The sequence below is a fragment of the Jaculus jaculus genome, chromosome 1 (assembly GCF_020740685.1).
Source record: "Jaculus jaculus isolate mJacJac1 chromosome 1, mJacJac1.mat.Y.cur, whole genome shotgun sequence".
NCBI lineage: Eukaryota > Metazoa > Chordata > Mammalia > Rodentia > Dipodidae > Jaculus > Jaculus jaculus.
The window spans coordinates 261,437,909-261,503,436 of record NC_059102.1 but is presented as its reverse complement, the minus strand read 5'-3'; the positions used below and the strand labels follow the sequence as shown (position 1 = coordinate 261,503,436).

At 42.4% G+C, this 65,528-nt stretch overlaps 2 protein-coding genes across 9 annotated transcripts in view; both read left to right on the top strand.

Moving 5' to 3' along the window:
* The first annotated feature begins 5,414 nt into the window (after positions 1–5,414).
* Mdm4 (MDM4 regulator of p53) lies at positions 5,415–59,918 on the top strand. Of its 8 annotated transcripts, XM_004663561.3 has the most exons (11): positions 5,415–5,543; positions 15,785–15,897; positions 18,493–18,567; positions 22,843–22,976; positions 26,905–26,960; positions 35,557–35,624; positions 36,351–36,450; positions 42,159–42,319; positions 45,433–45,582; positions 49,879–49,959; positions 53,335–59,918. In XM_004663561.3, the coding sequence occupies exons 2-11, from the start codon at positions 15,820–15,822 to the stop codon at positions 53,905–53,907; spliced, it is 1,476 nt and encodes a 491-aa protein (XP_004663618.2). In that variant the 5' UTR covers positions 5,415–5,543; positions 15,785–15,819; the 3' UTR covers positions 53,908–59,918. The 8 variants fall into 8 exon arrangements, 5 of the variants coding, with proteins under 5 accessions (XP_004663618.2, XP_045007333.1, XP_045007336.1 ...); XR_006637576.1 differs by lacking the exons at positions 42,159–42,319; positions 53,335–59,918; XM_045151398.1 differs by lacking the exons at positions 22,843–22,976; positions 26,905–26,960; positions 35,557–35,624.
* A 1,797-nt stretch (positions 59,919–61,715) lies between these two features.
* LOC123458617 (mediator of RNA polymerase II transcription subunit 10-like) overlaps positions 61,716–65,528 on the top strand; it is a 9,532-nt gene continuing 5,719 nt past the window's right edge. The window contains exon 1 of the mRNA XM_045143149.1: positions 61,716–61,737. Within this exon, the coding sequence (XP_044999084.1) occupies positions 61,716–61,737 (22 nt within the window). The remainder of the gene's footprint in view (positions 61,738–65,528) is intronic.

Here is a 65,528-nt window from a genome sequence, read left to right as displayed (position 1 = left end):
TGATATGGAACACTGAGGCTCACAGAACCAGCACCAGAGACTGAGTGCAGAATCAGTTTATTTTCACACCAGCACGGGCCCAGAGGAATCTCTTCTAAAGCCTGGACTCTGATTCTTGGTCATTCAGAGCTCATCTACCTTATCTTGGGCTATTCTCATTATTCTCAGAGCTCAGAGCCCCATCTAGTGCCAGAGACCTTGAGTATGTGATAAGCAAGTTTTACAGAAACAGAAAAAATGGTTAATTAGCAGACACATGCCTGCAGCTGTGCTGTGGAGAGAAAAAGCAGCACAGGGTGATTTACAATAGGAGCCACAAGCCGGGCGTGGTGGCGCACGCCTTTAATCCCAGCACTCGGGAGGCAGAGGTAGGAGGATTGCCGTGAGTTCAAGGCCACCCTGAGACTACAGAGTTAATTCCAGGTCAGCCTGGACCAGAGTGAGACCCTACCTCGAAAAGGAAAAAACAAAACAAAACAATACAATAGGAGCCACAATACGGACCATGGCCTTGAAACAGTACAAAGCTACAGTGTCAGCACAAAGACCATGCAGTACTGCAGTACAGGATGTAACTCCGGGGGCAGGGGCTTCGAAATTTCCTTTCCCCATCTTCCACCTCCCCAGGTCTTATGTAAAGCCAGATGCACATAGTGGCTCATGCATCTGGAGTTTGTTTGCGGTGACTGGAGGCCCTGGTGCATCCATGTGTGCTCTCTTTCTTGCTCTCACTGCTTGCAAAATAAATAAATAAATATCTATATATATATACATACATATCTAGATAGATAGATAGATATTATTTTGGTGTTTGAGATAATGTCTTGCTCTAGCCCAGGCTGACCTGGAATTCACTCTGTAGTCTCAGGGTGGCCTTGAACTCTACCTCTGTCTCCCGAGTACTGGGATCATAGGCATGAGCCACCATGCTTTTAAAAATACAAATGTACCTTACCGGGTATGATGGCACATGTCTTTAATCCCAACACTCGGGAGGCAGAGGTTGGAGAATTGCTGTGAGTTCAAGGCCACCCTGAGACTACAGAATGAACTTCAGGTCAGCCTGGGCTAGAGTGGGACCCTACCTCGAAAAACCCAAATGAATAAATAAATAAAATAATAATAATACAAGGGGCTGGAGAAATGGCTTAGTAGCTAAGGCATTTGTCTGAGAAGTCAAAGGACCCAGGTTTGATTTCCCAGGACCCATGTAAGCCAGAAGCACAGTGGGCGTGTGCATCTGGAGTTCATTTGCAGTGGCTAGATGCCCTGGTGTGCCCAATTTCTGTCTGCTATCTCTCCCTCTGGTTGCAAATAAATAAAATAAAATAAAATAAAAAATACAAATGCATATGCTCTGAAAAGGATTGACTGAGCTATATCCTATAAGTTGGGAGACAGGAGGGCTGCTTATCCCAGAGGAGGTCACTAGCAGTGGCACTGAGGGCAGGAGACCCACTAAACGACAGTAGAGGGACAGTGTTGATCTTAGCAGTTGAGGCTCTTCTTTCTGCAGCTATTGAGAAGTACAGCCTTCCTCCTTCTCCTCTTCCTCTTCTTTTTATTTATTTATATTTGAAAAAATTTATTTCATAGTGTTAGACAGACAGAGAAAGAGGCAGAGAGAGAGAATGGGCGCACCAGGGCTTCTAGCCACTGCAAACGAACCCCTCTTGTGCATCTGGCTAACGTGGGTCCTGGGGAATCGAGTCTTGAACTAGGGTCCTTAGGCTTCACAGGCAAGTGCTTAACTACTAAGCCATCTTTCCAGCCCCTCTTCTTCTTTTTAATATATTTTAATTTATTTGAGAGAGAGTTTGGCTTATGTGTGTCCTGGAGAATCAAACCGGAATCCTTTGGCTTCGCAGGCAAGCACCTTAACCAGTCAGATAGTTCTCCAGGCCTGAGCACAGCCTTCTGCTACGGTGCTTTATCCACCGCATGGCTTTGGGAATGGGACACTAAAAGCTTTTTGTTGGCCAACAGTGCTTTTTCCCTTAGTAGGATTTTATTACAGTTCTTTCAAGAAATAAGTGCACAAGCCGGGTGTGGTGGTGCAGGTCTTTAATCTCAGCATTCAGGAGGCAGAGGTGAGTTCAAGGTCACCCTGAGACTACAGAGTGAATTCCAGGTCAGCCTGAGGTGCAGTGAGACCCTACCTTGGAAACCAAATAAATAAATAAAAATAAAAGAAATAAGTGCACAATTACTGAAAAACTGAAAAGATAAAGCTGGCTATAGTGGCACAAGCCTTTGATCCTAAGAGACTGAGGTAGGAGGGTCATTTTGATTTCAAGGTTAGAACAAGTTCCATGTCAGCCTGGGTGGGTTAGAGTGAGACCCTGTCTTTAAATCTTTTATTTTTGGTTTATTTTTATTTATTTATTTGAGAGGTACAGACAGAGAAAGAGGCAGATAGAGAGGATGGATGCGCCAGGGACTCCAGATGCATGCTCCACCTTGTGCATCTGACTTACATGGGTCCTGGGGAATTGATCCTTGAGTCAGGGTCCTTAGGCTTCATAGGCAAGCGCTTAACTGCTAAGCCATCTCTCCAGCCTGAGACTCTGTCTTTATTTTTTCATTTTTTATTAAAAATTTTTTTTTTGTTTATTTTTATTTGAGAGCAACAGACAGAAAGAGGCAGAGAGAGAAAATGGGCATGCCAGGGCTACCAGTCACTGCAAACAAACTCCAGTTGTGTGCGCCCCCTTGTGCATCTGGCTAACGTGGGTCCTGGGGAATCAAAACTTGAACTGGGGTCGTTAGGCTTTATAGGCAAGAGCTTAACTGCTAAGCCATCTCTCCAGCCCGAGAGAGAGAGAGAGAGAGAGAGAGAGAGAGAGAGGGAGAGAGAGGGAGAGGGGGGGGGAGGGAGGAGGGAGAGAGGGAGGGGAGAGGGAAGAGAAAGAGAAAGAGACAAAGAAAAGGAGGGGAAGGAAGAGAGAGAGAGGAAGAGAGAGGAAGAGGCAGATAGAGAGAGTGGGCCCATCAGGGCCTCAAGCCTTTGCAAATGAACTACAGAGGCATGTGCCACCTTGTATATCTGGTTTACATGGGTACTGGGGAATCAAAACTAGGTCCTTAGGCTTCATAGGCAAGCCCTGAACCCCTAAGCCATCTCTCCAGCCTATTTCTTTATTTATTTTAGGTTTTTCAAGGTAGGGTCTCACTGTGGCTCAGGCTAACCTGGAATACAGTATGTCATCTCAGGATAGCCTCGAACTCATGGCAATAATTCCTACCTTTGTCTCCTGAGTGCTGGGACTAAAGGCATGTGCCATCATGCCCAGCTTTTTTTTCTTTCCTTTTCTTTTTTTCTTTTTGAGGTAGGGTCTCACTCTAGTCCAGGTTGACCTGGAATTCACTATGTAGTCTTAGGGTGTCTTCGAACTCATGGTGATCAACCTACCTCTGCCTCCTGAGTGGTGCTGGGATTAAAGGCATGGACTACCACACCCGGCAATGCTCAGCTTTTTTTTGAACTTTTTTTTTCTTTTTCATAATCTTTTAATTTTTTTAACCAGATGGATGGACATTTATTACAAAAGTTGAGTTTGAACTTTTTTTTTTTTTTTCAAGATAGGGTTTCACACTAGTTCAGGCTGACCTGAAATTCACAATGTAGTCTCAGGATGGCCTCGAACTCATGGTGATCCTCCTACCTCTGCATTCCAAGTGCAGGGATTAAAAGCATGTGCCACCACACCCAGCTTTTTTGAACTTTTTTATTGACAACTTACATAATTATAGACAATAAACCATGATAATTCCCTTCCCTTTCCCACTTTCCCCCTCACAAACCCACCCTCCATCATATCCCTCCCCCTCTCAATTAGTCTCACTTTTATTTTGATGTCATCATAATTTTTTTTTTTTTTTCCCGATGTAGAGTCTCGCTGTAAGGCCAGGCTGACCTGAAATTCACTATGGAGTCTCAGGGTGGCCTCAAACTCACGGCAATCCTCCTACTTCTGCCTCCCGAGTGCTGGGATTAAAGGTGTGCGCCACCACACCCGGCTTGTCATCATCTTTTATGATGGTCTTGTGTAGGTACTGCCAGGCACTGCAAGGTCATGGATATCCAGGCCATTTTGTGTATGGAAGATTGAACTATAAGCAGTCCTATCCTTCCTTTGGCTCTTGCATTCTTTCCACCACCTCTTCCACAATGGCTCCTGAGCCTTGGAAGGTGTGATAGAGATGTCTCAGTGCTGAGCACTCCTGTCACTTCTTCTCAGCACTGTGGTGTCTTTTGAGTCTTCCCAATGGTGACTGCCATCTGAAAAGAGAAGCTTCTCTAACCAACAGTGAGAGTAGCATTAATATATGGGTATAATGTACTGGAGAGAAGGCTTAGTGGTTAAGGCACTTGCTTGTAAAGCCTAAGGACCCAGGTTCAATTCCCTAATACCCATATAAATCAAATGCACAAGGTGGCACATGCTTCTGGAATTCATTTGCAGTAGCAGGAGTTCCTGGTGCGCCCATTCTCTCACTCACACGCACTGTATGTCTGCTTCTCTATCTCAAATAAAATATTAAAAAAACATATGTGAGCCGGCCATGGTGCAACATGCCTTTAATCCCATCACTTGGGAGGCGGAGGTAGGAGGATTGTTGAGAGTTCCGGGCCACCCTGAGACTACATAGGGAATTCCAGGGGGCTAGAGTGAGACCCTACCTCGAACCTTCTCCCTCCCCAAAACTGTGTGTGTGTGTATGAACATTCAGAAAAGTGCTTACAGGACAGTTTGGTGAGCAAAATATATACATTTAGTTAGACAACAGGTGTTACTACCGTCTGGCTCATGATCTCCTCCACCGTAAGTTTTTGACTAGGTTTTCAGTGCCAGGCATGTATTCCCTCCCATGGAACGGTTCTCCAGCCCAATTAGAGAGCTGCTGGTTTTCCCCACAACAGACATGTCACTATTGCATCAGTTGGCACATTTGGTATGGCTGTCCATTCCCCCTCCCCCCCAGGTAGGGTCTGGCCCTAGTCCAGGCTGAGCGACCTGGAATTCTGTACTCTCAGGGTGGCCTTGAACTCATGCCGGCCAAGTGGTGAAATTAAAGGCGCGCACCACCATGCCCCGTTCTTCTATCATTTTATTGAAAAAAACTTGAAAACCCTCTTACAGAACAACTGAAGGTTGCCTCTGATTGTGCTCTTAGCTTTCTCTCTTCCCTCTTTCCTGAGCTCTTAGGTCACCTCTGTAAATACCCCAAGAACAGGTGTGCCACCCAAACTCACCTTAGCAAACCCTGCCAAGCTTCTGCTACCCAGCACTCACGACTCTCTTCCCCAACCACAGCGTACTCTGTGGTACGAAGGAGCCTCTCTAGCTTCCTAGTCCGCCAGCTCCATATATGGTCCTCGGCGGCCTCACCGGAAGTTCTCCTGGGGAGGTCGGGGCGCGAGGCCGGAAGTTGCGCCCTCGTTGCTCGCAGTTTTAAAATGCTGCGGAGCCCTTAGGATCTGCGACCGCCACCGCTCCCTCCGGGCTCGGAGGGAGAGCGACTCATGGAGCGACCGTAAGGTGTGGCTGTTGGGGGGTCGGCGCGGTGCCTGGAGGCCCGGCGCGGGAGGAGAGCCGGGGCCCCCGGAGCCCGGTGGCGAGCCGAGCGGGCCCGAGGCGTTGGCGGCGCGGATGGCGGCGCCGGAGGGCGGTGGGGGAAGGGATGGGAGCGGAGGACCCGCCGGAGGCACGGAAGGGAAGCGGTGGGAGGTTCTTGCACCTTGCAGGAAAGAGGTGGGGAGAGTGACATTAACGCAACTTAAAGGAATTACAACACTGCATTTGGAAAGTAATTCATTTTTTGGGCTACACACGGATTTCCTGAAGTGGAAATATCATGTGGCAGTGCTTGAGAATCTGTATATGTAATGTGTGTGTATATGTATATACACAAATATGTATTTTTAAAAATATTTTTATTTCTTTATTTGCAAGCAGAGAGCTAGGAGAGAGACAGAGAGAGAGAGAAGAGAAGAGAATGGGCATGCCAGTGCCTCCAGCCTCTGCAAACGAACTCCAAAAGCGTGCACCACTTTGTGAAGCTGGCTTTACCCCGCTTGTTATGCTTTGCAGGAAGGCGTCTTAACCACTAGGCCATCTCCCCAGACCCCACGAATGTGTATTTTAATTAGCATATCTCCCAATGATTCTTGCACATTTTGAAAACCCTTGTTTTACGCGATATCTGGATAAGATACCACTGGTCTTGTCCTTCAGGACAGATTTAAGTAAGTTCTACCAGCAACTGGGATGCATCTGTCTGTCGAAGATATTTGAAGCCTTTTTTTTTTTTTTTTAAGAAAATTATTTATTTATTTGACAGAGAAAGAGGGAGAGTGGGCGTGCCAGGGCCTCCAGCCACTGCAAATTAACTCCAGACACATGTGCCTCCTTATGCTTCTGGCTTATGTGGGTCCTGGGGAATCGAACTTGGGTCCTTTGGCTTTGCAGGCAAACGCCTTAACAGCTAAGCTACCCCTCCAGCCTGCCTTTTTTTTTTTTTTTTTTAATTGTTTGGTCTCAGCCCCTACATTCTTTTCCTTTTTTTTCTTCATTTTTTTTGGCTTTTCGAGGTAGGGTCTCACTCTAGCCCAGGCTGACCTGGAACTCTCGGTGATTCTCCTACCTCTGCCTCCCCAGTGCTGGGACTAAAGGCGTGCACCACCGGTTCTTCTTCATGTTTTTTTTGATGTAGGGTCTCGCTGTAGCTCATGCTGACCTGGAGTCTCAGTGTGGCCTTGTACTCATGGCCATCCTTCTACCTCTGCCTCCCGAGTGCTAGGATTAAAGGTGTGTGCCTCCACTCCTGGCTTTTTTTCTTTATTTTTTTCTTTTTTTGGAGGTAAGAGTTTCACTGTAGCCCAGGCTGACCTGGATCTTACTCTAGTTCCTGGCTGGCCTTGAACTTGCAGCTATCCTCGTCTCCCAAGTGCTGGGATTAAAGGCATGTGCCACCACACCCAGCTCTTCATTGGTGTGTCTTTTAGGTTATTTCCCAGTTTGCCAAAATGCTGGAATATATTTTTGCTACCCACCTTACTTTTTTTTTCTTCTTCTCATTTTGGTTATTCAAGGTAGGGTTTCACTGTAGCCCAGGCTGACCTGAAATTCACCATGTAGTCTCAGGGTGGCCTTGAACTCATGGCGATCCTCCTCCCTCTGCCTCTGAGTGTTGGGATTAGAGGTGATTGCACCATGCCTGGCCCACCTTACCTTTTTATGTGTAATGACTGCAACAACACCTCAGTAGTAGTTTCTTCATTGGAAGAGTTATTTCAGACTCAGGTGTCTACTTAAGAGTCAGGAGGGTTTATTCATTTACCAGTTGTGTGTATATGAAGGGCAGGCTCTCTTGCCAAGCCAGAATATGTGGCATTTTGGTACATCTGGCTTTATATGGGTGGTTGAGACTTAAACCTGGCCTGTCAGGCTTTGCACACAAGTACTTCAGTTGCTTTAATTGCTGAACTATCTCCCCAGCCCGGCATTACTGCTTTCTGTGATTTCGGGATAATATGGACACACACAAAAACAGTAAATTTGCTGGGTGTGGTGGTGCATGCCTTTAATCCCAGCACTTGGGAGGCTGAGGTAGGAGGATCTCTTGAGTCCCCTCTCTCCTCCCAAAATGCAGTAGTTTTGAGGGAGGGTACTGGGGGTTTAGCCCAGGACCTTGTCTAAATAGCATATGTTCCCATATTAAGTGTTTTAATAAAGGTACTCTGTGATCAGCTTCTGTAGAGCTGTCTGCAAAGCCTTGACTAAGGAAGTGACTTTTGACCTAATTTGAAGAATTAGTAAGAACTTTATTATTATTATTGTTTTGTTTTTTGGGCTTTTCAAAGTAGGATTTCTTTCTAGTCTAGGGTAACCTGGAATTCACTACGTAGTCTCATGGTGTCCTCCAACTCACAATGATCCTTCTACCTCAGCCTCCTGAGTGCTAGGATTAAAGGTGTGGGCCACTACATCTGGCTGCTACTGTTCTTTTTTTTTCTAAAGATTTTTAATTTTTTGTTATTTATTTATTTTTTTTCTTTTTGGTTTTTTTTTTGCGGTAGGGTCTCACTCTAGCTCAGGCTGACCTGGAATTCACTATGGAGTCTCAGGGTGGCCTTGAACTCATAGCAATCCTCCTATTTCTGCCTCCTGAGTGCTGGGATTAAAGGGGTGCGCCACCACGCCTGTCATTTTTTGTTGTTTTTGAGGTAGGGTCTTCTAGCCCAGGCTGTATTATCAAGGTGAACTCAATTCACTGAGACCCCACTATCTCTGCCATCCTCCCACCTACTGCGATTAAAGGTGTGCTTAGCCACACCCATGTGTCTTTTTTGTTGTTTTTGGAAGGAGAGAGAGAATATGAATGAATATGGGCATCACAGGGCCTCTAGCTGCTGCAAACAAACTGTAGATTCATGAGCCATTTTGTGCAACTGCCTTTACATGGGTACTGGTGAATTGAATACGGGCCATTTAGCCTTTGCAGGCAAAGTTCTTAATCACTGTATCATCTCTCCAGCTCTGGAGTAAGAATTTTGGAGCACGAAGGAGAAAGAATAGATGTTAATGTGGTGACTTTAACCCCAGCACTTGGGAGACTGAGGTAGAAGACTGGGTAGTTCAAGGCCAGCCTGGGCTACAGAGTGAGTTTCAGGTCAGCCTGGACTAGAGTGACCCTGACTTACAAAGCAAACACCCCCCCCCAAAAAAAAATTTATAATGTGACCTGTTACATTTGGGAGAGGGGGAGTCATGACTTCTGTAACCAGAGTGCAAGAACTCTATAACTGCAGGTAGGGGTGCTTTGGTTCCCTCCGGTGTAAATGAAAACAGTACTCTACCCCCAGGATTCTGTAAGGATCAAATGACTTTCCGTGTACAATGTGCTTTAAAGAGTGTCAAGTATGGCAGACCCAGTAGGGCAGATAGGATGATTTGGGACTACAGAGTGAATTCCAGATCAGCCTGGGCTAGAGTGAGACCCTACTTCAAAGAAAACTGACACCTTTAATCCCAGCACTTGGGAGGCAGAGGTAGGAGGATCACTCTGACTTTGAGGTCAACCTGAGACTAATAGTGAATTCCAGGTCAGCCTAGAGCAAGACCCAGCCTCAAAAAAAAAAAAAAAAAAAAAAGTGCCAGACACAAAGGTGATTGTAATGGATTTTTTTTTTTTCTTCTTTGAGGTAGGGTCTCACTCTAGCTCAGGCTGACCTGGAATTCACTATGTAGTCTCAGGGTGGCCTTGAACGCACAACTATCCTCCTACCTTTGCCTTCTGAGTGCTGGGATTAAATGCATGCGCCACCACACCTGGGCCTGTGATGGCTTTTATTATGTAATGTAAATAAGTTCCCTAATATAAAATTTAACTTTGTTTGCATTATTTTGGGAGAATATTTAGGTCAATTGGGGTATAACTTGCAGCTTGAAAATTCAGAGAATGGTTCTATGTTCTAGTCATGTTCAGGAATCTGAATTCATCATTTGTATAGTGGGTGTAGAATGGTGGAAGCTGAGACTTGGAGAACACCAACATAGAATGGAAAGTCATTTGGAAATGATCAAAAAAGTTTCTATGCTAATACCCAGTGAGGGAGCTGTCAGTGAGAGTTCCTACTGAAAAGAGAGGGACAGTAATGGCTTCTCTACCTCCCTAGGTTCTTTGGGCTATAAATTAAATTGAGATATCAACAGGAGAAAATAGTATTTGATTATGAACATACACACCAAAGTCTCACAAAATATGCAGCTGGAGGGCAGTGATTGAACCATAGACAATATTCTGAGTTCTGCAAGGGCAATGGAATTCAGGCTTTTTGGGAGTATGGGGAGCAGAATGCCTTGTTATTATTATTTTTTAAAATTAATTTTTTATTAACAACTTCCATGATTGTAAACAATATCCCATGGTAATGCACTCCCTTTCCCACTTGCCCCTTTGAAACTCCACTCTCCATCATATCCCTTTTCCCTCTCAGTCAGTCTCTTTTATTTTGATATCATGATCTTTTTCCTCCTATTGTGATAGTCTTGTGTAGGTAGTGTCAGGCATTGTGAGGTCATGGATATCCAGGCCATTTTGTGTCTGGAGGAGCACGTTGTAAGGAGTCTTACCCTTCCTTTGGCTTTTACATTATTTCCGCCACCTCTTCCACAATAGACCCTGAGCCTTGGAAGGTGTGATAGAGATATTGCAGTGCTGAGCATTCCTCTGTTACTTCTTCTTAGCACCATGGTGCAGTCTGAGTCATCCCAAGGTCACTGCCATCTGAAAAGAGAAGGTTTTCTACCAGAAGTGAGAGTAGTATTAATATATGGGCATGAACATTAAGAGAAGTGCTTACTGGGCAGTTTGATGAGCATAGTATAAACTTTTAGCCAGAGAGCAGCCAACGTTACACCCCTAGGGCTCATGATTACCTGTGTTGTAGGTTTTCAGTATCAGGGATATATTCCCTCCCATGGAGCGGGCCTCCAGTCCAATTAGAGGGCAGTTGGTTTCTACCATAACAGACATGCCAGTATTGCATCCGTTGGCTAATTTGGGCTGGCTGTCCAAATATAAGGCTTGCAGTGTCCATTGTTGAGTATCTTCACTGGCGATTTCTCCCTCTTCCATTGAACTGCATGCAGAATGGCTTCTTCCAGCTTTCTGTCAGTTGGTCTACATGGAAGGAGGTTTTCAGCTTAGTTCCAGCAGGATTTCTCAGTGGCCTTGCAGCCCACTTATTATTTTTTTAACTTATTGAGGAGGGTGAATGTGCTTGCCAGGATCTCTAGCCACTGCAAGAGATTGTTTTCGTATGTAGAACACAAGTCAGCTCTATTCTTCTTACAGATCCTTTATCAATGTAGATTTTTTTTTAATTTTTATTAACATTTTCCATGATTATAAAATATATCCCATGGTAATTCCCTCCCTCCCCACCCCCACAATGTAGATTTCTTTTTGCTTTTTGGTTTTTTGAGGTAGGGTCTCCCTCTAGCTCAGGCTGACTTGGAATCCATTATGTAGTCTCATGGTGGCCTCGAACTCAACACGATCCTCCTACTGCTGCCTCCTGAGTGCTGGGATTAAGGGTGTGCACCATCATGCTGGTTTTTATTTATTTATTCATTTATTTTTAATTTTTTGTTTATATTTATTTATTTATTTGAGAGTGACAGAGAGAGAAAGAGGCAGAGAGAGGGAGAGAGAATAGGTGTGTCAGAGCCTCCAGCCAATGAAAACAAACTCCAGATGCATATGCCACTTTGTGCATCTAGCTTACGTGGGTCCTGGGGAATCGAGCCTTGAACTAGGGTCCTTAGGCTTCACAGGCAAGCGCTTTACCACTAAGCCATCTCTCCAGCCCCCAGTTTTTATTTTTAATTTTTAAATTTTGTTAGTTTTTTGAGGTAGGGTTTCACTGTAGCCCAGGCTAGCCTGGAATTTATTTACTGTGTAGCCTCAGGCTGGCCTCTTTATCCTACCTCTGCCTCCCAAATGCTGGGATTAAAGGCATGTACAACCGTTCCTGGCTGCTTTTATTTTTATTTTTTGCCAACTTCCATAAGTATAGACAATAAACCATGATATTTCCCTTCCACCACCCTCACATTCCCCTCCAAATCCTCCCTCCATTGAATCCCTTCTTTCCAATTAGTCTTTTCTGATGACATCATTCTCCCCCTCCTATTGTGAAGTTATAGTGTCAGACACTGTGAGGTCATGAATATCAAGGCCACATTGATCTCTGAAAGACAGCATTATATGCAGTCCTTCTCTTCCTTTGGCTCTTACAGTCTCCCTGACACCTGAGCTTTTTAGGGTGTGGTAGAGATGCCTCAGTGCTGAACACTCCACTGTCACTTCTCAGCACTATGGTGAGTTTTGAGTCACTGCCATCAGAAAAGAAAAGCTTTTGCAACCAAAAGTCTTTGATTTTTTATTTTTTTTTTAATATATTTTTTTAAATATTTTTTTTAATTTTTATTTATTTATTTGAGAGCGACAGACACAGAGAGAAAGGCAGATAGAGGGAGAGAGAGTATGGGCGCGCCAGGGCTTCCAGCCTCTGCAAACGAACTCCAGACGCGTGCGCCCCCTTGTGCATCTGGCTAACGTGGGACCTGGGGAACCGAGCCTCGAACCGGGGTCCTTAGGCTTCACAGGCAAGCGCTTAACCACTAAGCCATCTCTCCAGCCCTGATTTTTTATTTTTATTTTTGGAAAGAGCTCCATTTTGTTGTGGTGTGGAAAATTGAATTATGAACTAATAGGAATAGACTTAAATGACTCTCATGAGGTACAGGATTAGGATTCCCAGCCAGCCTTCTCTGTTGGGGGGAAACTGAGACACAATAATACCAAACAAAGGTAGAGTGAGCCATCTCCCCCAGGGCACTCACAGTGAAACAAACAGAAGAGAGATGGATTCAGTGTGGTTTATAAATTTAAGGCTTTGGCAGGTGGGGTAGGCAGGTATATAAACCAGGCTGTGGTTGATAGAGGAGGCAGGAGTTGTAAACAAAGGGGTGCTGTCTATAAGTGGAGTGGGATTTAGGCCTTCCAGGGAGACAAATGCTTAAATCCCAAGGGTCCCCAAGGGAGTGGTGGGGAGCCAAGGAAGTCTTTGAAGGGTGTACCCTGTTGTGGAGATAGGGGTGCTCTATTTCCACCCCAAGTGAGTCCTGTCCTCTCCAGAATGTGGTGCTCACTCTTGGATCTCCTAAGATGTTCACCCTGTTTGACCACATTCACACCAGGGATTGTAAGTGGAACTTGGGCAGTTGGCTCTGTCCCTAGAAATGGGATGGGGAAAGCACAGAAGCTGTTGGTCACCCTTCCCTGCCAGGCTCATTTCGAGGGTTGATGTGCTCCAAGCCATCCAGGATTCAGGTTCTTCAATTACGGGAGGGAGGGATGTGCCCACACTGGAGGCAGGACTCTTCCATGAATAGGGCCTTGTTGTGCAACCTTCCCTTCTGCTCTTGCTGCAGCAACAGCAGTTCTTCCTCATCCTCTTCATCATTGGGCATTGGGGGCCCTCAGGCTCTGGAGTGAGTAGGTAGTCTCCAGGGTCCTCTCACTGAAGGAGATTTTGAGATGTTGGTGGTGTCTTTTGGGGGATGCCTTGACAAGTCAGCTGCAGCTGAGACAGAGGTAGCCCCCCAGAACCAAGATATACTGGGCAGTCATGTACCAACCATTTCTTCCTAGCCCCAGTGGCTGCAGCATCAGCTGTGGCTGGAGGGGCTGGGCTTGCAGGGGCAGACCTCCAGGAGTTGACTGTGAAGGTGTGTCCACTGTGGGTGGGGAGGCACCCCCTCCTGGCCCTGCCTTCACCCCTTAGAACAGATGGCTCATGAGGGGATTTCCAGGAGTAGGGAAAGAAAGTGGCTAGTGGTGGGGCTGAGGTTCGGCTTCTTCCTCTTCTGCTGCTGGCCCAGCATCCTGTGGTGTGAGGGGGGAAGGGACTTTTTTTATTATTATTTATTTTTTTAGAGAGAGAGAGAGAGAGAGAATTGGCATGCTAGGGCCTCAGCCATTGCAATCACAAGCCAGATGCTTGTGCCACCTACTGGGCATTTATGACCTTATGCTTGCCTCACCTTTGTGTGTCTGGTTAATGCGGGATCTGCAGAGTTGAACATGGGTCCTTAGACTTCGCAGGCAAGAACCTTGACCGCTAAGCCATCTCTCAAGCCCTGCCCCCCGCCTTTATTTTGTTTTTTGGAGGTAGGGTTTCACTCTATCTCAGGCTGACCTGTAATTCACTTTGTGGTGGCCTCGAACTTGTGATGATCCTCCTACTTCTGCCTCCCGAGTGCTGGGATTAAAGGCATGCGCCACCACGCGCAGCCTTTTAACCCACTTAGTTTGTTTTTTTAATTTGATTGAGAGGGAGAATATGAGTGTGCCAGGGCCTTCAGCCTCTGCAAACGAACTCTAGACACATGTACCACCTTCTGTATGTGGCTTACGTGGATCCTGAGGAATTGAACCTGGGTCCTTTGGCTTCACAGGAAAGTACCTTAACCACTAAGACATCTCTGCAGGCCACTTTTTCCCCCCTCCTCTTACCTTTGCCTCCTAAATGCTAGGATTAAAGGCATGCATGCATCACCATGACTAGTGAAATGACAGATTTGAGTACTTCTCTTTTGTTAGTACTTTCTCAGAATAACCAGCTCTAAATCTGCCAAGCAAATAAATGCACAGCACTGTGGCGTGAGCCTGTAGTTTTAGCTACTTAGGAAGCTGAGGCAGGAGGATCGTTTGAACCAAGGAGTTTGAGGTCATGTTAGTCAACATAGTGACTCAGTTTGGTGGTTTGATTCAGGTGCCCCCATAAACTTAGGTGTTCTGAATGCTAGGTTCCCAGCTGATGGAGATTTGGGAATTAAGGCTTCCTGGAGGGAGTGTATTATTGGGGGCGGGCTTACAGGTGTTATAGACAGTTTCCCCTTGCCAGTGTTTGGCACACTCTTCTGTTGCTGTGGTCCACCTTATGTTGGCCAGGGGTTGATGTGCACCCTCTGCTTATGTTATTGATTTTTCCCTGCCATTGTGGAGCTTCCCCTTGAGTTTGTAAGCCAAAATAAACCTCTTTTTCTCACAAGCTGCCCTTGGTTGGGTGATTTCTACCAGCAATACAAACCTGACTGTAACACTCAAAAAATTAGGGGAGGGACAAAAAGTTTGTTAGAATGCATGTTCTGTTACAAAAAAAATGTAGGGGTGGGCATCCTGAGCCAACAACCCATACCATGTCTGTGCAGCACAGTCCTTTGTTTTCAAGGGCCATTAACAACTAATACCCTGAATATTTCTAGTTCTGGTACCTTGTGGAATGTGGGTGATTGGTTTTTCAAGGTAGGGTCTCACTCTAGCCCAGGCTGACCTAGAATTCATTATATAGTCTCAGAATAGCCTCCAACTCACAGTGATCCTCTGTCTGTCTCCTAAGTGCTGGGATTAAAGGTGTGTGCCATCATGCCCAGATAAAAAGTTTTTTTTTTTAAGTTTTTTGAGGTAGGGCTTCACTCTAGCACAGGCTGACCTGGAATTCACTGTGTAGTCTCAGGGTGGCCTGGAACTCAGCAATCCTCTTACCTTTGCCTCCTGAGTGCTGGGATTAAAGGTGTGCACCACCATGCCCAGCCCCCCCAAAAACGTATTTTCATTTTGAGACAGTCTTGCTATGTAGCCCTGGCTGGTCTCGTAGTCGTAGTCCAGGCTGGTCTTGAACTTATGGCAGTCCTTTACTTCAGCCGCCTGAGTGCTGGGTTTACAGGTGTTCTCCTCCACACCTGGCCTAGAAAATGCTGACTTTTCTGTGGTCCCTTGTCTAGGCCTGTTCCTACATGTTGCTGAGGTTTTCCTTGAAGTGCTCTTGGAATGGGTCACCTTCCAGCAAGCATTGCTTTTGTTTAGGAGCCTAGGAAATAACGCATATCACTTGATAGTCCGAGGGGAGGGAGTGATTGTAAATTTGACTTTCTTAGAACAATTTACTCATTAACATCCCATGGAAGTTGGAACATGCCCAAACCTGTTTGTGTTTCAGGCTTTATCTGAGGGAAGCATAGGTAGTTTATTCTTACTTTAGGATTGGATTGGGAAGATATTGGAGGTATGGAGCACCCAGCATTAGATTTGTGTAGTGTGCTTTGTTGTGTCTTGTGTCCATGGCAGATTTTTAAAAAGTAAATGCTAAAGACAGGATTTTCTATCTTTTTAGATTATATATATTTACATATATATTTCCTTTTAGTTTTACCAATAGATTGCAGTATCTTCACTGACAAAATGACATCACATTCTACCTCTGCCCAGTGTTCAACGTCTGACAGTACTTGCAGAGTCTCTTCAGAACGAATCAATAAGGTAAGTCATTATTTTCCTCCTAAATTTGTAAGAAATTTAAGTGAGGCATTAGCTGAATTAATTGATCAGGATTTATAATGCACAAATGGTAGTATATTTAAAATGTTTTACTGTAAATAGGTAAATAGTAGCAGTACTCATTGATTTGCTCATTGAGGAAAAATTGTAAATATTTAGAAGATTGTTCAAAATAGTACATTTTGAAAATGAGTAGTATATTCTGGTTAGAAATACTGCGTAGAGAATTTGGGGCCACGTTAAGTTTGCTTTCTCACCCATGTGATTGTAGTTAGTCTTTCGCCATTTCTCCCTCTCTTCTTCTCCTTCATTTTTTTTTTCTTTTCTTTTTTGCTGTTGGGAGGTAGGGTCTCAACTGTAGTCTCAGGTTGGCCTTGAACTCAAGGCTATCCTCCTACTTCTGCCTCCACATCTGGCTCTCCTTTTCTGGGGGTGTGTGTGTGTGTGTGTGTGTGTGTTAGAGAGAGAAAAACCCCTAACTCCCTAAGCAGCCCTGGCTGGCCTGGAGTTATCTGTGTAAGTTAATTGGATTTGAAATTGGCGCTGTCCTCCTATTTTCTGGTGCTGGATTACAGGTGTGTGCTGTCCGATTTGGCTTCTTTCTTTAAAAGACAATTCTTAAATTGTAAGTATATCAAATCTGGACTTGAGGAATAAAATGTGGTATATACTAATAAATGTTTTTGTGATTATTGACAAGATCTTTGAGAAAATAAAATGAAGACTTTAAACTTTCAAATTCCAAGTAGATTCCTTGTTTTTTTTTTTTTTTTTGGCAAGGTACGGTTGCACTCTAGTCCAGGCTGACCTGGAATTCACCATGTAGTCTCAGGCTGGCCTCAAACTCATGGCTGTCCTCCTACTTCTGCCTTGCGAGTGCTACCAGGCCTGGCTGGATTAAAATTTTAATTGTAAATAGTGAAATACACTTTGGAAGAAAATAATAGAAAATATTTATGCAACCTTAGTACAAGGGTGGTCTTAAGGTAAAACTAAGGTTGTAAGGGGAAGAGAGATAAATTTGATGATTCAAAATTGTATACCATGGTCCTGCTGCATCAGACAATTTTGGAGAAACTACACAATTCTGAACTGATTCCTGGCAGATCATGGTGTGGGCCATTCTAGGTGTTTAGAAATGATGGAGTCAGGGATGGAGGGATGGATGGCTTAGTAGTTAAGGTGTTTGCCCACAAAGCCAAAAAACAGAGGTCCGCTTCCCCAGTACCTACTTAAGCCAGATACCCAAGGTGGCTTATGCATCTGGAGTTGGTTTGCCACTGCTAAAGGCCCTGTGTGTCGATTCTTCTCTCTCTGCCTCCTCTCAAATAAGTGAATAAATATTTAAAATAAAAAAGAAATGATGGCATTAGGCTTGGGGATGTTGCTCAGTGGGTACAGTGCTTGCCTAGCATGCACGTTTGATCCCCAGCACTACATAATCAGGTTGTGATGGCACATACCTGCCATCCCAGCACTTGAGCAAGAGGATCAGGAGCTCAAGGCTTTTTTTTTTTTTTTTGAGGTAGGGTCTTACTCTAGCTTAGGCTGACCTGGAATTTACTCTGTAGTGTTAGAGTGGCCTCGAACTCATGGCTAGCAGTCTACCTCTGCCTCCTGAGTGCGCCACCATGCCCAGCTCCTTGGAACTTTTTTAAAGGTGTGTGCCACCACACCAAATTTCTATTTTGATGGTAATATTCCTCCCCCTCCTCCAAGGTAGGGTCTCTAGTCCAGGCTAACTTGGCAGTACTCCCTGATGCCATCATTGCTACAACTCATACACCACTTGTGGCATTTGTAGGCAAGTGTCTTAACTGCTAAGCCATCTCTCTAGCCCTTTTATGGTAATTTAATTTTGTGTTTAACTTTATTGGGACTACTGAGTTTTTTTTTTCACAGCTGTTACACCATTTTCTATTTTTATTAGAAACATCTAATGATTTAAGGTTTTTCTAAGTTCTTGCCAACATCCATTCCCCATTAAAATTAAATTATAGCCATCCTGGTAGGTGTTAATGCAATTGTAAATGATTTATCTGGAGGGCAGCCAGTAGAGTTTTGGTCACTGGATGGGGATCCCTGTCTCCTAGGCTTTTTTGTGTGTGTGTGTCTGTAAAGGAAATTCTCTTGTTGGAGAGTTTCTGAAGCCAAAGGAATTTAAATGCAAATAGTAGCTTGATACTGAGAGCCAAGCACCTGTCTGAGATTAGTGCCTGGGAGGTAAAGTCAGGAGAATCAAGAGTTGAAGGTTATCCTACATGATTTAGGGAGTTCCAGGACTGCCTGGGTTTCATGAGATCCTATCTTAAAAACAAAAACAGGGCTTGAGGGATGGCTTAGTGCTTAATATGTTTGCCTGCAAAGCCAAAGGACCCAGCTTCAATTCCCCAGGACCCACGTTAGCCAGATAATATAAGGGGACGCTTGCATCTGGAGTTTGCAGTGGCTGGAGGTGCCCATCCTCTCTTTCTGTCTCTCCCTGTTTCTCTGTCAAATAAATAAAAAATAAAAAATAAATATTAAAAAATGTAAAAAAACAAAAACAAAATAGTAGGTTTATTTTGTTTATATCAGGTACGACCCAAGCTGCCACTTTTGAAGATTTTGCAGGCAGCCGGTGCGCAGGGTGAAATGTTCACCACGAAAGAGGTAAGCCATCAGAGCAGTCTCAAGTTTTTAGGAGTCCCTTTAAATAATTTACCACTTCTGTAATAATTCATCTATTTAGTTACTTTATTTCCCCCATTACTTTCTCTTACCCCCTTCCATTAACACTGTTTCTCCCTATTGATCCCCATCTTACTTTCATGGCTTTTTGTTTGTGATAGGGTTTCCCTTTAAAAGAAATGGCTGAATTCAATGGAATTCACTGTATAGTCTCAGGCTGGCCTTGAACTCAAAGCAGTCCTGGGATTAAACACACTGAGTTTAAATTAGGGTTGTTTGCATGGTTGTGGCTGTAAACTTACTTACTGTACAGTGGCTATAGCACTGGTGAAGTGGACTGTCTCTTCTAGAAACCATTAGCTAACATTAGAGATCGTGGAGAGGCAAGGGGAGAGAGGAGGTAGAAATCAGCAAATGCAAAGTCACGGCTAACATAGGAAGTTCTTCTATGGTACTGAAGGGGCAACTTTTGCTGATTTAAGGACTTCCATGCTAATTTCTTCCTTCCTTTAGGGTTCCTTTTGAAGTGTTTTATTAACCATAAACTGAACTAGGAGTTAAAATACAGAACATATACAAGTTAGTAGGACAACTGATTTCCAAGATTTGGTGCTACTAGGCTGGAGCTTGCAGTAGTGTTTCATTTTATACTTGTCACATACTCATCTGAGCACTGTGAGTTCTTTTAAACACTTAGGCATTTAGTAACTTGTTTAGCATCTGAGGTTTTAAAAATAATTTAATTAATTTACTTGAGAGAGCATGAGAGAGAAAACAGGGGGTGGGGGGAGAGAATGAATGGGCGTGCCAGGGCCTCTAGCCACTGCAAACGAACTCCAGACACATGTGCCACCTTGTGCATCTGGCTTATGTGCATCCTGGAGAATCGAACCAAGGTCCTTTTGGCTTTGCAGGCAAATACCTTAAAGGCTAAGCCATTTCTCCAGCCCCTGAAGTTTTTTTTTTTTTTAATTTTTATTTATTGGAGAGAGACGGATAGACAGACACAGAAAGAATGGGCACTCCAGGGCCTCCAGCTTTTGCAAACACCAAACCCATGTGCCACCTTGTGTATCTGGCTTATGTGGGTCCTAGGGAATTGAACCTGGGTTCTTTGGTTTTACAGGCAAGTACCTTAAGTGCTAAACCATCCCTCTAGCCCTGAATTTTTTTTTTTTTTAGGGGTAGGGATTTGAGGGAGGTTTCACTCTAGTCTAGGCTGACCTGGAATTCACTAGGTAGTCTCAGGGTGGCCTTGAACTCATCCTACCTGTGCCTCCCAAGTGCTGGGATTAAAGGCGTGTACCACCGTGCCTGGCTTCTGTCTTCCTCTAACTTTGCATATGTGTGTGCAGGGTATATGTATATCTGAATACATACACACATACATGTTAACACATACTGTGTGTATATACACACAGTGTTAATCTAATAGAGGTATTTGCATTTAAGATGTAAAGATACCTAACCCTAAGATCCTTTATCAAGCTCCCACCATCGAAGTTTCACATTGTTTAGAATAACCATATTTCTTTATTTAGTTTTGCTGTGCTAGGGTTTGAACCCAAGCTTGGACTGGATATGTGCTCTACCATTGACATATATCTCTGACTTTTGTTTGTTTCTTTTCGTTTTTCAAGGTAGGGTTTATTCTAGCCCAGGCTGACCTGGAATTCACTGTGCAGTCTCAGGGTGGTCTTGAGCTCATGTCGATCCTCCTACCTCTGCCTTCCCAAAGCTGGGTTTAAAGGTATGCACCACCACACCTGGACAATTCATTATTAAAAAAAAATTATTTGCATGTATATGTGTGTGTTTATGGGCTCGTCATGGTCTCTTGCCACAGCAAATAATGCCAGATGCTTATGCCACCATTTGCACCTGGCTTTACATGGGTGTTGGTGAATTGGACCTGGGCTGGCATGCTTTGATGCTTTGCAAGGACCTTTACCTGCTGAGCCAATATCTCAGCCCTTATTTTATTATTTTAAAGTATAAGTATTGCTTTTGGACTGTATCTGAATTCTCAGGGTGTCCTTGAACTCAGTGATGCTCCCACCTCGGCCTCCTGATTACTGGGATTAAAGGCATGTGCCACCATACCTGGCAGACATGACTTTTTCTCTTATTCTTTATTCTTTCTTTATTTATTTTTTTGGTTTCCAAGGCAGGATCTCACTCTAGCCCAGGCTGACCTGGAACTCACTCTGTAGTCTCAGGGTAGCCTTGAACTAACAGTGATCCTCCTACTGCTCCTCCAGAGTGCTGGGATTAAAGGCGTGCGCCACCATGCCTGGCTTTTTCTTTTATTTTTAAGTGTTTTTTTGAAGCAGGTCTCACTGTAGCCCAGGCAGCAGACTTGGTACTTATTCAGTATCCCAGGCTGACGATGATCTTCCCTCAGCCTCCCAAATGCTGGCATTATAGGTATGAGCTACCATGCTTGGTGATGGGGGCGATATCATCATCACCATTATTACTATTTTTTTTTTTTTTTTTTTTGGTTTTTCAAGGTAGAGTTTCACTCTCGGTCAGGTTGACCTGGAATTCATTATGTAATCTCAGGGTGGCTTCAAACTCATGGCGATCCTCCTACCTCTGCCTCCTAAGTGCTGGGATTAAAGGCGTGTGCCACCATTCCTGGCCTGTTTTTTCTTTTCTTTTCTTTTTTTTTAATATTTGTTATTTTTATTTATTTATTTGCAAGCAGAGAGAAGTAGAGAGTAGAGAGACAGATACAGAGAGAAATGGTGCACCAGGGCCTGTAGCCACTGCAAATGAGCTCCAGATGCATGTGGCCCCTGTGCATCTGCCTTACATGGGTCCTGGGGAATCGAACCTGGATCCTTTGGCTTCACAGGCAAATGCCTTAACCGCTAAGCCATCTCTTCGGCCCTGTTCTTTTCTTGAAAGAGAATGAGAATTGGCACATCAGGCCTCTAGCCTCTAGCCACTGCAAAGGAACTTCAAACTTATGCGCCACTATGTGTATCTGACTTAAATGGATTCTGGGGAGTTGAACCTAGGCCCTTAAGTTTCGTAGGCAAGCACCTTAACAGCTAAGCCATCTCTCCAGCCTGATTTTTATGTTTTTCAAGATGGGGTTTCACTCTAGCCCAGGCTGGAATTCATATGTAGTCTTAGGGTAACCTCAGTTTCAGGGCAATCCTCCTACCTCTGCCTCCCCAGTGCTGGAATTAAAGGTATGCCACCACGCCCAGCTGGATGAGACATTTTCTGTGCCCCAGTCTCTTTTGCATGCAGGGATTACAGATATGCATTGCCATGCCTGCAATGGCCTGCTTGTGATTTTCTTTCTTTTTTTTTTCTTTTAAATAGTTTGTTATTTATTTCAGAGAGGAAGAAAAACATAGTTGTGCTGGGGCCTTTTGCTGCTACAAATGAACTCTAGATACATGTGCCCACTATACATCTTGGTTTTAACATGGGTACTAAGTATTGAACCTGGCCTGGCAGGCTTTGTAAGCAAGATCCTTTAACACTGTGCCATCTCCCCAACTCCCCTATTATTATTATTTTTCTTTTTCATTAAAAAATTTTTTTTGTTCATTTTTATTTAATTGAGAGTGACAGAGACAGAAAGAGGTAGAGAGAGTGAGAGAGAGAGAGAGAGAGAGAGAGAGAGAGATGGGGAGGGAGGAAGGGAGGGTGGGAATGGGCATGCCACTGCAAACGAACTCCAGACACGTGCGCCCCCTTGTGCATCTGGCTAACGTGGGACCTGGGGAACCGAACCTCGAACCGGGGTCCTTAGGCTTCACAGGCAAGCGCTTAACCGCCAAGCCATCTCTCCAGCCCTATTTTTTCATTTTGATGCAATGAATTGGTTATAGAAAGGTAGCACAAGGCTGTCAGTGCTTCGATGCTGACAATGTACGAGGGTTCTCATAACAACGTAGATATTGGGTTCATTCACTCATTGTCTGCTCATCAACACATTTGGACTTTTTGTTTTTTTTTGTTTTTTTGAGGTAGGGTCTCACTATAGCCCATGCTGACCTGAAGTTCATTATGTAGTCTCAGGGTGGCTTCGAACTCACGGCAATCCTTCTACCTCTGCCTCCCTAGTGCTGGGATTAAAGGCGTGCGCCACCACGCCCGGCTTTACATCTGGACTTTTCATGGTGGAAATGTATGGATCTGACTGAGGAAAATAGTGATTTACATAGTATTCTATCATTTGTGGTTTTGGCAGCAGTTAGGCAGATGATTTCATGCTGTTTTATTCTCATGCAGGTAATGCACTATCTAGGCCAGTATATAATGGTGAAGCAGCTTTATGATCAACAGGAGCAGCATATGGTATATTGTGGTGGAGATCTTTTGGGAGAACTACTAGGATGTCAGAGCTTTTCTGTGAAAGATCCAAGGTAAAAAGAATAAGGGTTTGTCTGTCTTTTTGAGTACTTTTCACCCATTAATATAATCTCTGTATGGTTACTAATGGTTATTTGAAGCAATATGAGAGGACCTGCATATGTTATGTAGCCAGTGAGGAACTAGCAGTGCTGTAGAGAAGAATGAAGAGCATATAGAGTAGTAATTAGGTACTATTCATGATAAAATTATATCTTAAGTGATGTAGAAGAAGTATATAAAGCAAAGAAGTAGGTGGAACTTGGAGGTTTCAGGGTTCCCTGAATTAAAATTTGAGCTGGAGCAGTTGAAGGAGAGCTTCTGATCGACCAGAACGTATAACGGTCTAGGTAGGAGGGAGCTAAGATGTCACTAGGTTAGGATTTTGTGAAAGAGCTGAGAGAAATGGAGAACTGAAGGGCAGTTTGAAGTTGATGCTGAGCCCAGTAAGAATCACAGCGCAGTAACTCTGACTTGTGTGGCTTTCTCTGCTTGCACGAGGTTTATAGTCATAAGTTTATCCTATCGAGCCAGTTAGTAATTGAGAAGCTAGTGTTTTCTCTATAGATTACTAGGCACTGCTTTCTTCTGAGTTTGTTTTCTCTTACACTTGTTAAGACTTCTTTTTACCTCCCATTTCTTAATCAAAATATAAAACTTGGGCTGGAGGGATGGCTTAGCAGTTAAGGCGTTTGTCTGCAAAGCCAAAGGACTTAGGTTTGATTCCTCAGGATCCACATTAGCCAGATGCACAAGGGGACACATGCGTCTGGAGTTCGTTTGTAGAGGCTGGAGCCCTGGCGCACTCATTATCTCTCTCTTCCTCCTCTTTCTCCCTCTTTCTCTCTGTTAAGTAAATAAATAAATAATACAATATTAAAAAATTTTTTTTTGAAAATATAAAGCTTAACTCTAGAAGGGTGTGGTTTTCAAAGGAAATATCTCTGCTTAGGTTACTGTTAGTTATTGAAATAAAATTGACCTTTTTTTTTTTTTTTTTGGAGTTAATGTCTCCCTCTAGTTCATGCTGACCTGGAACTCACAGTGATTCTCTTACCTCAGTCTTTCAAGTGCTGGAATTACAGGCATGTGCCACAATGCCTGGCTGATTTATTTTTATTATTATTTTTAAAATATTTATTTGTTTATTTGAGGGGGAGAAAGAAGCAGAGAGAGAGAGAGAGAATGGGCACTCCAGGGCTTCTATAGCCACTGTAAATGAACTCCAGGTGCATGTGCCCCCTTGTGTGTCTGGTTTATGTGGGTCGTGGAGACTCGAACCAGGATCCTCTGGCTTTTTAGGCAAATGCCTTAGCTAGGCCATCTCTCCAGCCGCAGCTGATTTATTTTTTATTTTTTAAAGTTTTTTTTTTTTTTTTTTTTATTTGAGAGCGACAGACACAGAGAGAAAGACAGAGAGAGAGAGAGAGAGAGAGAGAGAGAGAGAATGGGCGCTCCAGGGCTTCCAGCCTCTGCAAGCGAACTCCAGACGCGTGCGCCCCCTTGTGCATCTGGCTAACGTGGGACCTGGGGAACCGAGCCTCGAACTGGGGTCCTTAGGCTTCACAGGCAAGCGCTTAACCACTAAGCCATCTCTCCAGCCCATGATTTATTTTTATTTTCATTTTTTTGAAGATTGGGAATCACTGTGTTCCAAGCATACCTGGAATTTACTCTATAGTCTTAGGCTGGCCTCCAACTCACAGCAATCTTCCTACCTCTCTCTGCCTGTGGAGTGCTGGGTTTCAAGGCGGGTACTACCACGCCAGGCATTGATTGAATTAAAAAAGCATGTTTGTTTATTTGTGTATTATTTGTTTATTTTGAGAGTATGTGAGAGAGAGGCAGATAGAGAATGGGGGTGCCAGGCCTTCTAATGCCACTGCAAACAAACTCTAGATGCATGCATCACCTTGTACATCTGTCTTTATTTGGGTACTGGGGAATTGAGGCTGTGTCCTTAGGCTTTGCAGGCAAACATCTTAACCACTGAACCATTTCTCCAGCCCTCGTCTATTTTTTTTTAAATTTTTTTGTTGTTTATTTATTTGAGAACGACAGACAGAGAGAGAATGGGCGCTCCAGGGCCGCTAGCCACTGCAAACGAACTCCAGACGTGTGTGCCCTTTGTGCATCTGGCTAACGTGGGTCCTGGGGAATTAAGCCTCTATCTGGGGTCCTTAGGTTTCATATGGGAGTCCTTAGGCTTCACAGGCTAGTGCTTAACTGCTAAGCCATCTCTCTAGCCTTTTTTTTTTTTTTTTGGGAGGTAGGGTCTTGCTGTAGCCTAGGCTGACCTGGAATTCACTCTGTAGTCTCAGGGTTTAGCAATCCTCCTACCTTTGCCTCCCAAGTGCTGGGATTAGAGGCCTGATCACCACTCCTGGCTTTCTGATCAGTTTTTCCTTTTTTGTTTGTTTTTTGAGGCAGGCAGGATCTTGCTCTAGTCCAGGCTGACCTGGAATTCACTATGTAGTCTCAGGGTAGCCTTGAACTCAACAGTGATATCCTTCTACCTCTGCCTCTCAAGTGCTGGAATTAGAGGCGTGCACCGCCATGCATGGCCCTGATCAATTTATTTTTTTTAAATATTTTTTGTTTATTTTTATTTATTTATTTGAGAGTGATAGAGAAAGAGGCAGATAGAGAATACACGCGCCAGGGCCTCCAGCCATTGCAAACAAATTTCAGATTCATGTGCACCACCTTGTGCATCTGGCTTACATGGATCCTGGTGAATTGAACCTTGAACTGGGGTCCTTAGGCTTTGCAGGCAAGTGCTTAAGTGCTAAGCCATCTCCAGCCCATTTTTTTTGTTTTTTCAAGTTAAGATTTCATTTTAGTCCATGCTGACCTAGAATTCACTATGTAGTCTCAGGGTGGCCTCGAACTCACAGTGATCCTCCTAACTCTGCCTCCTCAGTGCTGGAATTAAAGGTGTGTACCACCATATCTGGCTATTTTTTTTTTAATTTTTAAATTTTTATTAACATTTTCCATGATTATAAAAAAAATCCCATGGTAATTCCCTTCCTACCCCCTGACACTTTCCCCTTTGAAATTCCATTCTCTATCATATTTGGCTATTTTTAAAGTTAAATTAAATTTTATTTATTTGAGGGAAAGAGGCAGATAGAGAACGGGCAAGCCAGGGCCTTCAGCTGCTGCAAATGAGCTCCAGGCGCATGTGCACCATATGCATTTGGCTTATGTGGGTCCTGGGGAGTCAAACCTGGGTCCTTTGGCTTTTCAGGCAGGCAAGCACCTTAACTGCTAAGCCATCTCTCCAATCTGATCAAAAAAAAAATTATTATTATTATTATTATTTTTTGGTTTTTCGAGGTAGGGTCTCACTGTAGCCCAGGCTGACCTGGAATTCATTATGGAGTCTCAGGATGGCCTCGAACTCATGGCCCTTTTGCTATTTTGCCCTCATTAAAAATTTGATCAGTGCAGGGCGTGGTGGCGCACGCCATTAATCCCAGCACTTGGGAGGCAGAGGTAGGAGGATTGCCATGAGTTCAAGGCCTCCCTGAGACCCTACTTTTCTGTTTTTGAGGTAGGGTCTCAACTCTAACCCAGGCCAGTGATCCTCCTATCTCTGCCTCCTAGTACTGGAAGTAAATGTGTGCACCAGTGTGCCAGGCTTGTTTGTTTGCTTTTTTTTTGTTGTTTTTGGAGACAGGATGGCTACCCTCCAACTCCTTGTGTAAGCTGAATATGACCTTGAGCTCTTGGTATTTGATGATCCTACCTCTACCCCAAAAACAAGAAAAAAATTCTGGAACAAAGTTTCTGTGTTCCTGTATATACATACTAAGAGAAAGTTGGAACATCCTATACCAGAAATGTAGTTAATATTTAATGAAAAGTAACAAACAGTATTGTTATTTTTAAAGTGGCATTTGGGATTGTTAATTTTGTATTTTATTTCTTTAACAGTCCCCTCTATGATATGCTAAGAAAGAATCTTGTCACATTAGCCACTGTTACCACAGGTATGTTATATTTCTTCACTTTCCTCACAGCTTTGCGTTTCGAGGGCAAATGGTGATAAGAAAGGAGAATCAAAATGGAAATGGAATGCTCTGTTTTTATGATTGCGAGGGGTTTGTTTTGTCATCTTCAGAGTGACTGCTGTGTTAAATTTTCACTATGGACAATATCAGGCATACAGGGATGCCCACCTCCTACATGTAGAGTTTTCTTTTTATAGTAGTAGGGATTGAATCTAGGACCTTCATGTACTATAATACTAAGCTACATCTCCAGCCTTTTTTTGTTTGTTTGTTTGTTTGTTCTTTCAAGGTAGGGTCTTACTCTAGCCCAAGCTGATTTGGAATTCACTGTGTAGTCTCAGGACAGGTTTGAACTCTCAGCAATCCTCCTACCTCTGCCTCCTGAGTGCTGGGATTAAAGGCGTGCGCCACCCCTTCAAGCTTCCAGCCTTCTTTTAACTTATTTTGACACAGTATTGTAGTAAGTTGCCCAGGCTTGGCTTTAGACTCAAGTCAGTTGCCTGGCAGGCCTTAACTTATGGTCCTCCTGATTCATTGTGTTCAGTGGCTGGGAATTTTGGTATATGTGACTATGGTTGGTTTAGACTGGGTAGTTACATTTTATTCTATTTGCTTTATCTTAATGTACTTAAAAAATCTCTTTAATAGATTTTTTTCCTTTAAGTGTAACCACATCATTAACATTAATATCTAGTCTGTATTCTCAAACCTATGTGTACTTTGTTTTTTTCTGTTATCTCAAGAATATCTTTTATTTTGGCTTCATCAAATCGGGATCCAAACAGTCCACACATTGAATTGGATTGATGATGTTTCATAAGTATATTTCATCTAGAAAACTTAAACTCTTTTTTTCTTTTATCTGTTTTTTGAGGCATGATCTCATTTATTCCCAGGTTTACCTGGAATTCATACTGTAATCCAGGCTGGCCTCAAACTCAGCCTCAATCCTCCTAACCTCAGCCCTCCAGAGTGCTTGATTTTTAAAGGCATGAGCTCCTGTGCTGGGCTCAAAAATTATTATATTTTTAAGTTCTGGTGTATATTTGGTTTGAGTTTTATGTTGGCACCTCTTTTTTGAATATTACATAATGATTATACAAATTTATGGTGTACCATGTGTTTTGTCACATGTTTGAATGAGCATTTCAAGATAATCATATCATACCAAATGTTTTATTTATTTATTTATTTTTCGAGGTAGGGTCTCACTCTAGCCCAGGCTCACCTGCAATTCGCTATGTAGTCTCAGGGTGGCCTTGAACTCATGGTAATCCTCCTACCTCTACCTTCCAAGTACTGGGATTCCAAGTGTGTGCCACAACGCCCAGCTACAAGCAGTCATTTATATATATCATATATAGCAGTCATATATATATATTTTTTTTTCATTTGAGAGAGAAACAGAAAGAGGCAGATACAGAGAGAGAATGGGCACACCAGGGCCTCTAATCACTGCAAACAAACTACAGATGCTTCCATCACCTTGTGCATCTGGCTTACGTGGGTCCTGGGGAATTGAACCTGGGTCCATTGGCATGCAGGCAAACGCCTTAACTGCTAAGCCATCTCTCAAGCCCTAATTGTGTTTTTTTTTTTTTTTTGTTAGAAGCATTCGGAATCCTCATTTCTAGATATTTGAGATATTCAAATTGACTGTATTCTGTGCTATGATGTAGAACACTCATTTGTTTTCATGCTGTTTGTTAAAGAATCAGGGTTGTCTACAGGCTTTCCCCACATTCTAGAGTTCAGGGTTGTGTCACTGTGCTTGCCTCGCTTGTTCTTGATCCTTAGTATGTACTAGTGTGGTGTTGATGCCAGTGTAAATTTCTTTGCCAAGATACCTTCACTGGTGGTGCTTTGGACCTCTTTCTCTGTCATTTTTTCTTTATACTTGAGTTTCATGATGTCAGAATCTGTCCCTCTGTGAAGAGTCTGTGAGTTCTGGTAGTCTGATCCCTCTTTTGTTTTTTAAATATTTTTATGAGACGGGTCAGGGGAAGGCTTGCCAGGGCCTTTTGCCACTGCAAATGAACAAACTCCAGACATAGGCACCCCTTTGTACATCTGGCATTTTGTGGGTACTGGGGAATAGATCCTGAGCTGGCATGCTTTGCAGGCAAGTACCTTTTGCTGAGCCATCTCTTTGGGCCTGATCCCTATTGTAAAAGTTCTCCCAGTGGTTTAGTAATCTTTTTATTTTTTATTTTTATTTATTTATTTTAGAGCAACAGACAGAGAGAGAAAATGGGTGCACCAGGGCCTCTAGCCACTGCATACTCCAGACGCGTGCACCCCCTTGTGCATCTGGCTAATGTGGGTCCTGGGGAATAGAGCCTTGAACTGGGGTCCTTAAGGCTTCACGGGCAAGTGCTTAACCACTAAGCCACCTCTCCAGCCCTAGTAATCTTATTTTATTTATTTTTTTAGTTTTTCAAGGTAGGGTTTTGCTGTAGCCCAGACTGACCTGGAATTCACTGTGTCATCTCAGTGTAGCCTTGAACTCTTCCTCTTCTTCCTCCTTTCTTTCCTTCTTCCTTTTTCCTTCCTTTTCCTCCCTCCTCCTCCTCTTCCCTCCGTCGTCCTCTTCCTTCCTCTTCCTCCTTTCTTCATTTTATTTTTATTATTACAGTTAGAGAGGGAGGGAGAGAGGTAGTGAGAATGGGCACTTCAGGGCTTCTAGCCACTATAAGCGAACTCCAGATGCATGCACCACCATGTGCATCTGGCTTACTTGGGACCTGGAGAATTGAACCTGGGTCCTTAGGCTTTGCAGACATTTGCCTTAATGGCTAAGCCATTTCTCCAGCCCATTTTTCCGTTTTCTCAGGTAGGAACTCAACTGTAGCTCAGGCTGACCTAGCTAGAATTCATTTTATATGTCAAGCTGACCTTAAACTCATGGTGATTCTCTTGTCTCAGCTCCCTGAGCGCTGGGATTGCACACAGGTTTATTAATCTATTATTTGAATGCCAGTTTGACCCTTTCCAGACTGAACTTTTTCTTTTCCTTCTTTTTTTTTGAGATAGGGTCTAAATGTAGCCCAGCTTGACCTGGAACTCACTCTGTGCAGCTCAGGCTGACCTGGAATTCATTATGTAGTCTCAGGGTGCCCTCAAACTCAATGGTGATCCTCCTACCTCCCTACCTCTGCCTCCAAGTGCTGGGATTAAAGGCATGTGCCACCTTGCCCGGCCTCTTTTTATCCTTTGATTTGTGGTAATGGGCATTGAACCCAAGGTACATGTCAGGCAACCACTCTACTACTGAGCTATATCCCATATCCCCCATCCTCTTTTTTTTTTTTTTTTTTTGAGGCAGTGTCTTATTCTAGTCTAGGCTGACCTGGAACTTCTGTAGCTAAGCCTCAAACTCACTATGATCCTCCTACTATGCCTGATGTCTGGCTCAGACTTTTTTTAAAAATAGGGTCTCACCCTAGCCCAGCCTGACCTGGAATTCAGTACGTAGTCTCAGGGTGGCCCTGAACTCATGGCGATCCTCCTACCTCTGCCTCCCGAGTGCTGGGATTAAAGCTGTGTGCCACCACGCCCAGCTTGAAACTGGATGTTTAAAAGTCTGAAGTCTGCAGAGTGGTGGGGTAGAGATGGATGAATAAACTGGATACAAGTGAAAGTCATTTCCAAATAATGAAACTGTTTCCTCTCCTATTTGCTTCAAAATAGATTTGAGAGTCACATTGTTCTTTGAAGAAGTCCATGTTACCTGATCCTTTTATATTTGCTGAAATAGATTGAATAGAATCTGTTCCTGTTTTCAAGTCAGGGAAAGAGATTTTACTCTCATTTGAAGCAGGATTTTAAACTTAAACTGACTTTTGAGGCCTATTGTTAATTTAGCCATTTGCCTGGCTCAGTCTTTGCAGGGGTAAATTTTTATTAGCGAAGGACAGCTTTGCAAGTGATAAGGTAACTTTATTGAAATGCTGTCATTTGTTGTGAAATAATAGGGTTTTCTTCACCTAGTCATGCATGCCTTGAAATACATGGAGGATTTTCTAATTGTTGACTATTTTCTTAATGTTTGAATTGGTTGGTATAATTCTTAGTTTTTTTCTTTTTTTTTCTTTCTCTGCATACTTCTTTTTAAAAATCTCTTTATATTTTATATATTTATTTGAGAGAAGGAGAGAAATAGGCAGACAAAGAAAGAGATAATGGGCATGCCAGGTCCTCTAGTCACTGCAACAAACTCTAGACATATGTGCCACTTTGTGTATCATCTTACTTGGGTACTGGGAAATCCAAACTGGGTCATTCAGCTTTGTAGGCAAACACTTTAATTGCTAAGTCCTCACTCCAGCCTTGTGCATGTCTTTGTTTTATAGAGAACATTTCATTCTCTCAGCTACTTTGTAAGCAGGGTCTGGAGATTAAGAAACATCTTTTTTTTTCTTTTTAAATTAAAATTACTTATTTATTTGTTTGTTTTTGGCTTACATGGGACATGGAGACTCAAACTGAGTCTTTAGTAGGCTTTGTAGACCATGTACTGTAACTGCTAAGCCATCTTTCCAGCCTAAGGTTTATTTTTGTGTATATGAGACAGAGAGAGGTGTGTGTGTGGGGGGGGAGAGTGAGAGAGAATGGGCACACCATACCCTCTAGCTACTGCAAAGCAACTCCACACTCATGCTCCACCAGATATATCTGGCTTATGTGGGACTTGGGGAATCGAACCTGAATCCTCAGGCCTCACAGGCAAGTGCCTAAACTGCTAAGCCATCTCTCCAGCCCCCAATTTTTTATTTTTTATTATTGATAACTTACATATTTATATACAGCCATAATAACTTCCCCCTTCCCCTTCACAAATCCACTCCCCGTCATATCCTCTCCTCCTCTCAATCAGTATCTTATTTTGATGTCATCATCATTTCCTTCTGTTGTACTACGAGATCATGGATATCCAGGCCATTTTGTGTCTGAAGAGTGCTTTGTAAGAAGTCCTATCCTTCCTTTGGCTCTTACATTCTTACCGCCACCTCTTCCACAATGGACCCTGAGCCTTGGAAGATGTGATAAAGCTGTTTCAGTGCTGAGCACTCCTCTGTCACTTCTTAGCATTATGGTGCCTTTGCGTCATCCCAGAGGTCACTGCCATCTGAAAAGAGAAACTTCTCTAACCAAAAGTGAAATTAGCATTAACATATGGGTATGAACATTAATAAAACTACAGACAAGCCGGGCGTGGTGGCGCACACCTTTAATCCCAGCACCCAGGAGGCAGAGGTAGGAGGATTGCCATGAGTTCAAGGCCACCCTGAGATGACAGAGTTAATTCCAGGTCAGCTTGGACCAGAATGAGACCCTACCTCGAAAAAAAAAAAAAAACCCAAAAAAACAAACAAAAAAAAAACTACAGACAGTTCGGTGAGCATAGTATATGTATTTAGCCAGACACAAGCCGGTGTTAACACCCCTAGGGCTCATGACTTCCCCCTTCATAGGTTTTCAATATCAGGCATAGATTCCCTCCATGGATTGTCCCTCCAGTCCAAATAGGCAACAATTGGTTTTCCCCATAGCAGACATGCCACTAATGTGCTCGACTCAATTGGCCTGGCTGACCAAACTTAAGGCTTGCTGTGTCCACTGTTGTTTCTCTGCACTGTTTTCCTTTATTTAAAAAAAATATTTTTATTTGGGCTGGAGAGATGGCCAGTTGAACAAGATGGTGCATGCATCTGGAGTTTGTTTGCAGTGACTGGAGGCCTTGATGCAACCATTCTCTCGCTCTGCCTCTTTTTTTTTTTTTTAATATTTTTGTTTGTTTTTATTTATTTGAGAGTGACAGAGAAAGAGGCAGAGAGAGAGAGAGAGAGAGAGAGAGAGAGAGAATGGGCGCACCAGGGCCTCCAGCCACTGCAAACGAACTCCAGACGTGTGCGCCCCCTTGTGCATCTGGCTAACGTGGGACCTGGGGAATTGAGCCTTGAACCAGGGTCCTTAAGCTTCATAGGCAAGCGCTTAACCGCTAAGCCATCTCTCCAGCCCTGGCTCAATATTTTTATTCTTATTTGACTTGTCATATGGTGGGTGTATGCTTCTAACTAGGAGGCAGAGGCACAAGAGTCTTGAATTTGAGTCTGGCATAGAAAACCTAGAGAGAGAGAGAGAGGGAGAGAGGGAGGGAGGGAGGGAGGGGAGGACACAAGCTAGGTAGGGAGGTTAGAAGGAAGGGAGAAAGGAAGAGAAAGAAAACATGGAAAAAGTATTAGAGTTTTCATATGCTGTTTACCCAGATTCCTGAAATGGCACTGTCTAACTTAACACACTGATGTGCTTGAGCCAGCAGAGTCCTCAGGGAGTTTTAGTTGGTTTTCTCCTCCGATTTGCTGAGCGTTGGTGCTAGTGTTGGCCACCTCTGTTGATTGCCATCAGTTTGGGTTGCAGGACACTTGTTTCTTTTTGTTCTGTTTTTCGAGGTAGAGTCTTGCTGTACCCCAGCCAGGCTGACCTGGAATTCACTATGGAGTCTCAGGCTGGCCTCAAACTCTGGCTGTTCTCCTACCTCTGCCTCCTGAGTGCTGGGATTAAAAGTGTGCACTACCACACCTGGCTTTGCTTTTTGAGCCAGGCATGGTGATTTATATTTATAATCCCTTCACTTGGTGATGCCGAGGTACGAGGATAACCGTGAATTCAAGGACAACCTGTGTTATGAGTGAGTTCCTAGCCATCATAGTGCAGAGTGAGACCTGCCTCATCAAATAAATGAGCAAAGTGGTGTTCATATGCTATTTATACCTTCACAAGAAGGTTAAATCTTTATTTCGATGATTGAAGAAAATGCTGTTATTTAAAATGAAGATATTTCTAAATCATTTCTCTGAATTTCCTGGACAAACTGTATTTCTTATAAAGATATTCCTTAAGGTGTGGCTTTCTAGATAATTTCTTTTTGCTTCTAATTATTTTTAACCTAAGATAATAGGCTCTAGTATACGTGACAGTAATAGAATTGCTAATGAAAAGATCTGCTTTACCTCCAACGTGTGTTAGCTGGGTCTTACTGTTGACTACTGTTGTCAGAAAATGCTATTTATGTACTGTTCAATATCCCCATATAGTTATTAAAATAATTCTAGAAGTAACAGTGTTAAGTTTTGAGAAAGTGTTTGCTTTATGCAAAATAACTGAAGCGTCAGATCAGTTGTATAGTCTGGGTTCTGCCTCTTTTTTATTTGATGATGATATTTTCTAAACACTTCTCTGGTCTTGGTAGTATCTGGTGACCCTTATTTTCAACAAATTTCTGGCATGCGTCTCGGTTATAGATAGCTTCATACAGTGAGTGGTTTTGTTATTCTCTGCAGCCCGTTCTTTTCTATAGCCAAGTTTTTATTTATGTTCTGCTTGAAAATTTTCTAAGTCCTTGGAATACATTTCCCTCTTCAGCCAATGCAATATTCCCTGGGAAAATATTTATCTGCTTCCTCTTTCATCTTAGAAAATGTTTGTAGTCACTGAGTGACAAGAGGTTTTGTGTGTGTGGCAGGGGGAATCCAGTCCTAAATTCACGTGATGGGAATTTAAGTAGTGAAATCACCATCAGCACTTGGATTGTAGGTTTGTTCAAAGATGTGCTTGTTTTTATAAAGCAATGGGGGAAATTCCTGATTTTGTTATATAACACTAAAAATATCCATCACTTTTTTTTTTTTTTTTTTTCCCCAAAGTAGGGTTTCACTGTAGCCCAGGCTGACTTGAAACTCACTTTGTGGTCCCAGGCTGCCCCTGAACTCACAGTGATTCTCCTACCTCTGCCTCCCGAGTGCTGGGATTAAAGGTGTGTGCCACCATGGCAGACACAGATTATGTTTTTATGTTTTTTTTTAAGGTAGGGTCTTGCACTAGCTCAGGCTGACTTGGAATTCACTGTGTAGTCTCAATGTGACCTCGAACTCATGGTGATTCTCTGACTTCCGCTTCCTGAGTGCTGAGATTAAAGGCATGCACCACTACGCCTGGAACATATTATGTTTTAAGAAGCCAAGCACAAGTTAAGCAGTGGAGTAATACAGGAAGGAGTGAAAAATACTTTCCATCATTTCCTATTTTGGACTGCTTTTTGCATAAAAACTTGAATTTTGCCTTGAAATAACGTTTTAGTCATTTTTCATTTTCTCTCAGATTATATTTTGGTGATAACATTTTTGGTACTATTTTGAACATGGCCTGTCCTGGTTTTTGCCTTATTTTTTTCCCCTTTTTTGTTTTAGTTTTTCAAGGTTGGGTCTCGCTCTAGCCCAGGCTGACCTGGAATTCACTATGTGGCCTCAGGGTGGCCTCAAACTCACTGCAGTCCTCCTACCTCTGCCTCCCGAGTGCTGGGATTAAAGACGTGCGCCACCACAACCAGCTGGTTTTTGCCATTTTTATCAGTTTTGGTTTCTCCCTTTTAGATATGAGAGTCTTTTCTAGCTAACACGGAGTAGTACATCAATGGGAAGCAAGCCTGGCTTCAGGGTTGTTTGCTGAGGACCTTTTTGTGGAAAGAATGGTTATTACCAGGGAAGGTTTTCCTTTTGTTTTACTTGCTATCCAGATGCTGCTCAGACTCTCGCTCTCGCACAGGATCACAGTATGGATAATCCAAGTCAAGACCACCTGAAGGTAAAATCACCACATGGTGACTTCTTTTGTTGTACAGAGTGGCCCCTTCTCTGTACCTGTGGATCTTGGGCTCCCAAGGCCTTTTCCCAAATGTGGTAAGAACATAAAGTAAGAAAGGTTCTTGGGAGTTCACAGACCAGGGACAGAGTGAACCTTCTCTGTTCTTCCCAGAGTTCCAGTCTCTGAATCTGCCTTTGGGATGTAGCACTTCTGATTTCAGTTCTTCCAGTTGCACTTTCTTGGGTTGTGTATGCCTCTGTGTATGTGTATGTTTGTAATTGTGTACCTACATACATGTTTGAGGAAATTGCTTTATAAAATTTTAACAGGCTGATTGCAGTTGAGTTCATGTTAGGCCTTTTGTGAAAACTTCCTCAAACTTGGGGAAGCTTTATGATCCTGGTACATGGTGAGGGTTTCACATGCTTCTAAAATAGGCCTAATTTTGTAGTAGACTATACAGATAACTTGTGTCTTAAGAGCATCTACTTGCCTTCATATAGAGGTTATTTTTACCCCCAGGTTTGGGATTCTTCTATTTCTGCTGATAGATGTGTTGAGAGGTATTGTGTTTTGCTTTACTTGATGGCTGTTATAAACTTCAGAATTCTCTCTTGTGCATAACCCATTGTGTTGCACACTAACTGGTAAGCCAGAATGGAACTGCTACATCCCTTGGTCTCAGTCATTTCTGCTGCACTGATGGGCATGTTTCCCTTCTTTCAGCAAAGTGCAACAGCAAGTTCCAGTTCCAGAAGAAGAGCGGGAGAGGATGACAGTGCCACACTGCCTACCTCACAGCACAATTGCAGGACTTCTAGAGGAGGTAAGGTTTGAATTAAGGCTCTAGGCTCGCCCCACCTTTGTTATTTCAAGAAATGGTTCTATGTAGCTGAAAATAGAAGCTCAAAACCTAGTAGGATGGAGACTGAGGAGGTGGCTCTGTAGAGAAAGCACTTGCCAGTGTGCTGCCCTGAATATGGAACCTCAGAACCATATAAAGCCAGAAGTAGTATTGTGATCTGCAATCTCAGTACTTCTGTAGTTAAATGGGAGGTGGAGACAGGAGAATCCCAAAGCAGTGGCAAATAAGAGACACTGTCTTAAACAAGATGGAAGGTGGGAACTTTGTCCGCGGGCCTCCACACATGTCATGGCATGCCCATGCCCATACACTCAAACACATAAGCACTTTCCATGTGTTACACAAAGATTAAAAACAAAAGAGGGCTGGAGAGATGGCTTAGTAGTTAAGGCACTTGCCTGCAAAGTATGCATGTTTGAATTTCTAGTTCCCACGTAAGCCAGATGCATATAAGGGGACACACACATCTGGCCTACCCATTGCCTGGCCCCGTCCCCCGCCCCTTTCTTTCTCCAAAAAAAGTTTAAAAAAAATTGGAGTGCCATTTGCTATTCTTCTTTTTCTTTCTGAAAATCTCATTTTAACACAGTCGCTTTTTGTTAACTTTGAAGTTTGTAGTGCTTTTGTAACAACTTCATGCTGGTGGTCAATGCAAGACCCTTCCGTTAGCCAGTATACATAGCAAAGATCACTGTTCATTTGTCAGTTTGCCATCTGTTTCGTTTCATTTTCTGTATTTATGAATTCAGTTGACTTGGGCTTAAACATTTTTTTTTTCAAGGTGGGATCTTGCTCTAGTCTAGGGCAACCAGGAATTCACTATATAGTTTCAGGCTGGCCTCAGACTCACAGTGATCCTCCTACCTTGGCCTCCCAAACACTGAGATTAAAGGCATGTGCCACCAGTAGAAAGAGAGAATAGGGACAGCAGGGCCTTCAGCTGCTGCAGATGAACTACAGACACATGCACCACCTTGAGCATCTGGCTTTATGTGGGTACTGGGTAATTAAACTTGGGGTCCTTAGACTTTGCCAGGCAAGTACTGTAACTGCTGAACTATCTCTGCATCCTTCTTCTTGGTTTGGTTTTTGTTAAATAAAAACAAAGTAGGGTCTCACTGTAGTCCAGGCTGACCTGGAACTCACTTTGTAGTTCCAGGCAGGTCTTGAAATTACAGTGATATTCCTAACTGCTTCCCAAGTGCCAACCTCTATAACATTTTTTTTTGTTTGTTTGTTTTTTTTGGTTTTTCAAGGTAGGGTCTCACTCTGGTCCAGGCTGACTTGGAATTAACTCTGTAGTCTCAGGGTGGCCTTGAATTCACAGCGATCTGGCTTCTCTATAACATATCTTACATATCTTCTAAGATAATGGACTTCTCCCTCCCCCAGGTAGAGTCTCACTTTAGCCCTGCCTGACCTGGAACTCACTCTGTAGCCCTAGGTTGGCCTTGAACTCATGGCAGTTATCCTCCTACCCCAGCCTACTGAGTGCTGGATTAAAGACATGCACACCACTAATGTATTATAAAATTTTCCAAAGGTATTCAGTTTATGGTGTGATGTTTTCTAGTCTTCATGTTGTGTTTGACTTTACACTGAATTTTGAGCTACATTTTAACATTGGAACAACTTTTAGTCTGTATGAATAAATATGCAGTTTTATTTAATTGCCATTTCTTATTTTCTGCTGTTTAAAATAACAACTCAAGAGACTGTAATTTGTTGTAGAAATTTAGGAATAGCTGGTTTCAGAACTTTCAAGAGGGTCTGTAGGTAGAAAGGATGTTTGTTTGTTTGATTTGAGAGAGAGAGAGACAAACAGAGCATGAACCCACTAGGGCCTTTTGCCCCTGCAGACAAACTTCAGATACATGCATCACTTTGTGCATCTGGCTTTATGTAGGTACTGGGAAATCAAACCAGGAGAGGTGGGCTTTGCAAGCAAGTGTCTTTAACTACTGAGCCATCACTCCAGCTCCCAGAGGATATGAATATTGATATATGTATATATATGTGTATGTGTGTGTATGTATACACACACACACATACACACACACACATTTGGTTTTTCGAGATAGCCTCTCCTTCTAGCCCAGTCTGACCTGGAATTTACTATGTAGTCTTAGGGTGGCCTTGAACTCATGGTGCTCCTATTGCCTCTGCCCTGGAGAGCTGGGATTAAAGGCATGTGTCACCACGCCCGGCAGATGTTTTTTAATAGATGATAGAGCTTGAATACATGAGGATAACTTGAATGATCATATCTTAGGATGACTTTTAATTGTTACAACAATGAATAGGTGAAAATGTAGTTTGACATTTCTCTGGCCATAGATATGCCTATAATAGTAGGGTTGGCATACTTTATTATTAGATGGGTATGTTATGTTCTGTCACAGACTTCTTTGTTTTTCTCAGTTTTTATTAACATTTTCCATGATTATAAAAAGTATCCCATGATAATAATCCTCCTTCCCCCACTTTCCCCTTTGAAATTCCATTCTCCATCATATCCCCTCCCCATCTCAATCAGTCTCTATTTTATTTTCATATCATGGTCTTTTCCTCCTCTTATGATGGATGGTCTTGTGTAGGTAGTATCAGGCACTATGCAGTCATGGATACCCAGGCCATTTTATGTCTGGAGAGAGCACATTGTAAGGAGTCCTGCCCTTCCTTTGGCTCTTACATTCTTTCCACCACCTCTTCCACATTAGACCCTGAGCCTTGGAAGGTGTGATCGAGATGTTACTCAGTACTCCAGTCACTTCTTTCCAGCACTGTGATACCTTCTGAGTCATCCCAAGGTCACTGCCAGCTATAAAGAGAAGATTCTCTACCCAAAGTGAGAGTAGCATTAATATAAGGGTATAAATATTAAGAGAAGTGCTTACTGGGCAGTTTGATAAGCATAGTATATACATGTTTCCAGACATCAGAAGATGTTACACTCCTAGGGCTCATGACTACCCATTTTAAGTTTTCAGTATCAGGGATGTGTTTCCCCCCATGGAGTCGGCCTCCAGTCCAATTGGAGGGCAGTTGGTTTCCATCATGACAGACGTGCCACTATTGCACCCTTTGGCTCATTTGGCCTGGCTGGCCAATTATAAGGCTTGCAGTGTCCACTGTTGAGTATCTTCACTGGTGGTATCTCTTTCTCTCATTGAACTACATGTAAAATGGCTTCTTCCAGCTTTCTGTCAGCTGGTCTACATGGAGGAGGTTATCAGCTCAGTTCCATCAGGATTTCTCAGTGGCCTTGCAGCCCAAGTATGTGGAGTCTTCAGCAATAGGGTCTTACCATCTATTCCTGGTGGGAAACCAAGGGCCTCAGTAACGGCCTATAATGTTTTGGGGTGTCACAGACTTCTTCATTGCACAACTGACTCACAGTCATATGTACCTTAGCATATTTATGCATCTGTGACTGCCACTGCTAGGCCTACTGCATTGGGCAGGGAAAGAAAAGGATGAAAAAGTTGGGAAATAGTGAAGTACTACAATGAGGACTGCCAAATGTGGAATATTTTATGTGATATCCAAAATTACATTTGTAACTGTCTTGCATGTAATTTAGATGTACAGCCCAAAATCTTTTACTTGAAATATGTGGCGTCTTAATATTTATAGCATTTGTATGTACTTAACTACAAAAGAAGCAACTGAGACAGGCGTGGTGGTGCACACCTTTAATCCCAGCACTTGGGAGGCAGAGGTAGGAGGATCGCTGTGAGTTTGAGGCCACCCTGAGACTCCATAGTGAATTCCAGATCAGCCTGGGCTAGAGTGAGACCCTACCTTGAAAAACCAAAAAAAAAAAAAAAAAAAAAAAAGAAGCAACTGATTTAGAAAAGATGTGTATATGAGTTTACTTGGACAACAGAGTTTATGATGCTACCTATCAGAACATATGAATTACTGGGAAATGTCCCCCAAATATGTGGTGTCAATAAGATTGTGGGAGCAAGCTTGTTATTGTGCATTAAGATCTGTACTTTCCTACTTTGATCTCAAGGGTTGGGTTACTGTGCTGCTACCATTAGCAGTCCAGTTGATCAAGCCATTGTCAAATGAGGCACTCGAGTCAGTCTGCTGCGGCCTGTGCTGCAGGGCCCTAGAAAGGGAAAGGCGATGCATAGACGAAAAAACCTCTCAATACTCAATTATACATATAGAATGGGGAAACGAGGGTGCTCTCTGTCCCACCTGGGACCAGAGGCACTGAATCAGTGTTTGCTTGTTTTTAAAATATTTTTTGTTTATTTATTTATTTTTAAAATTATTTATTTGTTAGAGAGAGAGAGATAGGTAGAGAATGGGCGTGCCAGGGCCTTCAGCCACTGCAGACGAACTCCAGATGCATGTCTACTATGTGCATCTGGCTTATGTGGTTCCTGGAGAATTGAACCTGGGTTCTTTGGCTTTGCAGCTTAGTGCCTTAACTGCTAAGCCATCCCTCCAGCCCAATTTATTTATTTATTTTCAAGGTAGGGTTCACTCTAGTCCAGGCTGACCTGGAGTTCACTATGTAGTCTCAGTGTAGCCTTGAACTCACTGCAGGCCTCCTACCTCAGCCTCCCAAGTGCTGGGATTAAAGGTGTGTGCCACCACGCCCGGCTAAATTAGTGTTTTTATTCCTAGGCTTAGACGTGTATCACAGATGGCTTACATATACATCACAAGTAATGACTTTGACATCATACTGTCTTGAGAAAACTCCCTTGATTTTATGGCATATGGTTTTAAAATGATAGGTTTGTGCAATATTCCAGACACAAAAGGGCCTGGATATCCATGACCTTGTAGTGCTTGTGCTACCTGCACAAGACCCTCATACATGATCGGAGGAGGAAAAGATGACATCAAAAGAAATGACTAATTGAGAGGAGGAAGGTATATGATGGAGATTGGATTTGTGAAGGAGAAAGTTTGGGAAGGTAGGGACCTACAGTGGTTCATTGTCTATAACTATGGAACTTGTCAATAAAGTTAAAAAACAAAACAAAACAGGTTTGCTAGGAAGGAATCTGGCTAAGGTAAACAGCATGGGAGCTTATAGTTAGGATTTAACTTATTTTGTTTGATTTGAGACAGGAAGAGCTGCATTCCTCAACTTGTATACATGTTTACTTTCGTACAGTTATGCTGTCAGCAGTGTTGAAATATGACAGTGATCTCCAACAAGTGTCAGAAAGGTTTCAAATGCCCAAAAATATTTAGCAAAGCCTTTTAGAGCAACACCATTTAGTTCAGATGCTTTTAAGAGTTTGGATTTCTGAAGTGGTCATCTACTTATAATGCCATTGCTTGCTAATGAAACCTAAATGGTAGATTTAAAAAAATATGTGTATATATATATATATATATTTATTTATTTATTTACTTGAGAGAGACTATATGAATGGACACACCCAGGCCTCCAGCCATCTGGCTTTACATGGGTACCAGGGCATCGAACGTGGGTCCTTAGGCTTCTCTCCAACCATCTTTCCAACCTAAACTGGAGATTTTGAGGTCTGTCACTAAGACATTTGAGTTTTGGTTCTTACTGAGAATGGGATTTTCTTTTTAACCTATATTACAAAGATTCTAAATGTTTTGAGGAGAATTTTGGTTCTTCAGTACTATTTATAATTTTTATTCTTTTCATTTGGCTTCTATAGATGACGACTTGATAGAAAATTTAAATCAAGTTGACACATCCAGGCTGGACATTGAATTTGAGGAATGGGATGTAGCTGGCTTGCCATGGTGGTTTTTGGGAAACTTGAGAAACAACAGTATACCTGGAAGTAGCAGCTCAACTGATTTACAGACACACCAGGTAAATTTTATTTCTGAAAGGAAGTGTTACTTCGTTTTGATTTTTTGTTTTTAAAATAGTTATTTATGTGCAAGCAGAGAAGGAGATAGAGAAGAGAGAGACAGAGAATGGACCATCAGGGCCTCCAGCCACTGCAAATAAACTCCAGATGCATGTGCCATTTTGTGCATCTGGCTTTATATGGGTACTGGGGAACCAAATCTGGGTTGTTAGGCTATTAGGCTTTGGAATCTTGTAACCAAGTGCCATCTCTCCAGTCCTTTTTTTTTTTTTTAGGGAGAAGGTTTCCAGATAGGGTCTCACTCTGGCCCAGGCTGATCTAGAAGTAATCTCAGAGTAGCCTTGAACTCATGGTGATCCTCCTCCTCTGCCTCCCAAGTGCTGAGATTAAATGCATGACAACCATGTCCAGCTTTTATTTTTTTCCAGATTTATTTATTTATTTAATCTTTTTTTTTTTTGGTTATTTTAATTTATTTATTTGAGAGCGACAGGCAGAGAGAGAGAATATGAATGGGCGTGCCAGGGCCTCCAGCCACTGCAAATGAACTCCAGATGCGTGTGCCCCCTTGTGCATTTGGCTTACGTGGGTCCTGGGGAATTGAGCCTCGAACCAGGGTCCTTAGGCTTCACAGGCAAGTGATTAACTGCTAAGCCACCTCTTATTATTTATTTATTTAAAATTTTTTCATCAAAGCTGGGCGTGGTGGTGCACGTCTTTAATCCCAGCACTCAGGAGGCAGAGGTAGGAGGATGAATCACTGTGAGTTTGAGGCCACCCTGAGACTACATAGAGAATTCCAAGGTTAGCCCGAGCTAGAGTGAGATCCTACCTCAAAAAAAAAAGTTTTTCATCAATAATCTCCATACATATATACAATGTACCTTGGTCATAATCCTCTTTTTTATTTTTATTTATGATTGAATAGAATTCCATTGTATTATATACAAGTTTTTTCTTTCTTCTTCCTTCCCTCCCTCCCTCCTTTCTTTTTTCTTTTTCTTTTTTGGTTTTTCAAGGTAGGGTCTCACTCTGGCTCAGGCTGACCTGGAATTCACTATGTAGTCTCAGGGTGACCTTGAACTCTCAGCAAGTTTTACCTCTGCCTTCCTTATGCTGGGATTAAACGCATATGCCACCACACCTGGCTCCTCCCTCCCCTTTCTTTTCTTCCTTCCTTCCAAAGTAGGGTCCAATTCTAGATTGAAAAACTAACCTTGAAAGACACTTAAGTGCTACAACAGTGATCCTTGAACATCTATGTTATTGCTACACTAGACACAATGGCTAAGGAACCAGCTGGCGGGCACACGCCTTTAATCCCAGCATTCAGGAGACAGAGATAGGAGAAACGCCATGAGTTCAAGGCCACCCTGAGATTACATAGTGAATTCCAGGTCAGCCCGAGCTAGAGTGAGACCCTACCTCTAAAAACCAGAAAAAAAAAGAAGAAATGGAACATAGATGTCCACCAACTGATGACATAGCTCAGCATGGCGGGGCACACCTCTAAATCTCAGCACTCAGGAACTGCTGTGAGTTTGAGGTCAGCCTGAGCTAGAGTGAGTCCTTACCTCAAACTGCCCTCCCTCCTCAAAAGAAGTTGTTTAAACCGTGGGAGAGTAATGTAGCTGGGTGTAGTGAAGTGACACCCCACACCTTCAGTCTGTACACTTAGTAGACTTAGTCAGGAGGAGTGTAAGTTGAGGCTGGCCTGGAAGCCCAGCAGGCCTACATAATAGACTATTTCTCAAAAACAAAAACAGCTGGGCCTTGAGGTGCAGGCCTTTAATCCTGGCATTTGAGGAGGCTGAGGTATGAGGATTGCTGTGAGTTTGAGGCTAGTCGGAGACTACATAGGAATTCCAGGTCAACTTGGGCTACAGTGAGACCCCACTTCAAAACAACAACAGAAAGCAAGTTGTGGTGTCACACGCCTTTATTCCCAGCATTGGGAGACAGAGGTAACAGGAACACCATGAGTTCAAGGCCACCCTGAGACTATCTAGTGAATTCCAGCTCAATCTGGACTAGAGTGAACCCCTATTTCCAAAAACCAAAATCAGTCAGTCAATCAATCAATCTGCTAGAGTGAAACCCTACCTGGAAATTCCAAACCAAAACAAACATAAAAAGCAACAAGAAGGCTCTTTGTGTCAGTGAGAATGTTGGGTTACTATCAGCAGTTCTTTCAAGGTAGGGTTTCACTCTAGTCCAGGCTGACCTGGAATTCACTATGTAGTCTCAGGGTGGCCTCGAAGTCACAGTAATCTCCTACCTCTGTCTCCCGCGTGCTGGGATTAAAGGTGTGCACCACCACACCCGGCTCCATCAGTATTTCTTCAGTAGTAGTCACTAAAAGAAGACCATGTCAGAACTGATAGGAAGTGTTCAAGATTCTCATTTATGGAGATGCCTGTTGTGAATGCATTTTGTTTAGCAATGCAATTGTGATTCCTTACTTAACCTTTTAAGCTCTTCAGTATTGCTTCTTGGGTATTATACCTCATTTTTTTTTACAACCTTTTCTTTTTTCTAATTTATTTGAGAGAGAGAGAGAGAGAATGGGTGCACTAGGGCTTCTAGTCACTGTCAGTGAACTCCAGATGCATGTGTCACCATGTATATCTGGCTTACATGGGACCTGGAGAATTGAACCTGAGTCCTTAGGCTTTGCAGGCAGGTGCCTTAACTGCTAAGCCATCTCTTCAGCCTCATTTGTTTTTAAGATAGAAATTTCGGGCTGGAGAGATGGCTCAGTTTTTAAGGCATTTGTCTGTGAAGCCTAAGGACTGTGGTTTGTTTCCCCAGTACCCATGGAAAGGCAGAACATTCATCTGAAGTTTTTTGGCTTTGGGTGGAGATCCTGGTGCACGCATCCCCCCCCCCCTTTAGAAAATATAGTATTTTTGACAAAGATAGAAAATTCATGTTGTTCATTACCGTAATAAAGTTGGTGTCATATAGAGACCTGTTAAATGAATGCATGTCTGTTGAGGAAAGGCAAGGTGTTTTTTGGATAGCTTGTGAAGACAATAAGGATTGTGTTCCTTTATGTTCAACATTTTAGGTTATCTCGTTACAGAAGCTCATGTTTGTCTTTCTCTGTTAGGATATAGGTACTGCTGTGGTTTCAGACACTACGGATGATTTTTTGTTTTTGAATGAATCAGTCCCAGAGCAGTTAGGTGTTGCCATAAAAGTTGAAAGTGCTGATTTTGAACAAGCAAGCGGAGGAGTAGGGAAAGCGAGTGACAAAAAGGTATGTTCTGCAAAATGTTTGTATTTACAGTGCTTTTGTGTTCAAAGAATCATCTGTTCTGGTCTCATATATCTAACTCCTCCCCCTTTTAGTGTTCAATATTTTCCTATTTCCAATTTTTAGATTTACATTAAGATAAATAAACCTGCTTTAGAAATAAGATAGGATTGTTTGGTGAAGCTCCGACTTCATTAGACACAGTAAGCTCTCTTTCCTTATCTAGCCTCCCATTGTAATGCTTTTTCTTAAAAAAAAAATCTTTATTTGCCAACATTTTCTACTATAGAAGAAAAATCTGTTTCTTCAAAATCTTGATAGCATCTGTAATCATTTTATAACTAAATTGGGAGGGGAAAAAAGCCTTTTAAGAAGCTATTTTTGCCGGGCGTGGTGGCGCACGCCTTTAATCCCAGCACTCGGGAGGCAGAGGTAGGAGGATTGCCATGAGTTCAAGGCCACCCTGAGACTAAAAAGAAAGAAGGGGGCAGAAGAGAAAGTTAGGCTCTTCAAGTAAGACTCAGAAAAGTGAGCAGGTTTAGCTGGGCGTACGCCTTTAATCCCAGCCATGAGTTCAAGGCCACCCTGAGACTCCATAGTGAATTCCAGGTCAGCCTGGACCAGAGTGAGACCCTACCTCGAAAAACCAAAAAAAAAAAAGAAGCTATTTTTGAGTTACTATAGCTTAAGAGAAGAGTTCAACTCTGACTGCATATAGTGTGAGCACCAAATGGAAGTCATACGACAACGTGCCCAAATCTCAAAAGGAAACCAAAAAGAAAAGCCAGGTCTAAATTGAGTCATCTCCTCCATTAAAAAAATTGTCCTAGGCACTTGGATATTTTGCTATAGACTGAATTCTGTAGACTAGTGTGGACAACACTGGAAGGAATGCCAAAGGCTAAAATGAAGATGAAAATGACATGGAAATTTTGCATTAAGAATGGGGCTTACCAGTTGCACAAGGGGCCGCATGTGTCTGGAGTTTGTTTCAGTGGCTGGAGGCCCTGGTGCACCCTTTTTCTCTCTCCCTCTCTTCTATGCCTTCCTTTCTTTCTTGCTCAAATAAATAAAAAAATGTTTAAAACCTAAAAAAACAATGGGGCTTACAAGCTTGGTGTGGTGGCGCACGCACTCCTTTAATCCCAGCACTCAGGAGGCAGAGGTAGGAGGATTGCCATGAGTTCGAGGCCACCCTGAGACTACATAGTGAATTCCAGGTCAGCCTGGACCAGCATGAGAACCTACCTCGAAAAACCAAAACCAAAACAAAACAAAAGAATGGAACTTAAAATATGCAAATGTTTGTGAAAAAGTTGTTGGCTTAGCGGTTAAGGCGCTCACATGTGAAGCCTAAGGACCCAGGTTCGCTTCTCAGTACCTATGTAAGCCAGATGCACTTGGGGACACATGTATCCGGAGTTTGTTTGCAGTGGCTAGAGGCCCTGGTGTGCCTATGCTCTCTATTTGTGTCTCCCTCTTTTCCTCCTCCTCTCCCCTCAAATAAAGAGAAAGTTGTTATCCAGAGGTCCGTAATTGTTTCCTTTTTTTTTTTTTTTCTATTTTCTAGACCACTAAACTCAAGTTTCTTCTTTCCTACACCACTAAACTCGACTTGTTTTTTACACCAGTAAACTTGAGTTTAAGGGTTTTTGTTATTTTTTTAAATGTCCATTCTTTTTAAAAAATATTTTACTTATTTTTATTTGACAGAGAAGATGGAGAGAGAGATAATGGGTACTCCAGGGCCTTCAGCCACTGCAAACAAACTCCAGACATTTGTGCCCCCTTATGCATCTGGCTAATGTGGGTCCTGAGGAATCAAACCTTGGTCCTTTGGCTTTGCATGCAAACTCCTTAAAAGCTAAGCCATCCCTGCAGTCCGGATTTTTGTTATTTTTGTAAGGCAACGATTTTTTGAGAAAGGTGGAAAAGGGAAGCTTGCTTAGGATGAGAAAGAAGGGGGCAGAAGAGAAAGTTAGGCTCTTCAAGTAAGACTCAGAAAAGTGAGCAGGTTTAGCTGGGCGTGGTGGCGCACGCCTTTAATCCCAGCCATGAGTTCAAGGCCACCCTGAGACTCCATAGTGAATTCCAGGTCTGCCTGGGTAGAGTGAGACCCTACCTCAAAAAACCGAAAAACCAAAAACAAAAAAGAAAAGCAAAGAAAAGTGAGCAGGCTCAGCATTGAGAGTCTGTGAGCAACTGCTGAGTTCTAGGATTTAATCAGTTTAATTTCATTTTGTTTTGATTCTTTATTGGTTGATTGCAGTAGGATCTTAGTAGGTAGCCCTTTTTTAAAAGTTTTTTATTTATTTTTATTTATTTATTTGAAAGCGACAGAAAAAGAGGGAGAGAGAGAAAGAGAATGGGTGTGCCAGGACCTCCAGCCACTGCAAATGAACTCCAGACATGTGTTCCCTTTGTGCATCTGGCTAATGTGGGTCCTGGGGAATTGAGCCTCAAACCATGGTCCTTGGGCTTCATAGGCAAGTGCTTAACCGCTAAGCCATCACTCCAGCACCTAAGTAGGCCTTTCTGATGTGAAAGTTGTTAGTAGATCAGGCAGGCTATGCAGGCTGGGCAGTCCTCTTGCTTCTGCTTCCTGAGTGCCAGGATTATAGACATGCACCTCCATGCTTCGCTAGAGAGTCAATTTTAAAATTGAGGGAATACTCTTCATACCTTTTTTTTTTTTTTTTGAAATAGAGTTTCACTCTAGCCCAGGCTGATCTGGAATTCACTATGTAGTCTCAGGGTAGCCTTGAACTCACAGTGATCCTCCTGCCTATGCCTCCCAAGTGCTGGGATTAAAGGCCTGTGCTACCACACCTGGCATTCTTCATCTTCATGCTTCTTGACTTTTTGTTTCCTGGTCTGTTTCTTGTAGTCTGTTGCAGGTTTATTTTATTTTTGGTTTTTCAAGGTAGAGTTGCTCTAGTCCAGGCTGACCTGGAATTCACTCTGTAGTCTCAGGGTGGCCTTGAACTCACAGCAGTCTTCCTACCTCTGCCTCTTGAGTGCTGGGATTAAAGGTGTGCGCCACCATGCCTGGCTTGTTGCAGTTTTTCTTTTTTCTTTTTTTTTCTTTTTTTGAGGTAGGGTTTTGCTTTAGCCCAGGCTGACCTGGAATTTACTATGTAGTCTCTGGGTGAACTTGAACTCAAGGCAGTCCTGCCTCTGCCTCCTAAGTACTGGGATTAAAGGCGTGTGTCACCACACCCAGCTCTTGTTGTAGGTTTTTAATAAGTCTCCAGAATATCACGTAAGTAGTTTTATTACTCTTAAATGTGAAAAGAAAAAAAATTTTGAAATGTTTTGTTTTATCATCCATCCCTGTCTCACTGTAGTCTAGGTGGACTGGAATTCAGTGTGTAGTCTCAGAGTGGCCTCAGGCTCACAGTAATTCTACCTTTGCCTCCAGAGTGCTGGGATTAAAGGTGTGTGCCACCATGCTGGGCATGTAAATTATTTCTTTCTTTCTTTCTTTCTTTCTTTCTTTCTTTCTTTCTTTCTTTCTTTCTTTCTTTCTTTCTTTCTACCGATCTATCTATACCTATCTATCTATCTATCTATCTATCTCTCTCTCTCTCTCTCTCTCTCTCTCTATCTATCTATCTATCTATCTAGAGGGAGATAGAGACAAACATGCCAGGGCCCCTTGACACTGCAAATGAACTCCAGATAACATGCGTCAGCTTGGCTTACATGGGCACTAGGGAATTGAACCTGGGTCCTTAGGCTTTACAGGCAAGCACTTTAACCACTAAGCCATCTTTCCAGCCCTGTTTCATTCTTAAATCCACCTAGATTCCCAGGATAAATATATTTTTTTGTTTAGTAATTTTAAGGTTTTTGTATTCTGATAGTGTTTATTGTCTTTGAAATTATAAATTTAGACCATTGTTTTTTGGTTTTTCAAGGTAGGGTCTTGCTCTTGCCAAGGCTGACTTGGAATTCACCGTGTAGTCTCAGGGTGGCCTTGAACTCATGGCGATCCTCCTACCTCTGCCTCCGAGTGCTGGGATTAAAGGCGTGCGCCACCACGCCCAGCTAGACACCTTTTTTGAATACAGGTAATATTCAGTAACCCTCAGGGTGCTTCTTAGTCATTTATGCTAAAATGTTAGTCATGTGCATATAGGATTATGTTTTCAGGCTCAGATTTAAACTGTCTCCTTTTTAAGTTATAATGATGGAGTTAGAATGTAAGTTTTAAAGTGGAACTTTTTTTTTGCTCTCAGGTAATAGTCTCTCCTGAAGCAAGTTAACCTTTCTAATGAGATGTTTTTATCTTCACAGCTGATTGAAGTGGAAAAACATGAGGACCCCGAGGACTCTAAGTCCTTAAGTGATGATACTGACATAGAAGTTACCTCTGAGGTAAAAAGCTCTTTTACAGTGGCCAGATCTTCAGATGAATCCCAGCAGTTCACTTGCATTGAAGAACACCATGTTTTCCTGTTTTTGCCTACTTTCCTTAGTTGCTAAGACATGGTAGATTCTGTACATCACATTTTGTTAGAGAAGGGAAAAGAATAATCTGATTTAATCTTTTTCCTACCTTGGAAAGGATGATTTAAGTGTTTGTGTTATAGAGAAACTGCAGAGTTGTTCAGAGTGGTTCTCCACTTTTATTCACTCAACATTTTTCTAAGCCCCCAAAGGCAGATTTGTTGGCAGTGTAAACTTTTTGTTATCAGTCTTCCATTTAAAAGGAGTACATGGGCAGGATGGGGTGGTGCACACCTTTAATCCCAGCAGGGGTAGGAGGTATAGGCCATTGTGAGACTACATAGTGAATTCCAGGTCAGCCTGGCTAGAGGGATAACTGCTTTGAAAAACAAACCAAACAAATAAATAAGCAAAGGCAAATGGGGGCTGGAGGGATAACTTTAGTGGTTAAGGTGCTTATCCAGGAAGCCTGTGGACCCAGTTCCCATTCCCCAGTAAGCCATATGCAAAAGGTGGATCATGTGTGTGGAGTTTGTTTGCAGTGGATAAAGACCACTCTGTCTCTTAGTCTCTCAAATAAGTAAATTAAATATATATATAAATATATACATATATGTACACACATACATACACATATGTATATATGCGTGTACATATATATACACATATATGCATATACTTATATATGTATATATGTATATGTATGTGTGTGTTTATGCACAAATGGAGCACTGCTTAATTTTTGCATAGATTAAAATTCATGGAGGACTATTAAAGCAGATTTGCTATAGAACTCTTAGGGTATAAGGTTATTTTGTTACAGTTGACAACTTAGGTCAAGACCCAAATGTATACTTTGACTTCCTCTTTTTATTTATTTTCCCTGCATCTCACTCTTTTATTCACCCTGTTAAAAAAGAAAAGAGAGGGCTGGAGAGATGGCTCAGTGGTTAAGTGCTTGCCTGTGAAGCCTAAGGACCCTGGTTCGAGGCACGATTCTCCAGGACCCACGTTAGCCAGATGCACAAGGGGCGCACACATCTGGAGTTCGTTTGCAGTGGCTGGAAGCCCTGGCATGCCCATTCTTTCTCTTTCTATCTGCCTCTTTCTCTCTCTGTCACTCTCAAAGAAATAAATAAAAATGAACAAAAAATTTAAAAAAAGAAAAGATAATTTTATATTTTGCTGCTTGAGGATGGAAACTTTAGGTCAACTCTGGTGTTGAGATCACCCCACTGTTGTTGACCATCATGGTAATTCTTTGGAGACTATCTTTGTAGTGTTAAATGGAACATACTAGTTCTGTAAGTGTTTCTGACCATAATACAAATAGCTAAGATAAATGCTTCCATCTTTAATCAGATTTCTTTGGCTACTTGGGCACAGGAAAGCTATTAAGCAAATAGACAGTATTTTATCTAGTCAAAGCTACCATTGAATTTAATATTAATAAACTCTATTAGAAAAGAAAAAAGGATGCCAATTAAGCTGTAGCATTCTATCAATTTTAGAACTTCAAATCTAGATAAAGGTCTTTTGAGTATTATATAACCTTCCAGATGAATAAACTGGTGAGTGTGGTTTGTGTTGTAACAACTGCTCATGTCCGCCTGCCTCTATCTTGACAGCTGAGTCACAACTTCTGTACTTGCAGTGCTTGGCTTTTGTCCTGAAGGAAATCCAATCTGCCTGTGTCAAGGCCAGACAGTTACTCACATTAAGTTCTTGTGATTTGTTCTGGGTAGAACTACCTTGGAACTAAGCAAGTGATTTAAAATTCATTGAGATGTAGGATCAAATTTGAATATAGAGAAATAAAATGGTAATTACTTGGCATTTATGGAAAAGAATGTTTATTTTTCAGATGGCATGATTTAGCCCTACAGTTAGCTACCTGTGATTCTGAGAAGAGTGATTATAAAATGAGTAAAATTGAATAGTTTTCAAATCTTGTTTTAGTTTTAGCCTCTTTTTTTTTTAAATATTTATTTATTTATTTATTTGAGAGAGACACAGAGAGAAAGACAGATAGAGGGAGAGATAGAGAATGGGCGCGCCAGGGCTTCCAGCCTCTGCAAACGAACTCCAGACGCGTGCGCCCCCTTGTGCATCTGGCTAACGTGGGACCTGGGGAACCGAGCCTCGAACCGGGGTCCGTAGGCTTCACAGGCAAGCGCTTAAGCGCTAAGCCATCTCTCCAGCCCAGTTTTAGCCTCTTTTTTTGCAAAGTTTTATAGTACTTGTTAATTAGAAAAAAAAAGACATTTATTTACTTATTTTGGTTTTTTGAGATAGGGTAGCCTAGACTGACCTGGAATTTATTCTGTAGTCTCAGGGTGGCCTTGAACTCATGACAATTCTCCTCCCTAGTGCTGGGATTAAAGGCGTGCATCATCACACCTGGCTAAGACAAGAAATTATTAATCTCTTGCCCAAGAAAGAAGTAAATTGTACATGGAAAAGTAACCTAAAAGAAGGCAACAATGAAAAGAAACTATGTAAATTTCACTCAGAAAACTTGTCCGCCCCCCTCTCCTCCCAGGTTCTCACTCTAGCCTGGGTTGATCTGGAAATCACTTTTTAGTTCCAGCTGGCCTCAAACTGCAATTCTCCTACCTCTGCTTCCCATGTGCTGGGGTTAAAGGTGTGCACCACCATACCCAGCTAGTGAACTTTCTTATTTTTCTTTTTAATTTTAAATATTTTATTTTTCTTTATTTATTTGACAGAGAGAGAATGAATGGGTATGCCAGGGCCTCTAGCCATTGCAAATGAACTTCAGATGCATGCGCTCCCTTGTGCACCTGGCTTACATGGGTACTGGGTAATTGAACCTGGGTCCTTATGCTTAGCAGGCAGGCACTTTAACTGCTAAGCCATCTCTCTAGCCTATAGCTAGTGAACTTTCTTAAAAGAAGCTGTTAAAAGGCTGTGTGTAGGGCATACACACTTAATCCAGCGCTTGTGAGGCAAAGGTAGGAGGAGTGCCATGAGTTCAAGGCCACCCTGAGACCACATAGTGTGAGTTCTAGGTCAGCCTGGGCTAGAGTGAAACCCAACCTTGAAAAACCAACCAAACAAACAGAGTTTTGTTTGAAAGTGCACTTGATGTCATTCACTGTAAAATTTCCAAAGACTGTTTGTTCAGTGTTGATGTAGAACTTGTTCTGGTCCTAGGCTGAGACACTAGTATAGAATGTCTAGACAAACCCATGGCTTAGTGAAATGATGAGCCCGTGTTCACTTCTTTTCTGCATTATATTCAGTGCTGAGCATTAATCAACTGCACATATCTTCTTGTAGGATGAATGGCAGTGTACTGAGTGCAAAAAGTTTAACTCTCCAAGCAAGAGGTACTGTTTTCGTTGCTGGGCCTTGAGGAAGGATTGGTATTCGGATTGTTCTAAATTAACTCATTCTCTTTCCACATCTGATATTACTGCCATACCTGAAAAGAAGGAAAATGAAGGAATTGATGTCCCTGATTGCCGGAGAACCATTTCAGCTCCAGTTGTTAGACCTAAAGATGTGTGTATAAAGGAAGAAAATTCCAAACTTCTTAATCCTTGTAACTCAGTGGAATTCTTAGATTTGGCTCATAATTCTGAAAGCCAGGAGACCATCTCCAGCACAAGAGACAAGTCAGAAAGTCTTTCTCAGCACAGGACAGACACAGAAAGTATGGAGCATTGTCAGAACATCCTGAAGCCATGCAGCTTATGTGAGAAGAGACCTCGTGATGGGAACATTATCCATGGGAGAACGAGCCATCTTACCACATGTTTTCACTGTGCCAGAAGACTGAAGAAGGCTGGGGCTTCATGTCCTACTTGTAAGAAGGAGATTCAGTTTGTTATTAAGGTTTTTATAGCATAGTGGAATCAATTGCTGAGAAATATTAGGAGCACCAGGTAATTTATCAAAACAACAGTATTCTTGGAGGCAGAAGACAGTAGAATACTAGATTTGAAGCCTGGCTCATATAGCAGGACTTTGTCTTAAAGGGAAAAAAGTCAGTATTAAGCAGTTTTTCTAAGTGTGACCCTCGCATGTATTTATTTATATAAGCATACATGGAATTTGATATATTTTAGGATTTGATGACCAATTTGGGGATTTTGTTAAAAAGAAACATAAATCACTTCATTCTTCCTTCAAAGCTGAATAACTGGGAATCGAACTACTGGTCCAAACAAAATCCACTTATCAGATTATTTGAAGATTCTCTTTTTAGTTAATTTTATTCTCTCCCTTTCTCTGTAATATAACGTTCTTGTGGCATCAGAATCCAAGGTAGTTATTAGAAAAATATGAGGGATAACACTGAAGCAAAAAATCTCAAATTATGAAGTACTGTTTTGATTACTTTATGTTGAAGTTAGACTGCCTGGTTCAGAAAACAAAAGAAAGTTTTGTTTTTCTACTCCTTATACTGACACCCAAATCCAGGGCCTTCCCATTACTTCTGCCACTGAACTATACACCCTTCATTATTTTTAAGGTCAGTTTCGCTGTGTTGACTAGGCTTAGACTCTCAATCCTTCTGCTTTAGGCTATCAAATGGCTAGAATTATAAGAGATGTCCACTTTCTATACCTTAGTACAATGGTTAGCAAACATTTTGTTCATATAACCATAAGATATTTTGAGAGAAATGGGTATGACAGAATTTGTAAGCAAACTTTTCTTTTCCTTGCTTCTTCTTTCTTGGCTCATTGTTTCTTGGAAGTTCTTCAGGCATTTTGGTCTCTATGCCACCCTGAAGTAGTGGTCCACAGTAAGATTTGGGTGAAGAGTGAAGTTATTAAAGAGAATTGAATGTTTTTATTTCTGTAGAGATTTTAGCCACATCAATTTTAGGCTAATGCCCATATAGGAATTGAAGGTCTTGATAATGATTTCCATATACCTATTTATGTCTGTTTAATCCATGGGAAAATCTTAGTGTATCCCTAGGGATATGAAGATATTTTGAAGACCAAATTTGAGCTTGGGGCCATGAGAATCCACCTGGATTTCTTGTTAAAAGTACCCCAGTTCCTAGAGACTGCCTTGGGGTCTGGATATCTTGAACAAGTGTTTTAGGAGGCTTGTGCTTTCTGAAGCCTTGTCCTAAAAAGCATTTTCTTCCTGTTTTTGTACATATCAAGTAAGAAGTATATAGAATAGAATTCCTTACGAATCATGTTTAGTTTTAGGCAGGCAGTTGGAATTGCTGACTTTTAAAACGAATGCACTCATTTTCAGTCCCTGTTACTTTGCACATGAAGCCAAATGCCATAGTGGTAGAACTGCTTCTGGAATTCCTCTTCCTGCTAGAGTCTTGAGAAAAAGCTTATTCTGTCAGTCACTTGCTAATTACTTTTAATGGTTGAATTTGGGATGACTAATAGTCTTAAAATGTCGATCTGAACAAATGGTCTTGGACACTGATGTACAGCTAATACGAGACTTTAGAGAGAAGATTGACTTCTAATACTGTCTAAAGAAAAGAGCCTGTACATTTTTAGCTAGCCATAAAGGTATTTCTCCCACTGTTGAGGACAAGTAATAGCAACTTGCATCATTTTCTGCAATATTGCTTCTTTCTGAAGAATGAAGCCCAGGTCTAGCTATTTAGGGATGAGAGTTTAACCTTAATAAGCAAAATTAGTCCTTTTACGTAAATGTTTTGCTAGAACATGATGAATGATCTGAAACTTCAGAAAGCTAATTTAATTTCCTCCTTGTTCCCTCCCCCAAGTAATACTCTTCATAATAAGTTTAGTACTTCTGAATTTTTGTGTAAAATTCTTCTGTAGGTAAGAAATGGCAGTCAGGAGAATTGGGGCTCTGCACTTGTACTTTATGATCCTCTTAGGTAAAGATGAGAATTTTTGTTTCTTTGATAAAACTGAAGAAGAAATGAACGTTTATGTTTATAGATACATGATGCTAATGTTGGTACATCTTACCAGTATGGACTTGCTGCAGGCTCCTCAGCCTTCCTTTTCATATTTGCTCAGCTGGGTTTCTCCCTGTCCCCTTAGCCACTAAGTATTTTGCTAGAGAATCAATAGGCTTGTTTTTGTTTTGTTTTGCAGTGCTGGGGATGTATGTTTGAGCCATATCTCATGTTTACTTGCAGAAAACATTGAACTGTTAATCTGTTTCTGGTATTTATTATTGTTACTCTTTTCTTTTTTTTTTTTTTGAGGCAGGATCTTAACTCTACCAGACTATCTCGGAACTCACTGTGTAGCTCAGGCTGGCTTGGAGTTCATGGCAATCATCCTACCTCAGCCTCTTGAGTGCTGGAACTAGAGGCATGCACCACCATACCTGGTGTTAACTGTCTTTTTCATTCCCACAGGGATATAGATTTGTATTCTGTCTCTAAAATAAGGACATTGTTGGTGGGATTTCCAGTTTACTGCCATACATCTTTTAGTTATAATTATGGGCCCATGTGCTCTTGTTTTCTGGAAATAGTGCTAGTTTGTCCCTGGTTTTTCTCCATCTTCTTTTTTTTTTTTTTTGTTTTTTTGAGGTAGCTCAGGCTGACCTGGAATTCACTATGGAGTCTCAGGGTGGCCTCGAACTCACAGCGATCCTCCTACCTCTGCCTCCTGAGTGCTGGGATTAAAGGCATGTGCCACCACGCCCGGCTCATCTTCATTTTTAAATGTCTTGATTTGGACATTAAATTATTTGATTACCCTAATTGTTGATATGCTGAACTTCTGTTGAAATCTTGAGAGTAAGGGTCTTATAAAGCAGATGTCATTGGTGCTCATTGTTTTTGGTTATGCAGTGAACTGAATAGTCAAACCTTCATTAGCATCAAGTTTCTTTCTCTTTTTTTTTTTTTTTTAAATTTTTTGTTTGAGACAGTGTTTTGTTATGTACCCCTGTCTGGCCTCACTCAAACTTACCACGGTCCTGATACTTATGCCTCCTGAGTTTCGGGATTACAGCTTTGCACCACCATACCTAAGTTTTTTATTTTACTTGTCACTTAATATTTATGATCATGTTATCTTGGATAAGAAGCTCAGAGCAGAGATGACAAGTCACTAGAGAAACAATTCCTACATTACAGCTAAACGTCTCCTGTGCTCACTGCTGACTCCTTCTCCTTGTGGTGCACGTTACAGTAATTGCTATGCCCTTGCATTTAGTACTTATGTCAGACTCCTTCCAACTAGTGTTTACCATTTCTCAAATCCTTCTAGAGATAGCCTGCATTTTCAGTCAGTTCAGACTAGAACAAGTGTATCCAAGTCTAGCCTCCAAACTGCCATGAAATTGTGTAATATACTATTTCACTGCCAAGCATTTATGACAATGTGGGTGTATTCGTTAGGTATATTTAGGTGTGTGTGATAGTTTGTGAGGGATTGACTTGAAATAATTTATGTTTAAAAGTGTGATCATTTGTAACATTTCTCTGTTAAATCAGTGTAATATGGGTGCCTTTGAAGTCATATGTAGGAAATTGTGAATGTTCTTGAGTTGGCACAGCTATCATATTGTTACCTTTGGTTCACCTTAGAAAGGAAACTTGCTAACCAGCTATTTTTTCTCCATGTATTATGTGAACTTCTGAAAGTACATAGCTTTAGATACTGTGAATCATCTGTTTTTCCTATTCTGTTCTTAAATTGTTCAGACTTGTATTCATTTTGTTGCTTCCTACCATTCACGAGGGTACATGTATGTGTGCACACATTATCAAAATAGATGCTGTTTGCTGCAAATGTCTATAGCTAGATAAATAAGGAACTAGCTGGGTTTAGAACCTGCACTTAAAGACTGAAACCTGAAAGCTCTCCCCTGTGCCAAAAGTAAATGTACAGTGTTTACAATGGCTGAAATTTTGCACTGCCATAGGGAATGGTGAGGTTACTTCACCAGATTCCTTAGATTTGTAAGTAGAAGAGCTGTAGCTTAGCATAGGCTAAACTGGGAATGAGTATCTGAGATGGTTAAAGTGGCTCCCTGGACCAAGTTTGGGGACCATCTTCCCTGATTGTTTGAAGATGTTTTTTCTGTGTTGACAGCTCTGTGTTGTCTGCCATTACTATTTGCTTCCTTAAGAGGAGCCTCTAGTTACCGTCTCCTGTGGGAGAATGTCGCATAACCATCTTGAGATCTTTGGATGGAATGAATGTGCAATCTCAAGTAATGCCTTTGGTGAGTGGCATTGTTAAAAGGAAACTATTTCTGACCCTCCACCAACAGTTACAGAAAGCTACCTACATCTGCAGAAAGGTGGTGAGCATTTCTCGGTAGCATATTGGAAATCCATATTGCTGCTTTTCCTTCAGGTCATTTTCCTTCTTGTAGGGTCCACATTTAAGTCCTAAGAGCACATCTGGTAGAACTCACCATTTCTTACCGTGGAGAGGTCGAAGATACTTAAAAGAGTCAAATAGTGCTAACAGCAATTCCTTTCTCGATGTTTGCTGTAATTTGACACATGTAAAAGGTTGACATTGTCATTTTGACACTTGAGAGTTTATCAGAGCATTTAATTTGTTATCCAAAGGCGGATGTTTTCTTTATTTTGTTTGTTTAAGTACTTTGATGTCAGTAGACAATTCTCCCTCCCTCCCTGTTGCCCTTATGTTCTCTTAGTTCAAAGTTAACCTGTTTTGAGGTATTGCTTCAATACCACAGGCCTTTTGCATCACCCTTGGATGATTATAATTACAGCGCTTCTAGGTAAAATTGCCATTGCAGCCATTCCTGAGGAATGTTTTGTAGCACAGTGAGGTGGTGAGCTCAAGCGGGCACCAAAGGAAGCCATGAGGTCAGAGCTGTGACCTACTGTAAAGTACAGGATTGTAGTTGAGGCTTCCTTTGTGTGCGCGATGGGGGAGGGGATTATCTTTGCTGCTTTTATCTCAGCACTAAGAAATGGAGGTCAGCCTTCCCTCTTGTTATAGGAAGATTCGTTTTCTCATTTTCACTTCCTTTTCAGTAAGAAAGCGGCTCCTTTATGTCCTCCTCTTAACCCTTTTAAAACCAGTAGAAAATGGCAATGTTTCTTGCCTCATCAGCACTTGGCACAGAAGTCAGCAACCAGCAGCTGAACAGGACTGTTCAATCTATAGCTATGTAAGTACTTGGTGCCTCTTGGATGGAGAAAGGTATCTATCTCAGTGGCTTAAATCCTTTAAGCCATTGTTCTCACTTGTAAATTATATGAGCACACTCGTCTACCTACTCTACCTCAGTTTTGTTGTGGAAATTATGGGTGAGCAGTCAAAAACCCATTAGTTCCTGCCTTGGAGGTAGAAGCAGCGCTGTCAGGCGTTGGTGTACCAACCCTGGGTGTATATTCAGATCCCTCATGTCCTGGAAGCTTAGCACACGTTCTCCTTAGTGCCTGCTTAGCAGAGTCTGTTGCTTCCTATAAGCACTTTACCTACACTCCTATCCTTTCCTTGACATGACACTCTTGATTAGAAAGATTTCTCTTCAGTCTCTAGGTGGTTTTGAGAAGTTGTGTATATTTGGATAGCACATCCTGTCCTGATGGAACTGCCTTGCTGTGATCTTGATATACAAAATTTCCTTCTACATACATTAGAGTAGGTGACATAAAAATGCAATGTTAGTATACAGAAAACATGAAATTTTCCAGATATTCCTAATCAGGTAGTCACCTCAACAGAAGTAGCAAATGAGGTTTCATAAACTGGGAAGAAAGGCAATTTAACCTCTGAATCGTGGCCTGCTTATTAAAACAACCGAGGGAGACACTTTCCTGTATTCTTGCTTAGTTTTTATAAGTGCCACTAAGTTAATAGTTGTGTATCTTTGGTGTTTGCACTATGTAATGCTTTCAATGCCTTTTTGTTGTATTTTTTTTCTTGTGCATTAAATGTTTTTCATTTTCATTGTGTGTTGTCATTATTGGGGGAAATACATAGTTTTGTATACTGCTAAATGTCATTTTATTTATTTATTTATTTATTTATTTGAGAGTGACAGACACAGAGAGAAAGACAGATAGAGGGAGAGAGAGAGAATGGGCGCGCCAGGGCTTCCAGCCTCTGCAAACGAACTCCAGACGCGTGCGCCCCCTTGTGCATCTGGCTAACGTGGGACCTGGGGAACCGAGCCTCGAACCGGGGTCCTTAGGCTTCACAGGCAAGCGCTTAACCGCTAAGCCATCTCTCCAGCCCTAAATGTCATTTTCTTATCTTTGGTATGATTTGGGGACTTACTGGACTTGAAATCAGTAGCTACTTCCCCCCAAGTTACCTGTGAATTAACCCTTAGAATTTGCAGAGTATCTTTAAAAAAAAAAAAAACCCAGCTTACTGTTTGTTCAAATCAGGATTAACATGAGGTAAAAGAGGGTTTGCCATATATTGTATTTTTTTTTATTTTAAATTTTTATTTATTTATTGAGAGCGACAGACACAGAGAGAATGACAGATAGAGGGAGAGAGAGAGAATGGGCGCGCCAGGGCTTCCAGCCTCTGCAAATGAACTCCAGACACGTGCGCCCTCTTGTGCATCTGGCTAACGTGGGACCTGGGGAACCGAGCCTCGAACCGGGGTCCTTATGCTTCACAGGCAAGCGCTTAACCGCTAAGCCATCTCTCCAGCCCCATATATTGTATCTTAGTCATGAATGACCCTAGTATTTGCTAAGGTGTGTAGCAGTGGCTTTTGAAGATTAAAAAGTAATAAAGTTTGTGGATTTTTTTGTTTGTTTTTTTCAAGGTAGGGTCTCGCTTTAGCCAGGCTGACTTGGAATTCACTATGTAGTTTCAGGGTGGTTTCAAACTCAGTGGCAAACTTACTACCTCTGCCTCCCAAGTGCTGTGATTAAAGGCGTGTGCCAACACACCTGGCTAACTTAAAATTTTATGTATATACATACATATATATATGTGTGTGTGTGTGTATATATATATATATATATGTATATATATATATATATACATACACATACATTCATATACATATATATGTATGCAGTGTAACATTTTACTTTTTTTTTTTTTTTTTTGGTTTTTTGAGGTAGGGTCTCACTCTGGCTCAGGCTGACCTGGAATTCACTCTGTAGTCTCAGGGTGGCCTTGAACTCTCGGCGATCCTCCTACCTCTGCCTCCCGAGTGCTGGGATTAAAGGCGTGCGCCACCACGCCCGGCGCAGTGTAACATTTTATACTAAATCTCAGGCTTCATGAAGCCACTGGTCCATGGTTCTCAGATTCTGCTCCTTGAAAGGATGTAAAGTAGGGTAAATGGCCTACAAAGAGAGAAGCACATATGCTTTTCAAAAGGCCATTCACATTCACTAAAGCTATGGAAGGAGTGAAATGTTAGTTGTCCTCAATTTAGGATGGAAGGCATTGCCATGGAGTGGGTATAGATTGGTGTGTCTGACATAACTTCGCAAGGCACCATTCATAGACTAACGTGATATTCTAGATGGGTGTAGCATCCTGCCTGTGAAGAGATGTCTGCAAGTGGGGCAGGATGCTATGAGATGTCAGGGTGGTATTTTCATAATGATGACAGTCAGAGGAGCATTAGAGAAAATGGTGACAACTTTGCACATTTCACATTTTGTGACCTCTTTTAAGGTACTTTTTTCCTGGACATCCTCTGCAACAGTGAATAAAGCTATCTTTAAGTTGTGCGCTATCATGATGACATGAAGGTATGTAAGAGCTTACATGTGGACCAAGGAAGCAGCAGGTAAACAGAATTGAAAATAAGAGAAAGGGCTGTTGGGAAACTTCACAGGACTGGAGTGGTGAGAGAGGGCAGGTGGTGAAAGTGATATGCTAGGCTGGTAAGTTTGCACCTTACATATTTTGAGAGTCATGAAAGGGCCTTGAACAGGCTGGCATCATCTTGCTTGCATTTAGCACAAGGGGCTGAGGAGGCGGCTCTGGGGTTTGATTCTCCAACACTTATGTAAAGCTGTATACACAAAGTGCCACATGTGTCTGGAGCTTGTTTGCAGTGGCAAGAGGTCCTGGTGCACTCATACACTCATTTATTTATTTGATGCCCCGACCCTTGGGACCTAGTTATTCATGAGGGCACCAGGAGGACCTTAGCCTGTGAAGAAAATGGGCGAGAGAAGGGAATGGACTCAGGCAAACCAATGCTTGTCGAGAGTCGTTTATTTAGCCAGAAGGCTCATCTTTTAAAGTCAGTTTTAGGTAGGGGAGGGGTAAGGGGAGTAGAGGGTGAGACAGTACAGAATCTTCTTGCACAAGGCATGGATCATATGGGAGGGGGTCAGGGCGACCTAGGTGGTGGAAGGTTACAAACTCTTGGCCTCAGGCCAGAGACATTGTGGTTGTTCTGAGAAGTCAAAACTCAGGGGCCTTGATACTGCAGGCGCAGAGCAGAATGTTTATTCTTTAGCCAGAATGCAGCAGGGGTGGAGGAGGGGGTAAGGGAAAGATGAAGGATTTCTTTAAGGGTGGTCCCCAACAATTTGAGAGAGGGAAAGAGGCAGAGGGAAAGGAGAGAAACAGCACGACGCCAGGGCCTTCAGCCACTGCAAACAAACTCTAGGCGCATGCGCCCCCTTGTGTATCTGGCTTATGTGGGTACTGGGGAATCGAACTTAAGTCCTTTGGCTTTGCAGGCAAGTGCCTTAACCGCTAAACCATATCTCCAGCCCCTATTTATTTTTGACGTAGGGTCTCACTCTAGCCCAGGCTGAACTGGAATTCACTATGGAGTCTCAGGGTGGCCTTGAACGGTGATCCTCCTACCTCTGCCTCCTGAATTTGGTTCTAGTGTGAGTAAAGGAGAGTAGGAACAGGATAGATGCACACATGAGAAAGTAACCTGGGCATCCTGGCCAAGTCCTATGTTTTTTTAAGAGTTTACATGAGCCAGGCGTGGTGGCGCACGCCTTTAATCCCAGCACTTGGGTGGCAGAGGTAGGAGGATCGCCATGAGTTTGAGGCCACCCTGAGACTACATAGTGAATTCCAGGTCAGTCTGAGCTAGAGTGAGACCCTACCTCGAAAAACAAACAACCAAAAAAAAAAAAAAAAAAGTTTACATGTAGTTCACTGCTGGAAGGGGTGCCCCCTCTGGGAGAGTCCTTTGTCGACCCTTCCTGGAACCACCCTATTAATTCCTAATGTGTGCAAGTTGACAACTGGTTTTAGGTGCTGTGACTAATAAGGTATTAAAGGTCTAGGGATGTTCAATAACCTGTAACCCAGAATTGTAGTCAGTGACTTAGGTGAATTTTATTTGAGACAAGCCAAAAGATGTGCTTGGGTTTGAGGTGGGAGACTACAGAATTAGTGGATGGGTGTGGAGAGGGAAAGGTGAGTCATGACTACTGGAATAATTGGTGGGTGTTGGCGCCTTTCACTGGAATTAAAACCAGGCGCACCAGCACTTGGGAAGCAGAGTTGTTGGCCAGCTTGAGCTGCATGGCGAAACCAACAATAAATAGCAAAATGAGTGAAAACAGACTTTAAAAGATATTTTATGAGAGAGGGAGAGAGAACGGGCATGCCATGTGCCAGTCTTGTGCATCTGACTTACATGGGTCTTGGGGAATCAAATCTGGGTCCTTTGGCTTTGCAGGTAAGGACTGTATCCCACTAAACCATTTTCAGCCCTCTCAAATAGGCCCATTCTCTCTACCCCTCTATTTTATTTATTTAATTTTTTGAGGTAGGGTCTCACTCTAGCCCAGGCTGACCTGGAATTCATTATGTAGTCACAGGGTGGCCTTGAACTCTAGGTGATCCTTCTACCTCTGCCTCCTGAGTACTGGGATTAAAGGTGTACACCACCACACCCGGCTTCTCTCAAATTTAAGTAAAAATACTTATTTTGAGAGATACACACAGACAGAATGGGTATGTCAGGGTCTCCAGCCACTGCAAACGAATTGCAGACATATGCACCACCTTGTGCATATGGCTTACATGGGTACTAGGGAATCGAGCCCTGGTGCATCCATTTTTTTCTCTGTTAGCCTCTTGCTGTTTCTCAAATAAGTGAAATAAAAAAATCTTAAGTATTTTTAGACTGGGCATGGTGGTGCACATGTTTAATCCCAGCACTTGGGAAGGAAGAGGTAGGAAGATGGCTGTGAGTTTGAAGCCAGCATGAAACTACATAGTGAATTGCAGGTCAGCCTGGGCTGCAGCGAGACCCTACTTTGAAAAACAAAAACAAGCAAAAAAAAAAAAAAAAAAAAAAAAAATTATGGCCCTATGTAGTGGTGACCACCTTTAATCGCTGGGGTAGGAGGAGACCAGCCTGGAGCCACAGTGAGTTCCAGGTCAGCCTGTGTTGCAGTCTAGTTCACATTGCTGGTAGAAATCACCCAACCAAGAGCAGCTTCTGGGAAAAGATTTATATTGGCTTATAGGGAAAGCTCCAGGATGGCAGGGGAAAACGATGGCATAAGCATAGTGTGGGCATCACCACTGGCCAACATAAGGTGGACAACAGCAACAAGAGGGTATACCAAACACTGGCATAGGGAAACTGGCTGTAACTCCCATAAGCCTGCCCCTAACAATACACTGCCTCCAGGAGGCATTAATTCCCAAATATCCATCAGCTGGGAACCTAGCATTCAGAACACCTAATTTCATGGGGGACACCTGACTCAAACCACATTCTGCCCCTGGCCCCCATAAACTGATAACCATACAAGATGTAAAATGCAATACATTCATCTCACTTTAAAAGTCCCATAGTTTTTATCAATTCGAATGATCATACATCCTCATAGTCCAAGATCTTTTAACTGAGCCATAATACCAAAAAGCCACCTCAAAAAAACCCATAATGGCACAGAATAAACATTCACACTACAAAAGATGGCACTGGACATAGCAAAGAACTTTTCAACCAATACAAGATTTAAAACAACCAGGGCAAACATCAAACTCTGTAGCTTCAAGTCCAGCAACTCTAGCCAGTGACAAATCTTCAAGTCCGATAATTCTAACCAGCAACAAGTCTCTGGCATTCCAATTCCGCCCCTCCAGCTAGGCTACTCACAGTCCTGGAAAACTTCATCGGGGCCGGCAGCTCCTTAGCAGCTATCTTGTGGTCCTGGCATCTCCACTGGGTCTCCACTGCAATCCATGGTTCATCCTCATGGCCCCATGGGGTCTCTATGCAGGCATCCAGCAAACACTGCCCATGGCCATTTCCAAAACACAGGACTGTGTTGCAAACTCAATGACCCTCTTTCCTGCATTTCTTATACTCCACGATACCAGGTAGGGTGCCAATTTATTAATCCAGGGAGGAATAAAGCAGACTTTGAAGAACAGGACACTCCTTCAGCACTCAGACCCCTTCAAGAAAGTCTGTATTCTTTCTGTTGCCCCAGTGCAGGTCAGCTAGCCCAATCTCAAAGGTTGTAATCTCTCAATTGCAGCTGAACGAGCAACAGTTCACCCAAAGATTTTTCTTTCTGTGCCATATCCCTCTGCTCACTCCAGTTCTTTTTTTAAAAAAATATTTTATTTATTCAT

Excerpts from the sequence above, each read along its gene's own strand:
- Mdm4 (XM_004663561.3), top strand. The coding sequence starts at position 15,820 with ATGACATCACATTCTACCTCTGCCCAGTGTTCAACGTCTGACAGTACT. Across the intron at positions 22,977-26,904 it reads TTTTCTGTGAAAGATCCAAG|TCCCCTCTATGATATGCTAA; the intron begins GTAAAAAGAATA and ends TTTCTTTAACAG. Across the intron at positions 49,960-53,334 it reads ACATAGAAGTTACCTCTGAG|GATGAATGGCAGTGTACTGA; the intron begins GTAAAAAGCTCT and ends ATCTTCTTGTAG.